This window comes from Haematobia irritans, chromosome 1 (assembly GCF_050003625.1).
Source record: "Haematobia irritans isolate KBUSLIRL chromosome 1, ASM5000362v1, whole genome shotgun sequence".
Classification (NCBI taxonomy): domain Eukaryota; kingdom Metazoa; phylum Arthropoda; class Insecta; order Diptera; family Muscidae; genus Haematobia; species Haematobia irritans.
Window position 1 is genome coordinate 23,254,022 of NC_134397.1, and position 72,089 is coordinate 23,326,110.

Genomic DNA, 72,089 nt, shown 5'->3' on the forward strand with positions numbered 1-72,089 from the left:
TTTTTCATAAATATAATAGCAATATTTTTATGTGAACGCCAGAAGCCGGCACTGGTTGATAGCCTATAGGAAAAAAGAGACAATAATTGTGATCCCTATAAGGGGAAAATTTTATATATATTGTTAAGGGATTCTGTATTTTGATTGTCAAGTGTGGTTGGTAGAGGGTTTCCGAACAGGGTTGATAAATTTGACACTTTTGTACTTTTTTTTAGTACTTTTTGAGTAAGGCCAGTATTGTGATACCCCAGTGGTACATACGATTTTGAAAAATTGTCTTTAGAAATAAAATTTTAACAAAATTTTCTAAAAAATCAAATTTTAACAAAATTTTGTACAGAAATAACTTTTTATAGAAATAAAATTTTGACAAATTTTCTATAGAAATAAAATGTTGACAAATTTTCTATAGAAATAAAATTTTGAAAAATTTTCTATAGAAATAAAATTTTGACAAAATTTTCTATATAGAAATAAAATTTTGACAAAATTTTCTATATAGAAATAAAATTTTGACAAAATTTTCTATATAGAAATAAAATGTTGACATAATTTTCTATATAAAAATAAAATTTTGACAAACTTTTCTATATAGAAATAACATTTTGAAAAAATTTTCTATAGAAATAAAATTTTGACAAATTTTCTATAGAAATAAAATTTTGACAAAATTTTCTATAGAAATAAAATTTTGACAAATTTTCTATAGAAATAAAATTTTGACAAAATTTTCTATAGAAATAAAATTTTGACAAAATTTTCTATAGAAATAAAATTTTGACACAATTTTCTATAGAAATAAAATTTTGACAAAACTTTCTATAGAAATAAAATTTTGGCAAAATTTTCTATATAGAAATAAAATTTTGACAAAATTTTCTATATAGAAATAAAATTTTGACAAAATTTTCTATAGAAATAAAATTTTGGCAAAATTTTCTATATAGAAATAAAATTTTGACAAAATTTTCTATAGAAATAAAATTTTGACAAAATTTTCTATAGAAATAAAATTTTGACAAAATTTTCGATCGATTTATCTGAGATATATATAACTATAGACGGATATGGACCTAGTTAGGCATGGTTGTGAACGGCCATATACTAGCACAATGTACCAAATTTCAACTGACTCGGATGAAATTTGCTCCTCCAAGAGGCTCCAAAACCAAATCTCGGGATCGGGACTGATATGGACCACTTTTGGCATGGTTGTTAAATATCATATAGTACCACCACGGACCAAATTTCAACCAGATCGGATGAATTTTGCTTCTCCAAAAGGCACCGGAGGTCAAATCTGGGGATCGGTTTATATGGGGGTTATATATAATTATGGACCGATTTCGACCAATTTTTGCATGGGTGTTTGAGGCCATATATTAACACCACGTACCAAATATCAATTGAATCAGATGAATTTTGGTCTTCCAAGGGGCTACGGAGGTCAAATCTGGGGATCGGTTTATATGGGGGCTATATATAATTATGGACCGATTTCGACCAATTTTTGCATGGGTGTTTGAGGCCATATATTAACACCACGTACCAAATATCAATTGAATCAGATGAATTTTGGTCTTCCAAGAGGCTCCGGAGGTCAAATCTGGTGATTGGGTTATATGGGGGCTATATATAATTATGCACCGATTTGTACCAATTTTTGCGTGGTCATTAGAGACCATATACTAACATCATGTACCAAATTTCAGCCGGATCGGATGAAATTTGCTTATCTTAGAGGCTCCGAAAGCCAAATCTGGGGATCGGTTTATATGGGGGCTATATATAATTATGGACCGATTTCGACCAATTTTTGCATGGGTGTTTGAGGCCATATATTAACACCACGTACCAAATATCAATTGAATCAGATGAATTTTGGTCTTCCAAGGGGCTACGGAGGTCAAATCTGGGGATCGGTTTATATGGGGACTATATATAATTATGGACCGATTTCGACCAATTTGTGCATGGGTGTTTGAGGCCATATATTAACACCACGTACCAAATATCAACTGAATCAGATGAATTTTGGTCTTCCAAGAGGCTCCGGAGGTCAAATCTGGTGATCGGTTTATATGGCGGCTATATATAATTATGGACCGATTTCGACCAATTTTTGCATGGGTGTTTGAGGCCATATATTAACACCACGTACCAAATATCAATTGAATCAGATGATTTTTGGTCTTCCAAGAGGCTCCGGAGGTCAAATCTGGTGATCGGTTTATATGGGGGCTATATATAATATTGGACCGACGTGGACCAATTTTTGCGTGGTCATTAGAGACCATATACTAACATCATGTACCAAATTTCAGCCGGATCGGATGAAATTTGCTTATCTTAGAGGCTCCGAAAGCCAAATCTGTGGATCGGTTTATATGGGGGATATATATAATTATAGACCGATGTTTACCAATTTGTGCATGTTTGTTAGAGACCCTATACTAACATCATGTACCAAATTTCAGCCGGATCGGATGAATTTTGGTCTTCCAAGAGTCTCCGGAGGTCAAATCTGGTGATCGGTTTATATGGGGGATATATATAATTATGGACCGATGTGGACCAATTTTTGCGTGGTTATTAGAGACCATATACTAACACGATGTACCAAATTTCAGCCGGATCGGATGAAATTTGCTTCTGTTAGAGGGTCTGCAAGCTAAATTTGGGGGTCCGTTTATATGGGGGCTATACGTAAAAGTGGACCGATATGGCCCATTTGCAATACCATCCGACCTACATCAATAACAACTATTTGTGCCAAGTTTCAAGTCGATAGTTTGTTTCGGTCGGAAGTTAGCGTGATTTCAACAGGCGGAGGGACGGACATACATAGATCGACTCAGAATTTCACCACGACTCAGAATATATATACTTTAGGGGGTCATAGAGCAATATTTCGAAACGGAATGACAAAGTTAATATACCCCCATCCTACGGTGGAGGGTATAAAAATGGTCCAAAATATAAATTCATTGTGGCAACGCTGCCACCACCTACACTGACGTGAAAATAAAATTAAAAACAAGTATATACGGCCGTAAGTTCGGCCAGGCCGAAGCTTATGTACCCTCCATCATGGATTGATTATGTTTCGTTCGGAAGTTAGCGTGATTTCAACAGACGGACGGACGGACGGACGGACATGCTTAGATCGACTCAGAATTTCACCACGACCCAGAATATATATACTTTATGGGGTCTTAGAGCAATATTTCGATGTGTTACAAACGGAATGACAAAGTTAATATACCCCCATCCTATGATGGAGGGTATAAAAAGAAATAAATAAATAAAGTGAGGTGCAAATTAGAAGTGCACAGAGACAAATGCCCCCTTTTTCCTAATGCTACATTTAATTTATTTTTGTTATTTTTAGTTTAAATGTATTATAACAAAGGGTTTTTAAAATCTCAAAAATGGAAACCAATTTAGTTAAATTTTCGCCTAAATTAATTCATTTTTTTTATAGAACAGTTTACCTTCTTGTCTGTATTATCATTTTAAGCCAGCCTATTATTTTGCTCTGTGTAAATTTTAAAATCTGCTTTTTGGGATTGCTCACTCATAGCATACAGCCAACAAATAGGAAATGCATTGAAGAAAAATCATAAACATATTTACACTCCCTATCGTAAATTTTCTTTTTCTAGAAAGCCGCAAAAAGAACTTCAAATTTACTTAATACCTTGGCAGCATTAAAATCACATAAAATGCATGGATACAATGCAATTTATTGCACATCAATGTTGCTGCTGTTGCTGCTAATACTGGGAGATATGCATCGCGTCAATATTCGTAGTTTCATAGTGGATGGTTAGAAAACGGTAGTGTAAATGGGACTTTATGGTGGATGTGGTAAGAATGAAAGGAATTCCGTGGAAATAACTGTTGACATGGACAAGAGTTACTCTTCGCTCTTGTAACAAAATTTCAATAGGGATTGTGGATCACAGTGAAAATAAATTCAATATTAAATTCGTGAATAAATGAAAACATATTATATTGAAATTCATTTCATAAAAATATTTTTTCACTTTATTTATACATTGTTTTTTTTTTTTAGTACTCAATGTCAATGGCTTCTTAACTTCGTATTTTTATACCCACCACCATAGAATGGTGACGGGGGTATAATAAGTTTGTCATTCCGTTTGTAACGCATCGAAATATCGATTTCCGACTATATAAAGTATATATATTCTTGATCAAGGAGAAATTCTAAGACGATATAACGATGTCCGTCTGTCCGTCTGTCTGTCTGTCTGTCTGTCTGTCTGTCTGTTGTAATCACGCTACAGACTTCAATAATGAAGCAATCGTGCTGAAATTTTGCACAAGCTCGTCTTTTGTCTGCAGGCAGGTCAAGTTCGAAGATGGGCTATATCGGTCCAGGTTTTGATATAGTCCCCATATAAACCGACCTCCCGATTTGGGGTCTTGGGCTTATAGAAATCGTAGTTTTTATCCAATTTGCCTGAAATTTGAAATCTGGGGGTATTTTATGACCATAAAGAGATGTGCCAAAAATGGTGAGTATCGGTCCACGTTTTGGTATAGCCCCCATATAGACCGATCTCCCGATTTTACTTCTTGGGCTTATAGAAACCGCAGTTTTTATTCAATTTACCTGAAATTTGAAATCTAGAGGTATTGTAGGACCACAAATACGTGTGCCAAAAATTGTGAGTATCGGTCCATATTTTGGTATAGCCCCCATATAGACCGATCTCCCGATTTTACTTCTTGGGCTTATAGAAAACGAAGTTTTTATTCAATTTACCTGAAATTGGAAATCTAGAGGTATTGTAGGACCACAAATACGTGTGCCAAAAATTGTGAGTATCGGTCCATATTTTGGTATAGCCCCCATATAGACCGATCTCCCGATTTTACTTCTTGGGCTTATAGAAACCGCAGTTTTTATTCAATTTATCTGAAATTGGAAATCTAGAGGTATTGTAGGACCACAAATATGTGTGCCAAAAATTGTGAGTATCGGTCCATATTTTGGTATAGCCCCCATATAGACCGATCTCCCGATTTTACTTCTTGGGCTTATAGAAACCGCAGTTTTTATTCAATTTACCTGAAATTGGAAATCTAGAGGTATTGTAGGACCACAAATACGTGTGCCAAAAATTTTGAGTATCGGTCCATATTTTGGGATAGCCCCCATATAGACCGATCTCCCGATTTGGGGTCTTGGGAAACCGTAGTTTTTATCCAATTTGTCTGAAATTGGAAATCTAGAGGTATTTTAGGACCATAAAGAGGTGTGCCGAAAATGGTGAGTATCGATCCATATTTTGGTATAGCCCCCATATAGACCGATTTCCCAATTTTACTTCTTGGGCTTCTAGAATCCGAAGTTTTTATCCTATTTGCCTGAAATTGGAAATCTAGAGGTATTTTCGGGTCACAAAGAGGTGTGCCGAAAATGGTGCGTATCGGTCCATATTTTAGTATAGCCCCCATAAGAACGATCTCCCGATTTAACTCCTTGGGTTTCTAGAAACCGTAGTTTTTATCTGATATGCCTGAAATTGTAAATATTCTGGTATTTTAGGCTCACAAAAACGTGTATCGGATTAAGTTTTTATCGGTCCATTTGGTAATGCCTCCATATAGACCGACTTCACTTCTTGAGGGTGTAGAAGGCGCACTGATCATGAAAATTGTTTGAAACTCAATGTAAAATTTCCAGATTTTACTTCTACAGATTTAAGATTTCAAATCAAGACGTTATTTTATAATTTTCTTGCACACTTACAAGAGATGTTAATGATTCCTCTAAACCTCAAACAAAAATGGTTCTTATAAATCCAGAATCTGATATAGTCCTCATAGGTGAAATCTTTAAATTTATCTTCGGGTTGTGTCCTCAAGTCCTCAAGCCCTCCTGAAATTTCAAAGGAAACCCTAATATTTGGTTCATGGTGGTGGGTATTTAAGATTCGGCCCGGCCGAACTTACTGCTGTATATACTTGTTTATGTTACAATAGACCTATTAATAAATTTCGTATACTATAAAAATATTTATCTTATATATTATGTTCACTTTAAGTACAACAATAATTACATATATTTATACAAATATTACAGTAGATACATACAAATATGTATATGTGAAAATTATTATACAATATTCTGGATTTTTACAAAGAGAGGAGCATTTACTATTATACATTTTCTTAATTTCATTCGATAGTATGCAATACGAATGAATACGACTATGCAATATGAAGAAATTACAAACATATATGTATTGCTTTAAAACATCCAAATATTGTAATTAAAATTAATATTGAGTTAATTTACTTAATTACAAAAAAAAAAAAATACAAATGGATAAAATATATAGTTAAAACATAAAATATTCTAATTACAAATAATTTTGAGTTAATTTATTTAATTAATCCAAACATTGTTATATTGTTATAAATTGGGAACCACCGTGGTGCAATGATTAGCATGCCCGCCTTGCATACACAATGACGTGGGTTCGATTCCTGCTTCGACCGAACACCAAAAAGTTTTTCAGCGGTTGATTATCCCACCTCAGTAATGCTGGTGACATTTCTGAGGGTTTCAAAGCTTCTCTAAGTGGTTTCACTGCAATGTGGAACGCCGTTCGGTCCCTTGTCATTGAGCTTAACATGGAATCGGGCAGCACTCAGTGATAAGAGAGAAGTTCACCAATGTAGGTATCACAATGGACTGAATAGTCTAAGTGAGCCTGATACACCGGGCTGCCACCTAACCTAACTTAACCTATAATAAAATTATGGCCATTCTTGTGTATTTTCTCACTTCAAATTAAATAGTGGTATATCATATTTTCTTTCATTTTTTTTCTAATCCTCTTTTGTACACATGGCAAAGTAATATATGATTAGAAAGAGAAATATGCTAGCTTTAGTTATCACTTAAAAGAATTTCTATATCAATTCCCTCAGTGAACTTCATAGGCATTCAATATTATTACAATTTAATAGAGTTTTCTTATGTTCGTAAACCATCTGGGTTGGAAAATTCAGTACTGTAGTACTTTTTTTAATACTTTTTCACTCTGGTCAGTAGAGTAGTACCCCTACGAGTGATTTAGTACCTTTTGCTGTATACACTTTTGAACCGATATAAGTTTTCATGGTACCATATTTTTGACAAAATGTTGTTATTGTGAAAAAGTCTTTAGAAATCTTATTTGTTACAGACTGTGTTTGCATTATACACTAATAGAAAAATTTTCATCATATTAACGAAATGTATCGTTAAAAGTCGGCAAATGAAACAAATTCGTTAATGCAACGTATTTTTTCGTTAATTACAGGTTGGCTGATATGTCCCCGGTCTGACACATAGATGGCGTCGCTAGTATTAAATGCATATTATTTTTATATAGTACCAACCTTCAAATGTGTCAAAATTTGACGTCTGTAAGTCAATTAGTTTGTGAGATAGAGCGTCTTTTGTGAAGCAACTTTTGTTATTGTGAAAAAAATGAAAAAAAGGAATTTCGTGTTTTGATAAAATACTGTTTTCTGAAGGGAAAAAATACGGTGGAAGCAAAAACTTGGCTTGATAATGAGTTTCCGGACTCTGCCCCAGGGAAATCAACAATAATTAATTGGTATGCAAAATTCAGGCGTGGTGAAATGAGCACGGAGGACGGTGAACGCAGTGGACGCCCGAAAGAGGTGGTTACCGACGAAAACATCAAAAAAATCCACAAAATGATTTTGAATGACCGTAAAATGAAGTTGATCGAGAAGCAGAGGCCTTAAAGATATCAAAGGAACGTGTTGGTCATATCATTCATCAATATTTGGATATGAGGAAGCTATGTGCAAAATGGGTGCCGCGCGAGCTCACATTTGTCCAAAAACAACAACGTGTTGATGATTATGAGCGGTGTTTGCAGCTGTTAAATCCGTCGATATGTGACAATGGATAAAACATGGCTCCATCACTACACTCCTGAGTCAAATCGACAGTCGGCAGAGTGGACAGCGACCGGTGAACCGTCTCCGAAGCGTGGAAAGACTCAAAAGTCCGCTGGCAAAGTAATGGCCTCTGTTTTTTGGGATGCGCATGGAATAATTTTTATCGATTATTTTGAGAAGGGAAAAACCATCAACAGTGACTATTATGTGGCGTTATTGGAGCGTTTGAAGGTTGAAATCGCGGCAAAACGGCCCCATATGAAGAAGAAAAATGTGTTGTTCCACCAAGACAACGCACCGTGCCACAAGTCATTGAGAACGATGGCAAAAATTCATGAATTGGGCTTCGAATTGCTTCCCCACCCACCGTATTCTCCAGATCTGGCCCCCAGCGACTTTTTCTTGGTCTCAGACTTCAAAAGGATGCTCGCAGGGAAAAAATTTGGCAGCAATGAAGAGGTGATCGTCGAAACTGAGGCCTATTTTCAGGCAAAACCGAAGGAGTGCTACCAAAATGGTATCAAAAAAATTGGAAGGTCTTACAATCGTTGTATCGCTCTTGAAGGGAACTGGGTTGAATAATAAAAACGAATTTTGACCAAAAAAAATGTGTTTTTCTTTGTTAGACCGGGGACTTATCAGCCAACCTGTTATGGCCGCTAACAACCATGACAAAATTGGTCCGTATCGGCCAATAGTTATATATAGCCGATCCCCAAAAATAATCTACCAACATTTTATTTCTATAGAAAATTTTGTCAAAATTTTATGACCATAGCAAAATGTGTCAAAGTTTTATTTATTACCATAGAAAATTTTGTCAAAATTTTATTTCTATAGAAAATTTTGTCAAAATTTGCAACTTTTTTATAACTTGCCTAAAAGTTTACTATACCATAGGTTAGGTTACATGTAGTGGCCAACCGATATTTTAGGCTCACTTAAACTATTCAGTCCAGCAGTGATACCACAGTGGTAAGCTTCTCTCTTACCACCGAGTGCGGCCCGATTCTATGTTTAGCTAAATGACAACGTCACTTAAACTATTCAGTCCATCAGTGATACCACAGTGGTAAGCTTCTCTCTTATCACCGAGTGCGACCCTATTCTATGTTTAGCAAAATGACAAGGTACCTCCTTTTTATAGCTGAGCCCGAACGACGTTCCACATTGCGGTGAAACCACTTAGAGAAACTTTGATATACTCTGATATATGAGCAGTATTACTGAGAGGGGATAATCCACCGCTGAAAGAATTTTTGGTGTTTGGTCAAAATTGGGATTGAACCCCACAGTACCTATTGTAGACAAGGCGGGTATGCTAACCATTGCACCACGGTGGTTCCCATTATATCTTACGATAACTGGAGACAGAACCAACAAAACTTTTCATTACCAAATAAGCTTGGAGGTAAACTAGATACAAAATAGGTAAGTAATTACTATTAAATGGAAATCTTGATTACTTTCACCAGACCATGTCCTATAAGGAAAGTCCTTCTCTGCAGCATTACCAAGAGCTAAATTGTAGGCGCGGCCGAAATATAACCAAAAATGTAGCTTGTGAAAATTAAACAAAAAAATGCTTGGCTACGTGGTAGTATTCATGAAAAACTATCCGCAGATGGTAAGTCATTATTCTCCAGCATGCTGTATTGCTGAGAGTTTACCAGAAATTCTCTTGGTAAGAGTTGTTCACTTAAACGAAAGCCTCAAAATGGATTAGTCAATTTCTTTAGTTTCAAATTGTCGCAGCTTTACCATGCTAATTTTAGAATCAGTGAACTAAAGCTTGAGTTCAGAAATAGTGAACGATCATAAGAGCAACGAATGCTAATCTCAGGTATAGGTAAGTTGTGATGTGTTGTAAAAGCTCCCAGTATAAGGGACGATAGGACAACAATCACCTTCAGCTACTTGAACCGTACAACCGATTTTTAAACACGGTTGCCTCAGTTGGTAGAATTCTACCAAAAATGGTAGATTTTTTACTGTTTGGTAGATTGGTAGACTTCTTGATATTTTGCAAAATATTCCTCTCCAACTAAGATATACTTAAATTTTTATAGAAATACAATTTTGACAAAATTTTCTTAAGAAAAAATTTTTGACAAAATTTTCTGTAGAACAAATTTTGACAAAATTTCCTATGGAAAAAAATTTTTGACAAATTTTTTTATGGAAAAAAATGTTTGACAAAATTTTCTGTTGAATAAAAATAAAATATAAAAAATTTGAGTGGCATACAACCGATTTATAAACACGGTTGCCCCAGTTGGTAGAATTCTACCAAAAATGGTATATTTTTTACTGTTTGGTAGATTGGTAGACTTCTTGATATGTTGCAAAATATTCCTCTCCAACTAAGATATACTTAAATTTTTATAGAAATAGAATTTTGACAAAATTTTTTATAGAAAAAAATTTTGACAAAATTTTCAATAGAAAAAAATGTCGACAAAATTTTCTATAAAAAAAAAAATTGACTAAATTTTCTGTAGAATAAATTTTGTCATTTTTTATGGAAAAAAAATTGACAAAATTTTGTCAACAAAAAAAAACTAATGACAAAATTTTCTATAGAAAAAAATTTCGACAAAATTTCGATAGAAAAAAATGAAAAATTTTTTTATGGAAAAAATTTTGACAAAATTTTTTGTACAATAAATTTGACCAAATTTTCTGTAGAAAACAAATTGACAAAATTTTGTCAAAAACAAAAAAAAAAACAAATGACAAAAATTTCTATACAAAAAAGAGATTTTTGGTAAAATTTTCAAATTTTGGTAGATTATTCAGAGAGTATTAAGATAACAAGAGAACGAAACTATCAAGCGAAATTGCGTCAGTAGGTGGCAATCATGAGAAAATTTATCTAATGTCATGTAGTTTTTGTCGGCGCTTCTCTCAAATATCATACAGTTTTCGTCGGCGTCACCCAGTTCTGTTCTCTGCGGGCCTTATGAAACGTAAGAAAAATATGATTTAGAACCTACTTTTATATAAATCTTTTCATTCTATTAAATTTTTTGGCAGACAATTTGAAATTATAACTGCCGATGCCTTTATAAAGAATTTATCAAAACAGCGCTTAACCCAATGCGTAACCTTTTCTAGAGAACGAGACTTTGCTAAACGAATTTTTCTTTTGAATCAAATAAAAAGCAATAAAAGGAATTCATAAAGACATTTTTATTAAAGCAAAGGGGAATTTGGGTTTATCCCAAAATTTCGTTCCGGAGGAAAGAATATTTTCTTTGGATATAGACAATCCTCGGGACTCTTGTCTGTAAAAAGGCCTTGTTACTATTTTCGAGAAAATTGGGCCTTGCTACTATTTTCGAGAAAATTGGGAACACTTTTCTTCGGGCAATACCGAATCGGTTTGGATAGAATTCATGAAGTTCGGAAGTGATACAAAAGTTAGGTTCCATCCATAGAGTTAGGTTTGTGTACACAGAAAAACTATTTATTTACTTCAATCACGAAATTAATTGATCCAATTAATTTTTAAATGGCATGTCTTCAATCACAGAATTGATGGTAACAATTATCAACAACAATTAAAAAATTAATTGATACTATGGTTGATTTTTATTTCAATTAAAAATTTTGTTGAATCATTTAAATTTTTAATTGAAATTTTTTTAGAATTCAATTAAAATTTTTTAATCCAATTAAAAAATTAATTGATACTGTGATTGATTTTTATTTCAATTAAAAATTTTGTTGAATCATTCGAATTTTTAGTTGAAATTTTTTTAGAATTCAATTAAAATTTTTTAATCCAATTAAAAAATTAATTGATACTATGATTGATTTTTATATCAATTAAAAATTTTGTTGAATCAATTAAATTTTTAATTGCATTTTTTTTAGAATTCTATTAAAATTTTAATTGGAAAAATGTTGGTGATATTTTTTTTTGTGTGATTACATCTGACCCGTCGAACTTACTCGACTTACGACAAGATGAATTTGGACACATAGATCGTACAAGATGGACGTGTCATTCTATAGTGGACCAGATCACCAGTTCACAGATCCATCCGCACCAACAAATGGATGAGTAGAAGGTTAGTCGACCTGGCCTTAAGTTGAGACGCCATTCCTCACCAAGAAGTTGATGTCGATGGTTGTATGTACATATAACCCGATCCATAGCATATGATTTTTATATACCCAAATTTTCCCCAAAGTAGAATTCTGTAGCGAGTTTGCAGATCCAAAACTGCTGATATAAACCCCATAATCTTCCCTTCCCCAAGCCCTGCCCTATACAACGATTTTCAGCTCGAAACATCTTTTCTGTTGAAATAAAAAGAATTCTTGTTTTTTTTTTACAAATTTTTTTCAATGTAAAATTTATTATTTTTTCGCATAGAAATTTCAAACAAAAATAATAAAAGAAATAATAAAAAAAAATATTATGAAATTGATCACTATTTTTTTTAGGATTAAATGGAGGAGAAAGAAAAAAATTTAATAGGTAGAATTGTTGTTTGTTCAAAATGTCTTCTTAGTTTGTGTTTTGCGATTTGTTGTTGTTTTTTTTCGTTTTTTTCTTTCTTTTTATAAAGTTAGGATATTTAAATTAAACTATAAAAAGAAATATCATATATAAAAATTAACATAAAATACTAAAAAAATCTTGTATACAAATAGTTTTATTTTATTTAAGTCAAATAGTTGTTTTTGTAGTTTTTTTCCAATTCGTTTGTTTGTTTTTTTTTTTTTGCTTTCTTTATAATATATATATAAACTTAAAAATAGATATTATAAAACTAATATGTACATTAAAAGCTCTTTGCATAAAAAAGAGCTTAAACTTAAAAAAATGTCTAGATGGGAATTAAGGATTTTACAAGTGGGTGGGGCGGGGGACAAAGGGAAAAAACTTAATATATTTTGTATAAAAAATATATAAATTTGTAAAAATAAAAAATAAAATGGGAAACAATTTAAGGCATGGGATGGGGAATTTTTTATGTGGATAGGAGTAGGAAGTAAGGAGAGGAAAAAATACTCAAACTTTAAATATTTATATATATACAAAATAGTATTTTCTCTTAAATAAATTTTGAACATGCGTCAAGTAATTTCGGGTGGGGGTGAAAGGAAATAATACGATTTTTTTGTGGGGTGAGTGTCTAGAATTTAGGAAAGATTAAAAGCTTTGTCTTTTTTGTTTTTGGTATTTCAAAGAGTCAATATAAATTTACATAAAAAATCAGCTTGAAATCTTTTTTTTTTTTTTTGGGATAATTGTTTTGTAGTTTTCTGTAGCATAGGATATTTGGTGAATGACCATGAAATAATAATAAAGAGAATCTATATCAAGTGAGATATGTAGAGGTTTGGAAAGGTTTCAGAGAGTATAAATTTCTAAAGAGAGGAATGTGTTGTTGTCTATGTAAACAGTTTGCTTGCAAGTTAAGGAAATTCTTGTGAGAGTAATTTTCTACTTTTTTCCACTTAATAAACAGTTCATTTAAGTAGTTTTAAATAATTTCTTGTTTTTTTTTTTAGTTTTCATTAATTATACACAATTTATTTTTATAAGTAAAATTTTTAAGTTATATATTTTTTTGTTGTTTCATATAAATCAGTCCTTGTTTTCTTTAAACTTATAAAGATAGATAGAGAGAATCAGAGTATAGGCTTTATGACTTATTCAATAAGAGCCATTGATTAAAATATGGCGGTGTTAGGGGAGAAGAGAGTGAGAAAGAAAGAGTCATTCATAAGGGAACTATGTGAGCAACAAAATAAAAAAACATATAAAATAGAGCAAACAGATAAAGAAAATTGTGGTATTTGAGGGGTGAGGTGATTTGGTTGTTCTCGTTAAAGATAGGTTAGAAACTATTGAGAGGGAGGAGAGAAAATCGGTATGAGAGTCGTCGTTTGATCGTTCGTCTTCGTAAAAAAACACATACATATATTTATAAAAATATTCAACAGCGCTTGGTTTCCTTAAATCTTCATTTTTTGTTTCTTTTGTTTTAACTTTACACCTAAAATTTGTTGTTTTGCCTACTTTTCCTAAGAGAATCCCTTACATATGAGGAGTACCACATACTATAGATCTTTGGCCTGACGTCGTTACGCTGGCTGAGCTGGATGCCGCCCCACAGCCGCCGGCCACGCCTTGGGCCGCCAGCGAGGGCCATCTCTGAGAGCAGTATGCACTCTCTCCCAACACTGAGATACGTTTGCCCTCCGGCGCATTTGATGAATTGGCTCCATACTCTTTGGTTGTGGTGTGTGAGCTGCTGCTGTTGTGTGAACTGGAGCCATTGGGCCCACCATTCGCACCGCCACCACCAACAGCCCCCAATAGTTGAGAGGCTCGATGCATGAGAGAGGGATCAGTGTTCAATTGTTTTTGCGATTTGGCCCTTTGGAGAGGTTGTATTTGCCCGACACCGCAAAATTCGGAATTGGCATTGTTGTCGGCCGCATAGTTGGCTAGGGCACTGCCATACAAAGAGCTATTCATCAAGCACTCATCATTGGAACCCGAACTGGCAATATTGTTGACTGATTTATCCCAAGTATTTTTGATGATATTCGGATTGGAGTTGTCAAAAGTCAAACCGGAACTGGAACCACGTTTAACACCCAAAGCGGCAACGGCAACACTGGATAAACCTCCGGAATTGTGATGTAAAGTGGCCACGGCATTTTGTTCATTTTGTTTTCTGGCCTCAGCATCATCCTTTTCTTGGGCACGCTTGCGTTTACGTTTCATGCAGAAGACCACGCAAGCAGCAATGACAGCCACCAAAGGCATGGCCACCGACAATATGGCAATTAGGATAACTTGGCCACTGGTTAGACCATCACTTCGAGTGGTGGCCTCATATTGGCGGGCATCGAAAGTGGCCGAGGCATAAGACTCTTCATCACATTGTTGACCCCGAAATCCTTGGGCACAAACACAGCTAAAACTATTGACACGATTAACACAGGTTCCACCATTGTGACAAGGGGCCGAGCTACATTCATCGATATCCACGGAACAATCTTTACCCGTAAAGCCAGGACGACAGGTGCATTCAAAATCATTGTTGAGATAACGGCAAGTACCACCATTGGCACAGGGTTTGGTTAGACACAAATCGACTTTATCCGAGCATAGAGAGCCCAAAAATCCAGGAACACATTGGCAACGAAATTGATTGACCATATCGATACAGGTACCACCATTATGACAAGGATTTCCCTGGCAATCATCAATATTCTCCTCACACAGGGCCCCAGTAAAGCCACTGGGACATTGACATTTATGAGAACCATTCGAGGATACGGAACAAGTACCACCATTATGACAAGGATTTGGAGCACAGGTATCTACATGGATTTCACACATGGCTCCACTATAGCCCGAGGGACAATCACACTGAAACCCCTTTGAAGTGTCACGACACGAACCATGGATGCAGGGCTTATCGGAACAAGTAACCACTTTATCCTCGCATAGACGACCGGACCAGCCTTTTGTACATTCACATTTGTAGCCACGTTTAGAACCACCTTCAATGCAAGTACCAGAATTTTGACAAGGATTCTCTTCGGCACACGAATTAATTTCATATTGACAATCGGGACCATTGAAACCAGGTGGACACTTGCAGGTGTACAAACCTTGACCGGTATTAAAGCAAATGCCGCCATTTTGACAGGGATGATGATTGGTACAATAGTTCAAATCTTGATTGCAGAATAAACCGCCCCAGCCCTCATTGCAGATACATTGCCAGGGTTTGGAGCATGTGCCATGGATACAGCCAGGATAGGCTTCACATTCGTTGCAGAGAGGTCCTTTCCAGCCAGCTTGACATCTAAAACAAACAAAAAATAGTAAAAAAATAAATTAGTAAAAATTTTAAAGAAAATAAGAAAAGGTGATATTTTTTAATCTAAAACTCCATTGATTTTCTTTCCTTTGTCCACCTACACCTAAAGTGGGCCTCCATTTCATGAATTTTTTGCCTCATAATTTTTAATTAAGACATGTGTTTACAGAATTACTAGCTAAACACTTTTTTTTCAAAGAACATATATCACTTAGTATGACGGTACGGTTCCGTCTCTTCCACCGTCCCCACAAAACTCAATTCTCATTACCAAGGAAGGCCACCAGAGGCAAAACTGCCATGACGATTGACTACTTTTTATTTTTGCAAATGTCTTGCACTGTGTCCCATAAATAATGAATGAATAAATGCAAGTATGACACACAAATTCAGCGAGTTTTATTGGATGGAGATTGAACAGTGGGACAGACGGACGGACAAGACATACACCATTGCTGACTGGTTTCTGGTTTAAATCATCCCATATAAGAGTCATTAAATTAATCGTGAGAAATTATTTGCAAAAATGGTCACATATGAAAGCAGCACTCTTTGTGACTTGGCCTACGTCAGAAAGTGTTTACGCACACACACACACATACTCAGAATGAGGGGATAGTCAGAAAGAAAGGGACAAGGCTTGGTTAATCCAAAGTAAATACAATTCCGATGTAAGACAACCGTGAGTATATACAAAAAAATGCATAAAAAAGGAAATAGGTTGAGGGTAACCCTTTTTCCCCCCACTAACCCTATGATCTCTCCCTACTATTTAATTTTCATTCATGCATTTTCGGAGAAACAAACTTGAAAATTCGGTTATTCTCCCTAGGGATATGTCTCGCTGGGTAACAGGTGATTTATCTTTTTCATACCAAGATAAATGAGATCTTCTGGATACAAGATTAGGGCACTACACAAAAAATAATCCTAAGGGCTTTGTTGAACAAAAAAAAAAGACTGCCCTGATTTTATATTTCTTGCCTTCTAGAGGGGACAAAATCCCAAAGATTACTTTTCATTTATGGCCTCATTTTAAGGATGATTGCTATTGTATGATATGGACGCGATCAAGCTTAAAAGTAAACAGGTCTCAAAAAACGAATGGCCAATTCATACAACCACCCAGCTAGCCATTCGCTATTGCGCAGGCTCAACGCTTCATATTTGCTTCGTTTACATATCATTCACACGCACACATGAATTTTGAATTTAAGACCCCTAGGCGGCAAGAGGTAATAATGTAGTGGTTTTTGATTTTAATGTAGTGCAGTTGTTTTTTTTTTTTTTGTAAATTTCTATGGCATTTTTATTTGATTTAATGAAGCATTATCAATTATTATTTTTATTTATTTTTTTTTTTTTGCAACAAAAAAAGTAGATGATCATACATTTAATGAATTGATCTTGTTAAATATTGAGTTGTACTTTCAAAATGTGTCAAATGTATCAAATTTATCATTAGCGATAAGACATTGATGCGTTGAAATCCATGACAGCAATATCTTAGAAATCAATTAACCCAACAATGATAAAAAAAGAAATAATTGAAATTTTGCCATTATTTCAATATTTTAAGGTCATCATTTATTTGTTAAAGAAACCAAATTGGCGGTATTGAATCTTTGATGTAGTTAAGCGTAAAGATTTCTACTTTCTTAAGTACTAAAAAATTCCACAAAAAAGAGGGAAGAGGTTGACTGATAAAGTTATGCATGGTTGACATATATTGTAGAATATAAAAAATCAATATAAACATGGGAAATTTGGTTCCATGAAATGCAAATCTAAAATATATAGTTCCTATGCAAATTTTCTTCACTTCATGGTCTATAGAATATTTCACAAAAGGTTATAAAATGAAAGAAATAAAAGAAATTAAAAAAATAAAATAAAACAAAACAAAAAATAATAAAAAAACTAAAATAATAAAAAAAAAATTAAAAAAGATATTTTCCAAAAAATTTAAAAAACAAAACTAAAGATTGTTAATATTAAAATCATTAATTAAAAAAAAGACAGGAATAAATCATAAAGCGTAAATACACAATTTAAAATACATAGAAAAAAAACAGAAAATAATAAAAAAAAACAACAAAAAGTTATAAAATGAAAGAAAGAAAAGAAATTAACAAAAAAAAAAAAAACAAAAAAAACATTTTAAAAAAGATATACAAAAAAATTAAAAAACAAAACTAAAAATTGTTAATATTAAAATCATTAATTAGAAAAAGACAGGAATAAATCATTAAGCGTAAATAACAATTTATTCACTTTTTAATTTTATATTCAAATGTAATGTAATTTTAGCTTTTATTCAGACAGATTGGAAATTTTTTTATTAGTTTTTATTTATTTTCTTTTTCTTATCTTATTTTTTATTTTGCATTTTTATTTTTAGATTTATTCATTTTATTTGTATTTTTTTTAAACTTAATTTTATTGTATTATTTTTGTTTTATTTTGTATTTTGTATTTTTTTTTGCTTTTTTAATTTTTTACTTTATTTTTTTTCTTAGTTTTTATTTATTTAATTTTTCGTTCTTTTTCTTATTATCTTATTTTATATTTTCCATTTTTATTTTTAATTTTATTCATTTTATTTGTATTTTATTTTTTTTTTCATTATTTTTATTTTATTTTCTATTTTTTGTTTACTTTATTTTTTTATTTTAATTTTTTTATTTTTAGTTTTATTCATTTATTATTTATTTTTATTTTTTTACCTCATTTGGTTTTTAGTATTCTTTTTGCTTTATTGTTTGAACTAATTTGTATTTATTTTTTGATCTAATATTTATTTTTTGGTTTAATCTGAGCTTTTATTATTTTTTGTCTATTTTTTTTTAATTTGTTTTTATTTATATATATATTTTTTTTTCAATTTTCTCTAGTTCCTTTCTTACGCAAATTTTTCAAAATCAAAAAACCCTAGTTGAAGTGATCAATCTATTTTTAGCCAACTCTTAATTTCCCATATGAAATCAGTAGCTGGTAAATAACCGCAAAACAAATCGCCTTATCTACACATACAATAAATACGTCCTCCAAGTAATTGTTGTGGATTTTTAAATGATTTATTCACGATTTTTCAGAAAATAACTATAGGAGTTACTCATAATACCATAATATAACAACATAGAGTAGTTTTATTTTTATTTTTGCAAAGTCATAGATTGAAGGTGTATGGGGGACAAGTGCCAGGGGTGATGGGGTTTAAATGTTAATGGTGATTATGGTGGTGTTGAATGACTCCAGTTTCACTGCCATTTCTAGTAGCTTGTATGAACTTTGTGGAGGATTTTTCATTTTTGTTTTTTTTTTCCTAATGGTGTTTTATTCACATTTCTAGATAGCCAAGTTTTTGCATATTATAAAATAAACAAAACACTCCTCACTTTAGACAAGACGAGAAAAAAAAACACTATTGAAAATATGACACACCTTATGCAGTATTTAGAGTTACATTTTTTTGTTTTTTTTTTACATTGGGTCTTTAATTTTCAATTTGCTTTTATTTTGCAGTAAGAGAGCTAAATTAATGGTATTTCAATTGATGATGGTTTTAGTTTGCAACTAAAAGGGCATTGAGCGAGCATTGAAATAAAGACCAGTAGTGAATAGTTCTAAGGCTTAATATTATTGTTGTTGTTTGGGTGTTGTTTTTTTTTCTTATTTAATTTGATAACTCTGAAAAACCTTAGGAATTCCATGAAGAAAATTTTTCATACAAAAGTTTACTATTACAATATTTGGTGGTAGTGGTGATGATGTGGTTGGCAAAAAATTTCCCATCATATTTTTGCCATTAAATCATCAACTGAAAATTAGACACCAACGTGCTGGCTCTGGCTATCACGGATAGCTATCTGTAGTGTTTGTTCGCTTGTTATTACTGTCTCTAAGTCCAGGTGTAAAATAAAACCTTTTGCTGATCTATGGTAAATATTTTAGGTATCATTTTATTATTATTTGGTCTTTAGTTTGTTTTGTCTGAAAACTCAGCTGTTTTTACAAAGTTTGAAAAATGAGCATGAAAAGGATACACTCAAAAAAAAAAAATATTTTTTTTTGTTTTATAAATTTAAAAGTTCTAACAAAGATTTCTTAAAAGTTGGCATACAACACAATATAAAATGTTTTAAAAATTAAATGAAAAATACAAAACCTTGAAAAAAAAAACATATTACAAAAACTTTGTATTTTTTACAAAGTTTAAAAAATCAGGGGAAAAAATATATATTTTTTTTTAATTAATTTGAATCTGAATCATAATTTTTTTCTTCATGTCTTCTTAGATTTTTTGTTTTAATATTAGAACCCTAGCATTTTCTGATTATTATTATGTTGGTTTTTGCGTCAATGTTTTTTTTTTCACCTAAAAAAAAAATATCATGAAAATGAGAAGCCTTTGCTTCTATGTGTTACGTTCACCCGGTTACTTCTTTTATTTTTGGGGATTTTGTTTTTGCTTAAATCAGCAATTTTGTGGTTTTTTGGTTAAGCCAAGGGAGATGGTTGCTTGGTTGGTTGGTTGATTGCCAGACATAGTAAGAATCGCATCTCTACTCAATCTTCAAACTTTTAAAAAATTTCAAACGGAAATCACACATTAAAAAGCTTAAAATAATTTAAGCAATTTTTGAAAATTACAATCTAGAGAAAAAAAATGTATTTTAAAAATTCAATAAACCAGAGGAATGAAGACCACTAAAAGGTCCAGTAAAGGAAACGTTAAGACAGGTGCTGGTGAAGGGAGGGACGCAAAACCAACGATTTTATATTGATCAATGAAAAGATTTTTAAAATTTTTTCCCCTTGTGCTTTATTTTGTGTTTTTAGGCTCCAATTGCGAACCCAACCTATTTCTTTGTATATTTCATTGCAAATGTGGTCTATTTGAGTGTACTTAAAAAAAGAAGAAACGCGATAAAGAATCCGTTTCATTTATCCAATTCTTGGCTTGTTGGTTGGCTATTCATTATAGGCCTTCGATGAATTTGCTGCTGAACAACAGACACCCATCCAGACGGACGGACATACTATAAGCAAAAGCCACCAAATGAATGCTTTTAACCAAAGTGTGGGAATGTTTTAATAATTCTACACACATAACATGTCATAAAATCAAACAACTTCACTCTTACATACATGCTGAGCCATGCAAAGAAAACGATCTGATGTCACTTGGTGATGGTGACCAGGCCAATGCAGGGTAGCACAGAAAGCCAATAAGCTTAAGCTTTTGGGTATATATCGCGCCTTCCATACAGTAGACGAGGTAGAGGTCGAGCGTTGGAAGGGGCGCGGCTATCACCAATCGACGTTGTAGTATGTAAACTAAGTAGTACTTTTCCAACTGGTAATCTGTGAAGTTTATGATTATTTAGTTTTTAAATCCACAATACTCCCAGGGAATACAGTGGACGAAGAAAAAAATTTTAGTTAAAAAAACGGAGAATTTATTTATTTGAAAATTTAAAAAAAAAAATGCAGACTTCTAGGAAAGAAAAAAAAAATTTTCATAATGAATATATAAAATTTTTGTAACAATTGTTTCATGTTTCTAACAAAAATCTATATGTTTGCAAAAAATATATTTTATATTTGACTTTTTTTTAACTTTTTGTGCTTTAATTTTTTTATTTTATTTTTGAATTTGTTTCTTTTTTACTAATTTCTGGTAGTTTTTCTTATTTTTATATTTTATTATATTTGTTATATATTTTTTTAATAAAAAAAATTATTTCGATATTCTTATATTTGTATTTTTATTTTTTAATTCTAAATAATTTTGTTTATTTTTATAATTTTTTTTATTTTGACAAGTTTTTATTTTTAATTATTTTGCCTGCCACTGTTACCATGGAACAACACCTCTTTAGTGGGAAACAGCAAACATTCAGGGTACCCATGAAAGGCACCACAAAAAAAAAATTGCAAGTACTTAAAATGTCTATATGTAAGCTATTGCTTTGGTTATAAGGAAAATGACTTCATTATGGATTTTGCATACGAAATTTTCTTATAGCATTTTTTTTTTTCAAAATAATAGGTGAAGGCTCTTTTGTGAAAGCATCGGAGGCCAATGTTATTCAAAAGAATCTTGAAATGGTTTGACAATTCGTAGAATATTGGACAAGGATTGATATTCAAAAGAGTAATAGAATTTACAAAAATAAAAAAAATCACAGAGAAAATTATGAAAAATTTATGAGAAATACAACAAAAAAATACTTACATGCATTGATTTGGCTTCTCGCAGTGACCATGTTCACAACCTTTGGCACATTTGGCTAGAAATAGAAGAAAAAAATGTTTAATATAAATACAAATAAATTATATATAGCAATTGATTTTTTTTTTAATATAAGGAATTTCTATAATAGATTTTTATTTTATTGTAGTTGTTTAAAAAAAAAAATAAAATTATTTAAATTTGCTAAAAACATGAGATGCTTGGTTAATTTATCTGTACTTATTTATATAATATACTCAATGATTAATTTTATAATTTTCAGATTTTTTTTATTTGTATTTCTTCCTCTATTTATTTGACAAATGCCATACAAACCATTTGATTTTTCTTCTTTCCATGGTAAAGAAAATACCCTTTTTAAAATAAGACAATCCTGGCATTATATAAATTAAACAATAAATATTTTCCCTTTTTCTCTTGTCCTGCTATAAAAGAATAAAAAAAAACCAGCAATTTCAGAGTAATTTTCAAAGAATTTTTCCAATCAAACTGCAAAACATTTATTTCCCAACTAAGCCTACGAAAAGACTTGGTCTACCTTCTTGCCTGGTGCATTCATTCAAGAGGAGGCTGGGAGGTGGTAAAAAAAATCTCATGGTCAAAATATTCTCAGCCTCAGACAAAACAGATCCCATGATCTTCTTTTGGCCGATCATCAGTAAACGGCAAAAGGCACTACCTTTTCAATGCTATGAGTTGGCCTGGCTATGTGCAAAACATGTTTTCAAAAACAAAAACAACAAAGGTCCAGCATAACTGAAGAACACAAAGCTGCAGCAGCAACAACAGCAGCCACAAAAAAAGCATCTGTTTAAAAAAGGGCTTTAGCCATAAACAGAAAACGTGCCAAACATTATACCACTTAACCGCCGCACAGCCCGCTAGCCCATCATCTAACATTGGCGGAATACCACTTTGTCTATTATAGCTAAACTGAAAGGAACTGGGGAGGGGGAAGGACTGGTTTCTATAGATTTTTCATTCAATAACTTTTAACTAGCCTATGGGGAGGAAATTGCAGGAGGCGCTGGTGGTGGTTTGGCGGAGGGGGGTTTTGTCCATAAACTATGGCTAATGCTTTGGTGCTAAAAAGCTAGACAACCCAAGCCAGTCATCAAACCTGGAGCTCTACAAGGAGTTGGGAACAAAATCTTTTAGTTTCTCAAAACGTGCTGGTTACACACAAGCAGCAAAAGATTCTTTTTGAAAAATTCAGGTTTTTTCCCTAGTTATAATTTTTACTAGGTGCTTCGCCTCCATCTATGGCTGAAAATGAGTGAGTGACTATGAACTTTGTAATGCCAATAATGGTAAAATGCTTTTAATTTTCTAGTTATTGCATTATAGAAAGTGAATACAACTAGACTGGTTGGGTGGGTTTTGTTTTAGTTTTCTATGGATGGTTCTTTCATCCGAAGATCCTCCACATATGTGCAAGGGGAGAGATAGGGAAAAAAGATTCACACGCCCTCAAGGATAATGATGATCATGAAACCGAGTTGAAGCCAATGATGATGATGATGATAAGTTAAGCATTTTTTTCTCAGATTAGCTAGAATATAGAGGAAAATAATTTTCTAGGAATTTTGGTGTGGTGTGATGTGAAAACAAGAATACAACAACACTTTCACTGGCTAAGGTAATTTGCTTAAAACTTTCTCATAAAAGTGAAAAAGGTTGGGGAAGTTTTTTGTTTGAAATTAATTTTTTTTTATTTTTTAAATTTTCTATTTTTTTTTTAATTTGTTTTTTTTTCTTTAATTTAATTTTTATTTAACTTTTTAAAATTATTTTTTTTTTTAATTTAATTCTTTAATTTTTTGAAATTTTTAATTATTTTCTTTAATTTATTTTTTTTTAATTTATCTTTTTTTAATTTTATCATAACAGTGAAAAAGGTTGGGAAATTTTTTGTTTGAAAATTATTTTTTTTTTATTTTTTTGAATTTTCTACTATATTTTTAATTTGTTTTTTTTTTCTTTAATTTTTTTATTTCCCTTTTAGTTTTATGAAATTTTTAATTATTTTCTTTAATTTAATTTTTTTTTTAAATTTTATTCTTAGTTTGTTTTTATTTAATTTTTTTAACTTTAAGAAATCATTTTTATTTATTATTTTTTTATTTGTATATTTTTATTTCTATTTTTTATTTCTTTTTTTTTTTTTTTTAGTTTTAAGAAATCATTTAAAGAATGTTAAGAAGGTTTCATTTTAAGGCCAACACACTTGAAAACGTCATTGTTTTGGCTTTCGTTTCAAGCACAACCATAAAGTAACCTAAAATAAATTGAAAATCAAATCAAATTAAATGATTCGACAGAAAATTCTCAATGAGAGAGCAAACACTCTCAGGCCACAGCTACCAATGAATCAATGAATTTCCTATAAACAAATTAAATTGTAATTATTGAAAATGAAAAAAAAAAAACAAAATTAAATAAATATTTAAATGAGAGGTAAATGTGATCAATGAATTTTGAAAATTTCAAAATCCATTTGTCATCATAAAATACCAGATTTTCTTCGAAAACCCCCCAAAAAAATATGGAGTGGGGAGAAAGAGAAACTGGTTTGGCCCTTGAATAAATCAATAGATATTTTTCTTATTTACCAGTGTGGGCCTATATCCCATAAAAAAAGTGTTATCATAAATTAAACAAAATATAGAGAAACGGTCTGACTTCACAAACGCCAGTTTCAATAAGAAGAAACAAAACCACTGCCATTGATAACCACGATTTATGGTGTGTGAGAAAATTTTGTTTTTTTTTATGAATTGTAAAGTTTGTTGATGAAACAAAACCAAACCAAAAAAAAAAAAAAGAAACAGCCCAAAAAACCTTTAAATTAGAAATTTGAAAAATCATATATACACTTCATATACAATCGACAATGGTAGTATGGCCCAGCTTCAGTAGAGGGGCCAAGCAAATAAACCTTTAGTAAACCGACAGCATCCGTTCAAAAAAATAGTTTTGACTGATCCCCCTCCAAAACACACAAAAATCTCCAAACCTTAAAGAACAAAGACCAGCGCTGCTTGGCTACCATTCAAGATTTGTTAAATGATGTTTAAGAGATGTGGCGTAAGAACCCAACAAACCAGTAACACACATACACACAGTCCCTAAGAAATGCATAAGGAAAAGGAACCTTTTTCCTCTCCATGGATGGCTTGCCTGGTTTGGTCTGCTTTCGTTGAAGGAGATACCACACAACAGAAAAAGATACTTTTGTTGGATGGTTAGGCTGACTGGCTGCTGCTATCCACCTCTGCTACTCCACCATCATACAGAACAAAATGAAATGATGTTGGAGTTTAGTAAAAATCTTCCCACGCCCGTATTAGGGCATATAAGGGTAGATGGAGAGGGATTCTTTTTTGTTTGGTTCATCCAAAAGCAGGTAAAATGAGGTACCTTCTTCGTCTTCTTCTTCTTGAGCACACTAAATACACATACACTGGAGTTTACTAATACTTTACAGTAGTTTCCTGGGCACTACTACTTGTGGCTGCTGGCTGATGCAGCAGCACATTGTTAGTGTAATGAATTCTCGGTGTGTGTCTGTTTTGAATCTCCTTCACCAGAAGGATGTATAGATGGACGGACGGACGCTTAGTATTACGGAAGGACAGACAGATGGATGGATGGATGGCTAAATGTTTGGTTAAACAGAAGGGTTTCCTGATGTTCTGGTGTATGCGTTTTATTGGAGAGAAGAAATTTGTGAATGTGTATTGACTGTTCTGGTTATAGTTTAAAACAAAGCAAGAGAAAAAATGCCAACCAAATATCCGTAGATCTTTAAAAGAAAAGAAAAAAACATTTTTTTCGGGTATAAACATGGAACAAAATACCTGTTTATGAAAAGGAAGTATGTGTTTATCTTCAAAGAACGTTATATATACAGGGAATGGAGACTCTTGATTTTTTTCCTCCTCCAATAATGACGATGCCCCATCCTCATCCTTAACTGCTATAGATAGTGAAAGAATATGAGGTTTACGAGGTCTTTTTTTCCTACAGAACTAAAAAACTATTTAAGGTTATCTTTTACCAAAAAAAAAAAAATTAAGCAACGTAATTCATATATGACGGATGTTGATTATACACCTCTCTTTAGATAGCAAATAATGAGAAATAAGCAGGTTTCCAAAAACTTTAATGCCAAAAAAACACAGCTGGCTTTTTGTTTTGTTAAAGAGAGGGAAGAATTAGCACAAAAAATAAAAGGGAATATAAAAAAATAAAGAGGGAAGCTGAAGAAATGTTTTGGGGAATAAAATAATTTTAATTTAAAAAAAAAAACTATTTTTTAAGAAAATTTTAATAAGAAAATTTTCCTTTTTTGCATTTCAAATAACAAACAAAAAATTTTATTGTGGTAAATTTCATTTCCTTTCGAATTTCCAGCATTCGATTTTTTCAGTTTTTCTAATAAGGGCAATAAAAAGAATAGCAAATAAGGACATATTCCTTTGATCTATTAATTTATTATTTATTTAAAGATTTCAATTTATTAAATTTCACCAAAAATTTTGATTTAGGAAATTCTTAATTTTTCTAGTACAATTTTGTTAATTTTTTATATTGATTTTAAATTATTTTTCTTTCAATAATTATCAGATATTGTGTTTAATTTTTTCTTTAAATTTTTATAATATTTATACTTACGTTTATCACAATAATCTCCTCTCCATCCAGACAAACAGATAATTTCACCAGAATCTGAACAGGTGTAATGACCAAAGGGATCATCACGTGGACGACATAAATTAGCACAGCCCGAACCATAATAATGAGCATCACAGGTAACACGGAAATCATATTCCAACCAGGTATATTGAGATTCTGATTTGTTAGTTTTCCATTCGGGCGACACCTCCAAGACTTGTTGCACCGATAAACGTTGTATCAGTAAATCTAGAAGAAAAAGAAGAAATACACAATATGAATTAAGATAATTCCCATAATTTCCTTAAGGTTATGACCAAATAAACAACAAAAAAAAAAAAAACAAAATATGCCAGATTTTATTAAATGAAGATTAATTATAAAACCCTCAGTACCCCTTAGATGAGGGCCAACTTGGGGATACAATACCATACTGCCAAAAGGTTAAGTTCGTCTACAGACCAAAAACAAAAAGGAGGCTGGTCTTTACTTTGAATAAACCCCAAAAACAAAGTGAAGTGCAAGTAAATGCATGGGATTTTTTATAAATTCCTTTATCCATTCCAGAGCCCCGGAAAAAAAAATAAAACAAGGTTGGTATAATGTTAACATAAAGATGATCATCTCCCAAAAACAAAAACAAGAGAAACAAGAGAAATGTTTTCAGAAAAAGATAAGAAATCTTAATGATTATCGTCTTTGTTAGTTACAATAACAAAAATAAAAGAAATTTGTAAAAATTATATTAATTTTTCCAGCATGTTCATTGTAGGGCCGACACTATGCCTTCAAGTTGATATGTTGTTGATAAAAATAAAAATTCGCTCTTGTGTTTTTTTAATGCCATTTTTGTTACATTTCCACGAACGTACTTTAAACACACTCTAAGCACACGTATAGAGGAGTTATGATATGAAGATAGGGATGTCAAGGGAGATAATTAGGAAAAGTCAGGGATATTTTAAGATATCTCAGATTCTAGATTTTTTTTAATTAAGAAATATAGAAAAATATTTTGAAAATAAAATGTTCTGTTTTTTAATCCTAGATATTTTCTATCTCACATGGGCATCCCTATAGGGTAGTGGATGAAAACTCTATAAAAAAATTTTATGGAAAACGTTTGTATGGCTTACAATTTGCAAAAATACCAACAAAAGCGTAAACTATACAACAACAATTCTATATAAATTTATTTTGTTTTTGTTTTTTTTTTCCTTCTTTTACAAACTATCGACAGCAACTTCAAAAAAAACTGATCGCCACAATACTTGTATAACATTCAATATTCCATAGTACTCAGGTGTTGTATATGCTTCTCTTGTTTTTTTTTTCTTTTTTTTTTTTTTTGTTCAAAGAGGGTTATGGTGATACTCTAACTCAAAAACATTTGAAGGTGGGGGGTTAGCGAATATTCAGCAACATATCAACTCTCCTCAAACTACGACAACAACAACAAAAACTCCTATACCATGATGCCAATATAACTTGCCATGGTCTATAAAGTAAATTGCAGGTGCATGACTGCTTGAATGGTTGCATGTGGTATGACGACGACGGCGACGATGGCGTATAAGATCCAAAGCAAAATAACGAAAAATAACAACAACAAAAGAACAGCATAAATCTCCCGCAATGTTAAGAAAAAAAACAAACTCTCGCATACTTATGGCCAGCGAACGTATAAAAGCGCAAAAAATAAGCAATATTGATAATGTTGCATATGCTTTTTGCCGTTTTCTTTTTTTTTTTTTTTGTTTTTGTTTATAAAGATGATGGTAGAAGGAGGGAATTAAATGAAAAGAACCAAAAAAAAAAACTATGCATCCAGCCAAAACAAAAATGTAAACATAAAATAATAAAAACAAAAAACTATTAAAGCCAAAGCATTAACTACAGCAAGCTGACTATTATGCTGGCTGGTGTTAAATACAACAATAAAAACAAATAGAATGGCATGGAAGTGTACCACTAGACAGGTATGTTGGGGGAAATATTTGCCTTTTTGGTGATAATTATTTTAAGAAAATTTATTACAGAATTTTATTAGAATAATTAAATAAATCCAAAAAAAAAAACTAAGATAGAAATGTCCCCAATATTAAGGCTTACAAATTTTCCCCCCAAAAATTGAGAGTAATTTTGTGTAAAAAAATAAGGTCTTCCAAAAATCTCCCTTAAGGGAAATTTTATACAAGCAGACAACTTCTTGTAACCATTAAATATTATTGCACTTTGGCTACATTTTCATCGTCAATGACATTTACATTTTCTTTACACACTTTGTTTTTAGTAATCATTTCCTTAGAACAATAAATGTGGTTTGACCACACATTCAAAAAATAGAAGAAAAAATCTAAGGAATTTCAAAAATGTATGCTTGGAAATCATATAAAAATTTCTATTTTGCCTGTTAAACGGGTTTTTTGGTTTTGTGTCCGGTGGTTTTTTTTCGGAGTGTGGTACCTTTTTATTTCTAAATGTCCAACTTAAAGATTAACTAATGGTTTAAATTCTATAAACCACCTGTTGAAGCTGGTTGCTTTGGCCAAACCAAAGCAGCTTAACTGCATCGTTGTGCAGCATACACGCGCAAAGCATAGTGACAATTTTGCAAAATTTAGAAAAAAACTGCTTGCTTGGGCTTAGATGGTCACCATAAAGTGGTGGTGGTTGTACTGTTGCTGGTGACGACGGCAACTACCATTAACATTTATGCGTTTTAGTGGAAAATCAACAATTTTGCGTGGCATTTTTCTGCATTTTCGTGGTGGTAAGAAGTTAAATTGGGTGCTGCTGGGTGCCTGGCAAGTCAATCGTATATATCTGTGCCCAATTCAATTGAATTGGCGTTTGGGGTTTACTTGACTGCTTGCCTCTGCTGGGGCTGACTGACTGGCCCCTGCTTGGTTTTGTGGTATGACAGGTTATTAGAAAACTTACAATCTATCTGTTCGTTGTTATGTCTTGAGATAGATATATGCGGTATTTGCTGGTTTATTATTTCGATGTTTCGTTATCTGCTTTTGGGTTTTAAGCATTAAAATTCAAACACATACGCATATATGCAATCTATTGCCGGCTAGCAGGCTTAGCACCTTCAGCTATTTAAAGTTGTTGCTGTTCTTGGTCCACCAAAACCAACCACAAAACGCACTTTTCCCACTTTTTGATAGTCAGGCAACAAGGAAAAGCGTTAGAAAACTAATTATAAAAAGTTGTTTAAAATGACAAGTTGGACATTAAGATAAAAAGACAACTCTAAAAAATATTTGTGGCCTGGAAAAACTTGAATGCAATAATTAGGGTATTTTTTTATACAAACAAAAAAAAAACATTGTAGAACAAACGCCATCTTCAATAACATTCGCTTAGGAATTCCTTGAGTACCCTTATAAAAGGTACGAAGTGATTGTGTTGAAGAAAAAAGAATTAACAAAATTAAAGGAAAAATAAAGATAAGCCTTTAACACGACGACCTAAACGAAGCCACCATCACCATCTATTCTTTTTTCATGGGATGGCTTTTTTTTTGGTACTAAACAGCGCGATGTTGCATTTAAACATCATTGGCATTGGCAAAGATTAATTGTTATAATGGTTATAAATAAGCAGCAGCCAGAGATACAAAACAGCAAACGCTCTTCTTCAACAGAGGATGTTCATGCCCCCATGCCATGGTTACCATAAAATCCTCCTCCCCACCATCATGGAAAAGGAAAAAAATGTTTAAGATTTCATGCCAAAACCGAAAAAACCATCAAAATCTGAGCGGAAAAAAACTTGTTGCAGACAAACTGAGTTCGACAGGCGTAAACTTGCAAGGCAGCTTTACAAATAAACCGCATACAACAGATTTGGCTTTAGCAAAAGGCCTTAGTCTGCAACATATCAGCAACAAAACGAAAGACTTAAGCAACAAACCTGTATGCTAAGCACCTCTCAATTGAACACCAGAGCACATGGTGAGTGTGTTTTGTGTGTGTGAGTATGCAGCTAATGTTGCCAATTGCGAACAAGACGAAGACTCAAGACTGATGGTATAGATTGTGGTGGTGTTAAAGAGACTCTGATAGTTTTTTTTTTAGTGATTGTTGTTGTTGTAGATGCAACGATGATCCGAAATGTATGCGGGAGATCTACTATAACACGAAAAACGTTTAAAATAAATGAAATTAATCCTTGACAACATGTAGAACAAAGAACATGGCAACGATGATGGTGAAGGTAATGACGACGACGTCGTAAGAGAGGATAAACCTTCTTCTACACACAATTCCAAAGGAATGCACCATACCTTACAAGTTTTTGAGATTTAAGAGAAGGATTTAAAAAAAATTGTTGTTTTTTTCATTTGTCGTATTACATCAAATGCCAAGATAAGCATCTTTAGGGAACGCAACAAAATGTAAAGGATGTAAAGACGGACCAACAGAGCAGACAGACAGAACACATATATGGATGATTGCAATTGAAATGTATGGAGGGCGAAAAAAAACACTGATAAACTCTATAAAGGGAACAGCAGGATATCATAGATGTAAGAAGGTAAGGTAGTTGGGAAATGAAATTAATTAAAATAATTTTGGAAAAAAATAAAAAGAAAATAAATAAAATAAAAAATTTTCAAAAAAAAATTTAATTACTATTCTTTGTAATTTTTATTACAGAAAAGTTTTTTTATTTGCTTTTAATAATATTAATATTTTCTTTCAAATATATTTGTGACTTATTTTTTTTATTTTTTTGAAGCTGTTTTTCTTTAGATTTAGCTTCCGCTAAAATTCTATATCAACCCCCTATCTTGAAATGGCTCATCTTTTATATATAGATATATGTTTTTAGTTTGAATGAAAATAAGTACAAAACTGAAACAAGATATTTAAAACCTTACAGGCGTAACAAAACAATAGGTAGAAATAAAAAAAACCCCAGGCCGGAAATTTAAAACAAAAGCCAGGGGATCAACATAAAAACAAAACAAAATAAGGCACAAGTGTCAACTAAAAGTAGTAGAATTAAGAAAAAATAGCATAAACATATTATATTACAATGCCATATAGAGGAGAAAGGAATAAGAAGGGCAACAAAAAAACAGACAACATGGAAGGTTGACTGAAACTCTGGGCCAAAATAAAATTCTAAAAAACCAGGATTATAAACGGAAGCAGGATATGGGTTAAAACAAAGGATATCATTTCGAGGAGAGTAGGGCCCTTTGTTATTTTCTTAAGACAAGGAAAAAGGATATTGTAATAACTATTATATAGAGGATATTAATAATTTGGTACTTACTGCTTGAACGAGCATTGGCCGTATTGTTGGTATCATGCAAAGCCTCTACGATTAATGTAAAGGTACCCTGAAAATATATAAGGAAGAAGAAGATGTATTACTAAACAAGTTAATAAAAAAAACTAAAAGAAAAGAAAAATTAATTTATGTAAATTTTTAACGCCTTCGAAACTGATCACAAACAAAAACAAAACCTTTAAAATTACAAAATTCAAACAAGGTTTTTTAAACGCCTACATAAGGCCAAAATCCAACAAAAAAAATAAAAACCTAGATGAAATGAAACAATGCATTAAAATCATAAAAAATGCATGCTTGTCATTGTAATGCGAGTAGTAGTAGTAGCTGTGAGATGCGCAGGCTTAACTTTTCCAGAAAAAGCTCAACAAAACTAAATAAAAAAAAATAAAATCAGCTAAAAACGTATGCCGTTTGCTTTGTGTGCATTTTAAATGCAAATGAATAAATGTAGCTTTAACGCGCCCTCAATTCACACTTGATTACAGAGTAGTAATAGAAAACTATAGAGTGGGGGTCTGGGTATACATCTATGACTATTTCGGTTTGTCTGTCTTTCCTAAAAAAACAAATGTTCATCGTATTATGGTATCTACAATGTCCATATGCTGTTTTGTGTATTGAAAGTATAAGTTATGCATGTGAATCTATTGGACCAAGTCTGACAAAGATGACACCATACTAAAAACCAGACTTACAACATGCTATGAAAATGAAAAACGAAGGTGGAGGTGGTGGTGGCTGCTGCTGCTGGTGTCTTCGTCATAGTAATAAATAAAAAAAAAACAGAAAAATAGCAATAAAATATGCAGAGGTGTTTTGGCTGATGGTAAAAGTTTGTTAGTTTGTTTTTGTTGTTGTCTTGTATTGTAAACAGATTACATGGAACTAATGACAAATTTATCGAATATGTAAAGGAAGCTAAGGAAAAACTTTCGTTTTCCATTTGTTACAAAATAACCCCCGCGCAAAATATTTTTCATGTGGGTTGTAAGCCAAACAAGAAAAACTAACAAAACAAAGAAGATAGAAACGCAACATCTTTGGCGTTAAGTTGCAACAATCTATCCATTGGTATTAGTGGGGGCGATGTTAAATCAAGTTTGCCACAGAGATAATACATTTCTAAATGACAGATATAAAATCGAAATTAATGACTGCTAATGCATACAAATTAAACAAAGATTTTTGTGATGATTTTATTTTACAATATAACAAACAGACCAACTAATCTTGACAACTCATTTATAAATATTATGCGATTAAAAAAACAAAAAGAGAGAATTATTTACGACTATCAATTTACAACATGAAATGAGAGAAATTAACAATTTCCAAAAATTTCCCTTTAAGGGAAATTTTTATTTTTGCATAAAATTTCAAAATTTTATATTTCATGATATCAGAAATGAAAATTATTTCATTTTCTATTGAATTTAAAAAATTCCCTTTAGGGATATTTTTTGGGAAATTTTTATTTTTAATGGAATATGAAAGTTTATAGCTAGAAACATGAGTACATATAAGAAATTTTCAATTTAAAGCATAAACAAAAATTTCCCATTAGGGGAAATTTTTATTTTTGCATACATTTTAAAATTTTTTTCATTTCTGATATCTATAGAAAAAAATTATCTACTTTTAAATAAAATACGAAAATTTCATTTACAGATTTTCACTGTCTTATTAGATCCATATGTTGGTTTCTCTTATTTATGTTATGACTTCCACAAAATCATTATGAACTTCTTGATTGCTCTTTTTTCAATGAAACTTTATAAGATAATTGTCACCTTGCAAGTTCTTCTACAAATTACCCAACCGTATACCATATAGAAAATATTATTTCCTTTCGTTAAGCTTGAGTTAAATTTCTTTAAGAAACAAACTGAGGGAGGGATACCGGAATAAGAAAATAAAACGAAATATAACAAAACTCCCCCTTTTAGTGAATAGCACGTGTTTTTCGTAAGAACCAAAAAACAACCATAATGATCAGTTTATGAAGACTGAAACAAACCAAGAAGGGTGGTGTTGGTATGTCTTCGACTTTGGAAAAAAAAGAGAATGAATATTCAATTGTTGTTGTTTTTGTTATTGCCTTAAGAATGGCAAACAAAATAACTCTACTTGATGAAATATTAACGCTTGAGTGAAAATTGTTAAAAGTTCTATTATATATACAGAAAATGCATGAGCTATTTTACCATTACCTCTTGTATGTAACACTATGTGGAAAGTATAGGAATACCACCATCATTACCCAGCAAAAACTAGGTAACCACATCTCATTACAATTGACATTACCAGGAGTAAAGCTGTCATTACACGTTGCATTACATTGCGGCGAGTTATAATGACTAACTTGTAATGACAAAAATAAATACTTCTCGGTAATTTTCGAATTGTTATTCTCAAATTTTTAGGCAGTTGTAGTTAATATAATTATTCACATAATCGAGCACTTACATAAAAAATAAAAAAGAATATGTAATGTAAAGGCAATTCTGAAAAATTTTCCGTTAAGAATTTTTTATCACAAATATTTCATAATAATTGTGTTTAATGGCATTATCACATTATGTTTTAAATAAATGCTTTCTTATACCTCATTGACATTACACTTCCAAAATGCGCTTAAACTAAATTTCAAATGCCATTTGCCTTATAAAAAAGAGACTTAAAATCCACTTTTAGTAGATTTCGAACCTTATGTGAATTGGTTATTGGATATATTATAACGTAATTCACGAATCCAACTCCCTTAAACAACCTACATTTATTTCTATTTTAAGTGTGAAATTAATTTGAGTGTAATCTTATTTAGATTATTTATTAGATTTTTTGTTTATTTATACAATATTCTATTTCTATTCAAGTAGTTCTCCTATTACAGCACCACTCCCCATATTTTGATCCATTGTAATCGGCGATAGAAATCAATATTTTCGAGATTTGGTTGCCTGAGACAATAAGTGGCTATTTTGCAAGCTTTGGTGTATCTACGAATAAGTCATTACATATTAGGTGATTATATGCTTTAAATGCACTACTTATTTTATGGCCGAAAGTATGCCTGGGTAGAAGTACTTTCCTCCTAGGACATGCGTATGTAAATGTAATCCGAAGCGATGCCAATTAATAAGTGGTTATTAATTTTTAAATAGGCTTACCTACAAGATTACCGGGTAATGAGAGTTTTTGCTGGGTATAAACAGCGTAGTACTATGCCACAGGTAGATTAAGAAGGTAGGCAGATACCAGAAGCCATTAACTTTTTTTAACCGTTGCACACTACACTGGCAAAGACCTCTACATAGAAATTCACTCAAGCTTTACCCATGCGCACTTTAAGTCATACCACACACACATAAGGGGCTGTCTGTAGTACTGTACTCTCTACGTACACATAATGATTAACGTTTTATTTTTGTCAAGTAACGTATTTTTTTTTTTTGATCCTAGAATATTTCTACAATAACATTTTCCTTCATGCAAAGAGAAATTCTTTTGTTATTTTTTAGCCAAATCATGCCATGCGTTAGCATTGTCATCATTAGTTTTTGAAATTCATAGCATCCAGAGAGTCCACCACGCAAGACTAGCGATTAAGGGGTGATTTTTTATGCCTTTTAGACGTCTCAAGTAATTTATGCAGCGCATGTGCAAATAGCCTTCTTCGTTTATAATTTCAGGCTTGTTTGTCAGTTATGAAAATTATGGAATTCTTAGAGAAACCACCACGTGCCTTGAACTCTATCATCCACCACCATTGACTACCTACATATGCATGTCCATGGTGTGTTCTCTCTAATTAAATTCCTTGACCTAAAATCTAAACAGATTTAGTTGGCTAGCTCCAGTATCAGGATTATTTATAGTTGGTTCCCTTATTTTTTGCATTCTACTACTATACGTGGACGCTGTGTTAATCTCAAGAAAGGGGAGAAGGACGATTGGCTAGATGAAGATGGTTTTTAGTTGCCAAGTAGTGTTGAATGGATGGGTGGAATGCCACCACCACCATCATCATCACCACATCAAGCCATGGATGCTATTTTCAGAATCGGACACGCCAAGTGTTGTTTCCTAAATGATGAGTACACAGAAATACTAAGCCGATGGGGTGTTCCTCCTCCTGAGTTCTATGGAACAAGAGGGCGAAGGAGTATACGAAAAAAAATCTTTCCGTTGAACTTTACTCTTAAGTGTATTTAAAAATAATTTACATGGCAGTCGTTGTACTTATACAGTATTTTTTTTTTGTTTTTGTTTCCTGGACGACGTCTGTCTACCATTCGATTTCAGTTGTTAATGTCTCGTTTTTTGTGAAGCAACAGTTTGAAAAGGGAGAGACTACTACTGTGGCTGATGGTAGAACTATCTGACAGGGCTGCCTGGGCCGCTTGTCTGCCTGTCTTCTATATTGGCTGACTAAGAAGACTTGGTCGTTTTTTCGGGCGTCTTTAATGGAGTAGTCCCTAGTGCTGTCTGTTGTTTTAGTGTCATTGATAATTTAAAACTCCTGCTGTCTTTAGTTCATTTTTCGTGGCTTCATGCTTTGCAGTTTTCATTAAAAGATGTTGACGCATTGATATAGCATCCTGAAACACGCGATCATTTTTTTTTTCAAAAAAATTAAATTTTTTCCCCTTTTTTACGAAAACAAAACACCCATTCTTTTGTTGGGTGTCATTTGCTCACACAAATGTGACAAAACAAAAAGTCTGCAATTGCTAACTATAGTTGAGGCCCAACTCAAACTTTAGGGATTTGCATTTATTGTTTATTATTCATTGATTGGTTTTTGGTTATGTTAGTATTGATGATGATGATTGTCTGTCTACTGCATTTCCTGTCAAGCCCCTAAAATCAATAATATTTAATTTTGTTTATTTTCCTCCACTGCCACCATTACTGCCATAGTAAATAAACACAAAACAAAAATTGCAATGATTTTAAGCTTCAGTAACTTTGTTAAAAGTTTACATGTACAAAGTCAAAATTACCTTTCAAAAATTCATACAATATAAGAAATTCCTTATAATCAAGTTAGCGTTAACCATATACCATCACTTATGGTTAATACAAGAATTTAAACAATTTCATAATTGTTTACAATAACTTAATATAAATTTGAATTGTTTTTGTAATACATTGTTTTTTAAATTAAAACAATTTCCAACATTTTCTTCATCCAAAAGTGAAAACAAATTAATTTATTCAAAAAACCAAAATTTCCCTTTTGGGAAATTTTTAGGGAAATTGTTGTTTTCAACGGAAAACTTAATTTTATTGTCAAATACAAAAAAACCCAAAAGAAATTTTAATTTTACTTTAATAATAAAAATTTCCCTGTAAGGATATTTTTTGTTTATTAGGAAAATTTAAAATTTCTTATAGTTTCTTTCATTAAAAGCGAAAACAAATGATTTTATAGGAAAACCAAAAATTTCCCTTTTGGGAAATTTATAGGGAAATTTTTATTTTTACACAGAAAATGTAATTTTAATATAAAATATAAAGAAAACAAAGAGAAATATTAATTTTGGTTAATAAACAAAAATTTCCCATAAGGGGAAATTAGTAAATTAACCATTTCTTTGATTATCTTTAAGTATAAAAGAAAAACAAAATATTCCGCTTTGAAAAATTTTGAATTGAAGTAAAATTCTTAATTCCAAATATTTTATTTCTTTTGGCAATTTTCATGATTTTTTTCCTTTTTTCCCCCTTTATAACATTTTTGTTATCTAAATCTTTTATGATATTTTTGTTCTTTTTTCCTAAGCATTGGTATAAAAGTAACGTATTTTTCTTGTTTTTTCGATTTGTTCTCTTATAGAGTGGTAGTGGTGGTGGTGCGGTGATGGTTCTATTTCTTCAAATCGAAAACAGGGTTGAATAATATATTTTAAGCACCACTATATGTCACTTCAAATATTTACATTATAAACGCGCGCACGCGCTTATAATATCCACCACAATTTTGTGATAGCAACGTCAAAGGCGCACAGTCAGTCATACAATCGCATTTTCCTGTCCTCTCTGCATTGAGAGCAGTCAGAGTCAGTTACGTTTACTTAATAGCTGACAGATGTTTAAAAATATGCTTATATTTTTATGCTTCAACCCTGCTGTGGCTAATGTTTATGCTTGTATGTGTGTAAAAACATAAATTGATAAATGCTGGTGCAAATATTACATATCATACTCTGGGAGTTCACCACGTTGTTGGCGACGGACGACCAACGAGACTTTGGCTTGATAAAAGGGCATATGTTTTTTTTTAATATGAGCAAACACACTTTGGTGTTTTTAATCTTTTTTTACAAAAAAAAAAAATAAAACAAGAACAGATACTACAAGGACACCACACACGTTTTCGCAAAAAAAAATTGAAGAAAAATTTATTTTTATCAATGAGATAAAGAGAAGTGGAGACAAAATAGTCCCCTCCATGAACTTTATCATAAAGGGAGCTATAATGATTTCTGGGTAAATTTTAAAGAAAAAAACAACAAATTGCTCCACAATATATGAGTCAGAGAGTATTTGATGGATCTGAAGAAGGGAGGCTATACAAATGTGATCTGACTTTCATTTTATAAATAGAAAATGCAACATCACAAATCTTCAGCGTCTAATGATCTTTTCCTGCTCTCTAGAGTAAAAATATTGTCAATAGAATTTTGTGTGTTTCAGAACATCTATGATTTCGTTGGAAGAGGGACTGGGCGGCAGAGAGTATATTAGAAAATCCCCAACATTAATGTGTCGTTTGAATTAGGAAAATTGGGTTATTTTTGTTTATGGCTCGTTTTTTTTTTTTTGTTTTGTTTGCTTGTTGTTGTTGTATGCCAAAAACATACAAAAATTATTTTCAGAAAACTTCCCGTATGGTTGTTTTTTTTTTTTTTATTTTTACATCTAGATACATTCTTAATATTAGGACTTGACTTACCGGCCATGCAAAATTGAAGGCAAATTGTATGGGATTTGAAAATTCTTTATTTTGCAGCGTTTGCGTATCGGTTAGATTAACGGAATTTTCACCCAATACTGGGGTAACGACATCACCGTATGTACACTGTGACGTTGTATCGATTTTCGCTTGATAATGTTTTAGACACACGCGAAACCGGGTTTTACAACCGCCAATACATTTACCCGTCGCCGCATCCGTTTGACCACTACAGCATTTGCCTTCACTATCCCGACCGTAATCGTTTTTGAAATATTTAAGTCGTAGTTCAAATAAGCCGGATGATTGGACCTGCAAGAAAACAATGAAAAAAATGAGGAAAAATTTAGAAATTTTGTTATATTAGAAATTTAAAAAATTAGAACAAAAAATAATAATAATTTTTAATGTTTTTAACTATAAATAAAATATTATATTTCTTTAAACTTTCGGTTTCTTTTTGAAATGCCTACATGTTAGGTTCATGTTTTTCTGCAACATTGTTATGGGATCTTCCCAAAAATTCTTACCATGATCCAACAAACATTGCCAGACACATGGTAAATTCTGATGATTGTGGTGTGTCTTGCTGTCTTGAAGGAAAAAAATTCCAGCTTCTGCAACAAGACGATAAATCTTTCAATATGGTATTTCACCAAAAATGCTACAAAACTGCAACAAACAGGAATGAAAGAAGGAAGGCTGGCAGGCCGGCCGGCTGGTTGACTGGCAAGGCAACCAAAACGTTTACTACCAAACAGTGTGATTCCAGTCAATTTGGTCTTAGTCACACAAGACCACAGATGACAATATCCACACTAAGGCAGACCAAAAACCTAAGACTAACTTTGAAAAAAGGAGAGATACCGCAAAGAAATTCCTGGCAAAATTTGTAAAACATTTTTCCCAAAAAAAAAACAGCAGAATATCCAAAATATCCCATACCCTCATTTCAAAATACAATGAAAGATTCCGAATTTCTCCCCCTGTCTCTTCTAGTGAGAGAGCAAAGGTTTCTTACGATCTTGTTAATTTTCATTAAATTATAAAATGATATCCCCCCATAAGAGGAGTTATCAAACAAAACGGATAAAATGTTATGGTTTATAAATTATCTTATAAATTGGTGTTAATTAAGCAGCCAAAAGCGAATAAACAAAAATATAAAACGTTTTGTTTATAACAACAAATATGAGAAAATTATTTAAATTTGTTTTTTTTTTTTTAAGCAAATCAGAAAACATCGATACGCTGCCATGTTAACGAAGTGCTATAAAGATGTCTAAATAATCAAGATTGAAATTCTGAATATTAAATTTTGCCAGGCTGGTTTCATTTTTAAGTTAATATGGTGTTTAAATATTGGTCAAAATCCCAAACAGCCAACCAAACTTAACCACCAATCATCATCAACATGGAATATAAATGGAATTCAATTTGATAAGTGATTTAAAATGACAATGACGACGGCGACGACAGGGGCAAACTTAAACAATATGATTGTTTTTTCTTCAATATATTCTCCAACTCCCCAAAGTAATTATGACACTTGTTCGTAAGAAACAAAAAAACAAGACAATAGCATTTAAATGGTTAATTAAGTTAAGCCGTATACGGTTAAGCACGTCAACACGAGAGGGAATATTTATTTCATTGGGCCAACAACATAGCACAACATCTCCAAAGCCAAAAAGGTAACAAGTGTTTCATCGGATTTAAACAGAAAAAAGGCCTACATCAAGCAAAAGACCATATCTAAAAATGGTCTAAAAGAGTTAAATACACTTGAGTGTAGACCAAGAGAGACTTTTATAACTGTGTATTTTAAACAACGAAAAAATAGGCTGGAAAAAAGACCACATCTACAACACGTCTAAAAGTTAAAGAGGACCAACAAAAAAACCTTATAAACAACAAGAAAATGACAATTTAATTGTGTGTGCTCCATATAAATAAAAAAACGACAACATTACAATAAACCTCACAAAGCCAAATGGGCCAAACGTGGTAACACAATAAAGAAATAGAAAAGCATAAGCTTACAGACTTTAGTCAAGTGTAAGTAAGTAATAACAACATAATGACTTAATTCACAAAACAAGGAATTTAGGAAAGGAGAAAAATTGACCAAAGAAAAAATCTAAAAATTAAAATTTTTTGTTCCTAATTGATAAATTTTTTTACGAAATTGAAAAACAAAAAATTTTTTGTTCTAGGGAAATTTTTGTTCTAAAGAAATTTTAAATATCTCGGACAATTTTATTTATGTGATACTTAAATCTATTATCTCCAAGCAAAAATTCCTTTGTGGGATTTTTTTCGAAATTTTAGATTTCAGATTTTTTCTCATATCTGTTTTGAATTTATAATCTGATTTTCTATCTTTATTTTAAATGGCTGGCGCTAGTATAAAAATAGCCACAAAATCATCTCGCTAGAAATCAAATCAACCATATAAAAGGCTTAAAGATCTTTCAACAAGATGTAGACAACAACAAAAGAACTACTTAAACTACACAAGAAATGAAAAAAAACAACAAAAACAAATCATGAATCATTAACAATTTCCCAACCTAAGCCATAGCATCTTGCCTTTGTTGTGAGTTATGAACAACACAAATAATGCGCTGGTGTTACCAAGGCAGCAACAATTCATAAAAAACATAACAAAACAAAAATCTTTGAAAGATATAACCCAAAAACAACGAATCTGTATTAAACCATAAAGATCATAGCCAAAAGGCTTTCAACTAAAAAAGAAGCTACGAAAAACAGTGGTAGTAGTATTGCCTCTATATCCCCCACCCAAGAGACTAAACAACCTTAAGAGAGCACAACAGAAACCTAATACAAGGCAATATTAACTTTAGAACACCAAATAACATTGGCAACAAAAACAACACAAATGAAAATAGTCAGCATCAAAAATGTGTAAAACTCCTCGATTTAAGGCTAAAACCAGAAAAAAGAGAAAAAATGTGCTATAGTACACAACAAAAACAAAACAAACTACGCAGAGGAACAAGACAAAAAAATAACAACAACAACACAAGATATATTTTGCTATATACATTACTCCTCTAAAAAAAACACTAGCAACAACAACAACACCATTATAAAGACAGAAGAGTCAGTTAGACAGTCAAGACAAACAGACTAACTGACATACCAACAAAAGTGATCCAACAACAACAATAACAACACCACTGACTGGCTAGCAGGCAGGCAGGCAATGCTCTAACTCGACATCATCATATTGCTCTGCTGCTTTGGCTTAAGCACTCCACACAAAGCTTTAGCAGCAACAACAAAAAAATGTTTCAAGTAAAACCGAATTGTTTCCCACGGCATACGATTTGCCGGTCAACATACATATACATTGATGACGATCGTCGTCATCGTCATCGTCATCATCACCATCATTATCAAATATCGTCGTCATGATTACGAATGAATACGATAATCATGTTGCACACAACCATGTACATAAACCCAGAGCCCGGTATCTTAGGCTCTTCTCTTGTATACACAATGCGATTGAGTGAGTAACTCTCTGGTTAAAAACCCCAATCGTCTTGTATGGTATAAAAATAAACTAAAGCCGAAGAGGCAAGACTTATAGGTGGAAGTGGTGGTGTATCTTCAACATCATTATCAGCAGTTTGGAGATAATGATGATGACGATAAAGACGACTGAAAATCAGCAATATATTCATGGCGTTTGTTGTGTTGTTTTTTTTCTTCTTTTCTTTACAATCAAGTGATGGTCTCTTGGCGGTGGTATGTATGACTGGCTTGTTGGCTGGTGGTACTACTGTTGCTGATCATGCTTTGCGAAAAAAAGCGTTTAATAAAAATTTTCAACCATCAGACGAATTGATGATGAGAGGAAGGAAAAACACATGATGAAAAACAAGTTTTCAATTTCATATGATTAAAAAATGGTTTGCTCTTTTGAATAAAAAGAAAAACACCATGCTCTCCCGACAAGCACTTTTGCTCTCCCGACAAGCTCTCTCGCTCATTCATTGCAATATCAACGGTGTTTTTTGTAAAAGGCCCCCAAGCTATTGAAGCAGTTATAATAAAAGAAGAAGCAGGATAAAAAAGAACAGCTGTATTGTGTTTTCATTTTGCTTTTGCAAATACATAGTGGTTGGGCTGGATTTCTTTAATGAATTGTGGATATAAAAATTGGGCATATATTTTGATGACTAGTATTGGTAAGCGATCGCGCTATGTAGTTGCAGGGGAAATTAATATGAAAATCAATAGTAATTAGAAAAGGAAATGGAATATGGAAATTGACAGCTAGAAATATTTAGAAAAAAACATCAAATCAGAAAATGGTAAGAATTAGAAATTACATATTTTTAACAAAAACAATTTTTCTGTTTTATAAATATATATAATAATAGTAATCAAAATGTATAAGGATTATTTTATAAAAAAAAATCTAGGAAAATATTGATTATATTAACATTTGATAAATAATCAAATTTCACTATCAAAGAGGAGTTTAGAATTTGTTTAAGATTATAAGAAAAACAATATTTTCTTGTCTAGATTGTTTATTTATTTCCCATAGCGTAAAAACTCAATAATATTTAAACTGTTCTTTTTGTGCTCAAACACATTAACAGCGTTTGAAGATTTTCGGAATATCGCCATAAGAATATAAAAATGGATGAGTTCTTAAAAAAGATGTCCTAATTATTTATTGTAAATAAATTTATATTATATTATTTATATAAAATATTACATATATTGCAAAAGTTATTCGTTGGACTTTTTTAAAACAAATCTTTCTTATTGGTTTTGCTAACCCACAGTCCTATTGGACGAAATATTTTTAAAGAAATCTCGTTCCAATTTCTAAATAGAAAGTACACACAGAATTTGTAATCTTATAAGATAGTGGACCAATTAGAACAACTTTCCCAATTTCCGATTAGAATAAAATTTTAAAAAATAAATATGCAAAGATAGGAATTTTTGTTTACTACGATCTGATGTTTCCTTACTTTCCATACAAATTTGCATGAACTTTTTAATAGTTTTATGACAAAAAAATGTTATCGCCAGTGACGTTAATAATAAGATAATAAATAAATATATCAAAATAAATAAATATATAAAAAATATAGTAGTTTTCATAAAGAAAATCATCCAATTAGAATGGTCAGTAATCGAATGACGAAGATATTGAATTTTAATTTAAAATTACCTTAATCTTTTTCTATCTTTCTCTATAAAATAATAAAACAATATTTTAACATATATATATGGAAAAAAGGTAAAAATAATAAATAAAACTGATGGAAAACAAAGAGTGCAAAATCACTGAAGCTCAACATTACCAGCTCCTTCGTTGTTTTTCTATCTTGTCTTGTTTTTCTACATAGTACAACATTTGAGAGAGAAAAAAGTTACTGAAATTAACTTAACTTGTGACAGGTTGTATGAAAAAATACCTTCTTTTTTTACCAAACAAGCGTAGAAAAAAACTATAAATTAAAAGAAAAAAATGTAAAGGTATACACATGGATATGTCTAATAATAATATTATTATTACAAGACAAGAAGCACATGATGATGATAATACTGAAGATGATGATTTGAAGAAAGCAAAAAGAGGAAGACGGATAAGTACAAAGTTGATATACAAGATTTATGTATATATATTTTTTTTTATATTTCATATGGTAGGCTTATTGTTGCATTAATAATTTATAGAAAAAATACACAATAGAGCAAAAAACACGATATGATTAAATCAACAGTTATATGAAATTAAGGTAAACATATGGAGGAGCCATCATTATTGTATTGTGGGGAAAATGGGCTTTATTTTTTCTTTCATAAGGAAGAGGGAAAATTACTCTAGTTGACTTAATTAAAAAATTCTTATAATATTTTTGTGAGACTCTGAGAGAAATTGCAATATGTGTTACATAGAGTTATTGGGCATAATTATGGATTGTTTTCATAAGCATTGGAAAAGTAGTCACCAAAAGAAACATAAACTAATTAAAGATATTTTTAACATTAGGTAAATAATAAAGGTATAACAATTTTTTATGATTATTTTAATTTATTATTTATTCTAACGAAACTTTTGCATTTACATATAAATTTATTTTTACCAATAAATCCCTTGCTTTTTTGGGAAAAACATCTGTTTGCTCTTCATACTTTTAATATAAATTTAAACTTTTTAAAATATTTTTTCTTCGTCTCATTAAAGGAAATTTTCAATCCAGCTGCCATTGTCTGCTTTTTTTTACTAAGTAAATATGACAAAAAAAAACCAAGTCAAGTGATATAAGACCGCAGGAGATATTTTCTGATGTCGCACTATCTAAAAAACAAAATGAAAAAAATGCACTCTAACCAGACCGGCAAGACCCAAGTCAAGAAGAGACACGATCCAGCAATGATGAGCTGAAACAATTAAGTAAGCTTACTGTAGCAGGCAAAATGGTTTGCATTCCGCTAAAGATCAACCAGGAGGCTTACACGCCAGAAATATACAAACGAGCCATACAAAGTTCATAACATTGGCTATGGAGCCTTAATATGTTGTCTCCTTGCAGCAAAATATTCTCCAAGCGATATGGTTTATAAGGCATTACATATGGACGGACAGACGGACATATGGATGAGGCAACACATGCAAATGTTTTTATTTTGGTTTGCCCATGGTGGTGTCAGGGCAGGCGTTGATGACAATGATATGTATACAAAAAAAAAACAACAAGAAGAAAACCCACAGAGTTTGACTTACTTAAGACCCTGATGATGACCTACGCAAAGCTTAAACTTTAGTCAAAAAATGAAAACAAGAGACAAGCAAGTAACAAGCAACAACCACAAACTTACTTATATCATTAACAAATTAAGAAAAGCAGATGTTTTCTTAAAGTGCTACACAAAAGCATGCGAATAGGACCAAACGAGAGTTTTGAATTTTTTTTTTAAGATATGCCAGAAAAATATCCAAAGAAACCTGCCAAGAAAGAGTTGAGTGAATATTAAGCAGGTTGTTTGGTTTTAAACTCATAAAAGAAACCAAAAAAGAGGATTAATATAATGGGACGCTAAAAGGTTTGACCCAAGTTCAATAAATTATAAAGAAGGAAAATTATTACCATTTAAGGAAAGAATTAAATAATTTTATATTTAGTAGCTTTAATTAAAAAATTCTAAAACAAAGAAATTATTCCAATTACATTTAAAAGATATAGATTTTGAAATTCTAAAAAAAAAATATTTTCAAATATTTTCAAAAAAATATTTGTACTAAATTTTTTTAAATAACAAATTAAATTAATCCAAATGTAGCGTAAAAAATATTTATTTTTTTCATATTAGAGATATTGAACATTTAAAAGTTGACGAAGTTAGTTAAACATTTTTCCAATCATATATTTGTGATATTTTTTTTTTTTTAATAAAAAAATTAAATTAATCCAAAGATTAATTTAAGAAAAAAAATTTTTTTTTTAAATATTTTTTTCAAAAAACTATTTTGTTTGTACTTTATGAAGTTAATTCAACATTTTTCAATCAAGCCAAACATATTGCAGTTCACGTTATTCAGGAAAAACGTTAATTCTACGGAATTGGTATAGATGGCGCTAGCAACTTTCGTTAATCTAAAAATTTTATTGAAATAAAATAGTAGAATTAAAAAAAAAATTTATTTTTTTATATATTTCCATCCTAAACAATCTCTCAACAATATTTCTTCTAGGCAAATTTAGGGCTAATGATTTAAATATTTTCCAATTCATTGAGAAATTAAAACCTATAAAAAGGACAAATACTTCCCTTTTACGAAATTATTACTCAATGTTTTTGCTTTTAGAAAAATTGACGTTAGTAATGACAAAAGAAACCAAGAAATAATATTTCTGTAATTAATCTTTCATTTAAAGGAAATTTACGTTATTAGAGAGTCTTACAAAAATATAAATTATTTTGTACCAAACGAAATTCGTTTTTACAACAAAGGCTTGTCTTTTAGAGCGTTTAAAAAGGCTTAGAATAGCAATTATTATTGTGCTTCTTCGGATTTTGTTTGCTCTAAAGAAATTTATTTAATACAAAAATATAAATCTTTCTATAATATCGTTTCTGTGAAGTAGAAAGCTTTTCTTTCAGTGTAAACAAAAAACTGCTGCTTTTAAAAAGATTTCCCCATTTTTAAAATCAATTTTTTCATCATTTGAAAATCAATATTTTTCATTAGGTCTAAAATCCATATGTTTCTCTATACTTTGAACAGGTATTTGCTTTCTACCACCTTGTAGTATCGAAAAAATACATTTTAATTTCTTTATATTTGAAACACATGGTTTCATAAAATTAAAGTTATTTTGGCCACCCTGTTCTCTCTCATTTTTGCATATAATAACCACTTATGGTTGTATGTGCGACTCACCATTTACAAAAGGTTCAATGAAGGTAAATAAAGGATAGTAGTGTTGTGCATTACGGTTTTTGTTGTTGTTGGTGACCAGCCATCTCTAATGTTCGATCTTTCATCTTAAAACGAGAGGAGAGAGCAAAATCTCATTTTGGGGGGAGTTAATAGGGAAAGATCAAATTACCCTAACAAATGTTATTAAAGTGTGTGTGTGTTTTTTTTTTCTATTGATAAAGCAGCATGATGTGGGGGAAAGGGTGGTGGTTTTTATGTTTTCTTTTAATTTTTTTTTTTTACATTAGTCTATAAATAAACTTACCTCTTCGATAATAATGGAGAGCACCAGACAGGCTCCTAATAATAATTTAATCCAATGCATTTTGTTTGAGTTTTTCTTGCAAATGCTGTTATATTGGGGGGAAATGTTTTTCCTAGTGATGAATGTTTTGTTGTTTTGCAGGCTTAGTGGGTAGGAAAAAACTTTGGTAATCCTTGTTTTTCTCAAACCCCAAAAAGCAAACAGCAGCCAGCCGCTGTATGATGTTGTTTTTTTAAGCTACTTTTTTGATTTTAAGAAAAAGTAGCAAAAAACTTTTCGTTTATATATGGTTTAAAGTGATTTCTTAATAATTTTCTTTTTCAAAATCCTGGGTAACACTTGTTTTCGCTTTTTTTTTTAATTTCTTGTTTAAATATATTTTTGTGAAATATTAATTTTATTTAAAAATCTTCATTTTTTAATTGTTGGCATAAACAATTTTTTTTCCCAAGCAAGGCGAAGACAACGACGTAACGACAATGTAAGAGAGGGAGCCGAGGGGAAATATAGTCACGTTACTTTAGACGGCACATGTTTTTTGACATTTTGCTTTTTTCTATGCAAAAAAAGCCAGTGAAGGTGGTAGTATGGTGTTCGATGATTATGATGATGGTAGTGGAGAGGTTGTTTGATTCGAATACCACTGAATAACGGTATTGCAAATTTACAATTGTCAGAACTTTTTTTCGAACACTTAATAAACCAACAAACACGTTTTTTAATTGTTTTTTTCTTTTCAACTTTTTTTTTCAATACTATTTTGTTTATATTTATTTTTTAATAACTTTCTTTAAGGAATGCTTGATATTTACTTTATTTAAAAATAACAGTTTATAATATTTGAAGTTCTTGAGAATTTCTTTTTGTGAATTATTCCTTTTTTCATTAATTTTTCAATTAAAATTTTTCTTCAATGACTTGATTGTAGACACTTTTTTTCGTTTATTATATATAGTGTGAATTTTTTCGTACAATTTTTTGAAAATTGTAGATTCTTCTTCTTATCTGTTTTTACTTGTTAAGAAGTAATAGTAGTAACAGCAAAGATGTAGTTGCTTGTTTATTTCACGGTGGCTTCACGACCCGACGACGTTTACCACTCAAGCTACAATTTGAAACTGCCGCTTGCTAAAGTTCTGTAGACGCTGCTCGGCCGTAATAAAATTAAACATGTTTCGTTACTTCATTTGCTGCCTCGCCACCCGTTGAATGCATTGAAATACACACACGCACAAGAAAGATGCGCTCATTCATTCATCAATAGCTCCTGAACATACATACAAACACCCTTAGCATAAAACCAGAAGAGAAGAGACTCAAAAGTAAAGTGCATTTTCCATTCGCAGCAAAAGAACGAAAGAGAAGGAAAATAACATCGTATACATAGAGCGTATCTCTTCTATCTTCTATAAGCATAGGCTTAACAAAAGAGCAGATGTTTTTCTTTTATACTCATTTGAGCATAATACAATCTCTTTTGCGCTCTCAAATATTTATTAAAATCTCTTGCTCTCTCACTTTACTTTTAGCCTCTCAAATAGTTTGTGTTATTTCTATTTGGTTGTGTGTGCGTGTGTATTTTGTGGATGTTATTCATTTGTTTTTGCCAACAACAAAAAGCAATAGAAGAAATGAATGGTGTTTGTGGATGCTAAGAAGCATATAGAAGAATTTCTTTGGTTTGAAGCAAAGCCGGTAGGTAGTTTTTTTGTTGCCCCATTGTGTGTTGTTATTGTAATATTTCCCAAAAATTCTAGGACCATGAATTTCGTTGTTTGTATTTTGAGTGAATTCATTTTTGTTCCCACTTTTCACCTTTGTTTTAATAGTTTTCCCCTCTGTAGCCTTTTTTTGTTAAGAAATGGAATTTCTCCTTAAAGGATTTCTTGGCTTAACAATGGTGCATTATATTTTGTTGGCATTAGAAAAACAGGGATGGGAAAAATGATATTTTCATGAAATGTTAACATCGAAAAGTACTTTTGAATATGAAATGGTACCTAGTTTTCGGAATATCAATGTTATAAATTAAAACATTTGAAAATCGAATTTGGTAATTTATTTAAACATTTTTTTGTTGCACTGCAAAAAACAAAATGAACTTAGTGGATTGTGAAAATTGAGTCAAATGGACTTTTGGAGCTGAACAAATTCCACTTTTGATAGTGAGAAGTATCGAAAAAATCGAAAATTAAAAAAGGGGAATGCGAAGTAGATTTTGAGCTGACAAATTGTCAAAAAATCATAAAGTCATATACGACGATTAAAAAGAAGAAAATGGCAAAAAATTATAAATAAATTTTTATAATTTAAAAATACCATTAATCAAAAGTTGAAACATTTATCTTTGCACAAAACAAAAGTTTGTTAAAGACCAAAGTCAAATTTCAAGTATTGAAAACATCTACAAATCGAATTTTCCACACTGAAAAAATTTTTGTAGCCAGACCAAAGATTTCTTACACATAAAATGCGAATGCGAATTTTGCTTAGAATTGCATAGAAGACTCATTTCTCTGATATAAAGTTTATTTCCTTTTCCAAATAACGATAAACTTTTCAACGAAGTCATTTTGTCCTTATATGTAATTAAGTGATTCCACTTAAAATTGGGTATCTTTACCTGAAAGAAAATTATGTTTGACTAAGGTCAACTTGGCTTTAATAATTCGGAAAAAAACTTTAAAATTAATTAAATGGTCTTTCAGTTTGTTGACTTAAAAAAAAATGTTAAAAAATAGAGATGTTTTCGGATACTTTATTTTAAAAACGTTTTTACTTTAAGCATAATTTCTACTTGAAGACGAGTCTTAATTTTGAAATTTAAGTTGTCCACATTTTTAAAGGACTTTGATAGCAAGTAAAAAAATGAAAGGAAGCGCGTATCTGCTTCTAGGTTAGATGGCAGCCCAATGTATCAGGCTCACTTAGACTATTCAGTCCATTGTGATACCACATTGGTGAACTTCTCTCTTATCACTGAGTGCTGCCCGATTCCATGTTAAGCTCAATGACAACGACCTCCTTATTATAGCCGAGTCCGAACGGCGTTCCACATTGCAGTGAAACTACTTGAGAAGCTTTGAAACCCTCAGAAATGTCACCAGCAACTGTTTGGTGTTCGGTCGAAGCAGGAATCGAACCCACGACCTTGTGTTTGCAAGGCGGGCATGCTAACCATTGAACCACGGTGGCTCCCTTCTAGAAAATAAATTATAATTTAAAACTCAAATTTTATAGAGAATTGAGCATTAAATGTATCCTTACTTCCATTCACCCCTTTATTTTGCTCGGAATCAATATTAAAATCATTAGTGGAAAGGCAAAATCTTTGCAACTGTACAAGTTTTTTTTGCTCAGTGTACTCTGTATTCTTTTCCTTTATTCAAATCATTTCTTAAACTATTGTTACTCAATAAAAGGTAAACTTTTTAAACTAAGTTTTTTTTGGAAATGATACTTAGTTGAACCCAAAAATAAAAAAAATCTTGAAAATAACTCGATGATCCGTCTCCGGATCTCGGGCAAGAACTTCTCATACTCAGTGGGTTATTTTTGATTACGAATGCTGGAATTTTCATCACTATCCTTTTTTCTAAACCCATACAAACTATAATCTGACAATTCTTTGGAAATTAATTTCGGCTATGGAAATAATAATCCTTCGTTTTCTTAAAAATTTAGTTTAATGTAACAATTATTATACTCGCTTGGTATTTCTCAAAATTACTTTTCTACATTCGGCACCAGTGTTGCCAGGTATTTTTTGATTCTTCCCCCCAAATCTTAAGAAAAAAACCCCTAAATTGGTCTAGACTTTTTTCAAAAACCCCCAAAAATTTTAAGTATGTAAATAGTACAAAAAGAGACCCAAAATTTCGTTAAAAATTCCTGTAGTGATACACTTTAAAAATTAAATTTAACACAAATATATAAACTGAAAGAAGAATTTTTTCCGAGGAACAAAATAAGTTTTTTATTGCTAAAAATTCTAAATTTTATTTTTTATTGCTAAAAAATCTTTCGAAGTAAATAAAAATCATTAGAAAAAATCATTACACCATTTGTCACAAATTCGGGTTCGATTCCTGCTTCGACCGAACACCAAAAAGTTTTTCAGCGCTTGATTATCCCACCTCAGTAATGCTGGTGACATTTCTGAGGGTTTCAAAGCTTCTCTAAGTGGTTGCACTGCAATGTGAAACGCCGTTTGGACTCGGCTATAAAAAGGAGGTCCCTAAGTGAGTCTATGTGAGCCTGATACATCGGGCTGCCACCTAACCTAACCTAACCTTGTTTTTAAAAGTATCAAATATTAAAAATGCCCCTGCAACAGATGCGTTTAAACAAGAATGTCATTGCATACTTCCTTGTATTTAGAAATATGGGTTGACTTCCCTTATTTTTTTCTCCAAATTCATACCAGAATTGTTCCAAATTTTATTGAGAATTGCTCCACTTTATAAGATCTAGTATATTTTTTTACCCCCAAAAATCCCCCAAATAAATGTTACCCCTAAAAATCCCCCTAAACGTGTAAACAACCCCTAAATTTGGGGGGGAAACCCTCAACCTGGCAACACTATTCGGCACTCTCTTTACTCTCTATATCTCTCCCAGTCATAAGTACTGAAAAAGTACCAATGTTTTGAATTTCTCATCTCTGATTGTAAACAGAAAATTCACTCAAGAGATTTGTGTACTGCATGTTGAGGGAGGTTGTGGAAAAAAAAGATCCCTAGGAATTTTCAACTATTCCTGCTGTTAGAGTAGTATTTTTTGTATTTTATTTCATTGCCAAAATGATTGATGATGTCTGAGAAGGCATTTTTTGTTTTGGTTTATTTTTGATCATTTACGAAGACGAAGGAAATTAAAAGTGGTCATTTGTAAAGAACAAAAATAATTAAAAAAAATTGTTTTTTATTCCTAGAAAAAAATAATGATTGGAATTCCCTGGTATACCTAACATTATTGGCATTTCAACATAGTTCAATACATGACCTATGGTAAGGAGGAATATTTCGATGTAGTAATGATTTAGGGTTATTGAAATCACAAGGTTTAAAATAGGTATTACGGACATAATAGGACAAAGTCCATGAGAGCACCGGGATCAGTGTTGCCAATTTGGTGCTTTTAGCACCAAATTTAGTGCTTTTTGATTTCTAAAAAGCACCAAATTGCCTTTTTGGTGCCTTTTCAAAAAAAGCACCAACTTGGTGCTTTCTGCTTTTGGTGCTTTTTTTATTTTGAACAGTATTAAGTTTAATTGATACAAAAATTTTGATTAGACTTTCAAGAGCCGAAGAAACTCAAATTTATTGCCAAATATAGAATTTGATTGTTATGAAGTTGGTATTGATTATTTTTTAATTAATATTGTTATTTAGGGTATTCTGTAGGAAAGCCGAGCGATGAGTGCCGAATTTTTGAATTTGGTAAAGATGTCGTTAAAAACGTTTGTATTAAATTCACAAAAGCACGCAAAACTGAAATAAGCAATAGATTCCTTCCATACTTAAATATTTTGATCAGTGATGTTCAAATTTTCACAAAGTTTATATTCCTTAAAATGAATTATTAAAGAATTTGTAATTGTGCAAAAATGACTATTGTAGCAGCTAAACTCGATCTTAATACCCACCTTAACTTCTTAAAATTCAATTCACAAAAGTTCTATAATACATCTTCGGATTTTTTTTTTTTAGTAGAGCATTTAATTTTAGTAAATTTAGTAGAGCATTTAATTTTGTGGTGGAAGGTGGTATGTTAGAATTTATAATATATTTTTTGTGCTTTTTGGCCTTGGGGAGTTGGCAACACTGACCGGGATAGCTCCTTCATCTTGAAGCCGCATCTTTGACTTTTAATCAATACCAAAATCCTTAAGAAAAGGTCAAAACCGTTGGATTCGGGTAAACATTTTGTTAAGTATATAACATATACTTCAAAGTAAAAAATGTCTTCTTAATTTAAAAACAAATCTTTAAGCCAAAGTTGCAAAATCTTTAACGTAAATTTTAATCTATTTTTGAAGCTTTTTTATTTTTATTTAAAAAACTTCTATATTTCAGTTAATTTAAAGATTATTTTTTTAAAGCAAACTTATTTTCATAATTTTAAGGAAAAGTAGTCTTACTTAAATGAAAAGAGTTTCAAATATTCATTTCCTAAATTTAATAAAAACATTTTTAAGGCAAAGATTATGAACTTTATTTTAAATAAAAGTTCTTTATTTTAAAGAAATTATTTCCTTAATTGAAATTGCTTGTCCTAAAATTTAGGATGCATAATTTTTTTTATATTCATTATTTTTTTCAGTGCATAATAGCCAAAACATTTGTAAAACCCATTTCTGGGAATTATCAATATTTAAGCTTCATAATTTCATACTGTTCCAGTTTCTATGGAAATCTGTTTTCATGGTCAAACTTAAGAAGGAAATGTACCACAAACATATATATTCACTGCCTGTCCGTTTAACTCAGTGAACTATCGCAATATAAATTAAATTTATAAATGTCCAGGAAACGTGTGTATAAAACGCGAGTAAGATTATAAATCGTGGGAAATTCTAGGAAATCCTTGCAAGTAACTTCCGTTTTGCATCCTTCGGAAGAAAGAAAAAAACAAAAGTAAAACATACAAATATCACAATTGCAAGAAGGTATAGTGAAATCGTAGTGAAGATGAGCTTAAGCGAAGCCCAATGAGGGAAGGAAAAAATATAGAGCGAAGAGAATAAACCTTATCCTTATTTGCACTTGGAGTCTACTTCCGGTTAATCGTTGGATGTTTATGTGGTATTTCACATGCGGACGCTGATCGGAGGCGTCGGCAGCAAATAAAGCCGTAACCCACATAGTCCATATCACAACAATTAGGGATGTCAATGTGAAACTCCACCAATGGTCTTTAAACGATATTTTTAGGGATTCTATAAGAATTAAATTTTATTAATTTAATTTTTTTTAAGAATAATATTAACTTTTTAAACAATACTTTTCATAGTTTTGGCTATAGGTCGATTAAAAAACATACATTAATAGAAAAAGTTTCGTTATATTAACGAAATGTGTCGTTAAAAGTCAGCCAATGAAATAATACAACGAAATTTTTCGTTAATATAACGAATTTTCTGCAAATTAACGTAACGATTCGTACTATTAACGAATATTTTTATTGTATTAATGAAAATGTTTCGTTATATCAATGAACATTTTTCGTTGGCTGAATTTTAATGAAATTTTCTTTGTGTGTAGGATTGATGCTTTTATTTAATTTTTATTTCCAATATTTCGGTTGACTTTTAATCGACCTATAGCCGAAACTATGAAAAGTATTGCTTAAAAATACAATAAAAAGGTCAACGATAATCAATCAGAAAAAGATTAATATTAACTTAATTTTAAACTTATATGTTTTTAATTTTATTTAAATAAAATGTAAATTCTTAAACTAAAAATATATAAATTTAAATTATTTATTTTAAAATTTAAAATTCAAATTTACAATTAAAATTTAAAATTTGAATTACAATTAAGTTTTATTAAAAATTAACATTAATAACATATAAATTTAAAATCAACATCTTAAAATTAAATTGAATTTAAATATAAATTAAGGTTAATTAAAAAAATTGGAATTAAAATTAAATTTTATTAAAATTAAATTAGAAACATATAAATTTAAAATTAACTTTACTATTTAAATTAAATTTTTAATAAAATTCAATTTAAATTTAAATTGAGGATAAGATTAAAAATAAATTAAAAATATATAAATTTAATATTAAAATCACCATTAATCTTTAAATTAAAATTTTAATAAAATTAAATTTAAATTGGGGTTAGCAGTAAACTTTTGAATTAAAATAAAATTAACATCATTTAAATTTATATTTAAAGTTAAAATTAAATTTTATTGAAATATGATTGAAATGTGATTCAAAATGTATAGATTTAAAATATTAAATTAAATTAAAATTAATAATACTAATAAAATTTAATTTTAATTTAAATTAAGGTTAAAATAAAAAATTGGAATTAAAAGTAAATTAAAATTAATCTTTTAAATAAATTTGCTTTAAAATTGAGTTGAGTTCACATTAAAGTTAATATTAAAAATTGAAATTACATTAAAAACATATAAATTTTAATTCTACATTAATGTCAAGTTGAAATTTATAGATATTAATTTAATTTTAGTAAAAGTAAAATTTTCAAATTAAAATTAAAAACATGTAAATATGAAAAAAAAATATTATAAAAATTTAAATTCAAATTTAAAGGTAAAATTAAAATTTTGAATTAAAAATAAATTTTATTAAAATTAAATAAAAAATATATATTTACATTTAAATTTAACGTTAACCTATAAAGTAAATTTTTAATAAAATTGAATTTAAATTTATGTTAAAGTTAAGATTAAAACTTGGAATGGAAATTAAATTTTATTAAATATTAAACACATATAACTTTGAAATAAACACTAAAATTAATCTTTAAACACACATTTTTAATAAAATTAAAAATTGGCATTAAAATTACATTTTAAAAACATATAAATTTAAAATTAGCATTAATCTTTAATTTAAATCTTAATAAAGTCGAATTTTAATTTAAATTAAGGTTAAAATTAAAAATTAAAATTAAAATTACATTTGATTTAAAATGAATTAAAAACATATACATTTAAAATTAACATTAAAATTAATCTTTAAAATAATTTTTAATAGAATAGAGTTGTATTCAAATTAAAGTTAAAATAAAAATTGGAATTAAAATTAAAATTAACTTAAGAACATTAATGAATGAATAAATTTTAATTTTTATTTAATTTTAACAAAATTTTAAATTGAAAATTTAATTTAAAATTTTGCTAAAATTACGTTAGAAAAAAATAAAATCAATCTCTAAAATAAAGTTTCAATAAAATTGAGTTTAAATTTAAATAAAACTTTAGATTTTTGTTGTTTGGTGTTTTATTTGATCTTTTTTCTTTCAATAAATCAAATAAATCATATCAAACAAAACTATTGACGTTTATTAAAACTCAAAATTAAATTAAGAACAAATAGGTTTAGAATTAAAGTTAATCTTTAAATTTAAATTTTAAATAAAATAAATTTTAATTGGAATTAAAATTAACTTAAGAATATATATATTGACATTAATCTTTAAATTTAGATAAAATTAAATTAAAATAAAGCTATATTTAATTTTAATCTTTATATATTTATGTTTTAACTTTAATATTTTTTTAAATTAACTTTAAATTGTAACTTTAAGGTAAACTTCAGGTTATATGTTAATCTATCATTTCATCATATTTTAATTCTAATTCTTATTCTAAATTAATTTTAATTAATAATTTAAATCAATTTAGTTAAAGTAAACATTTATTGTTAAGGCTTTAAAATCCCCTATACTCTGAACTTCCTCAATTGACATCCCTAATTTCACTTGTATGCATTTATCATTCGATATTTGCTGTTCAGTTTTTTTTCGGGGTTTTCCTTTTTGCTGTTGTTGTTGCTGTTGTGTAAGGAAGTAAAAGCTGTTTGTGTCCTTCGTCTCTTTAGCTGAGACATTGCAGCCGTTCTTCAAGAAAAAGTCCTTAAGGATTTTGGGGTTTTTTATGGTTTGTATCATCGCTGTTAGTTCAAGTGCCCAAAGAGTGTTTAGAGCGTTGAAGTGTTTTCATATGGACTGCTTGAAAATTGCGTCCGCTTGACTGCCTGCCTGCCTGCCTGCGTACATGCAGCAGGTTGTTTTGTATTTCCTTTGGATTCCTGTTTTTATTATGATTTCTGTGTTGTTGTTTTTTAATACACATGGATTTCGATGGTCTGGTCTTGTGGACATTTCCGCTTTTGAACTGAGTGTTGTTTTTTCATTCCACTCGCTTGCACATGGCCGCTAGTAGACCAATGTGAAAACAGGATTTGCAAAGAAAGTTAGTACACACATACACCTGCTCGTCCAGGATTAATGTAAGTGTATGGATAACAAATCTTCAAAAAGGACATGCTGGCAGCCGGAATTAGTTTTTTAAGGGACAAGTGTGGGCGGAAACCAATGTTTACTTGTGAAACTTGGACAATTGTGATTTGAGTAATGATTTCTTCAATAAATACGAAATGAGAGATAAATATAAAATTCTTGGAATTCCCCAAAAACCAGGAGAAGGAGGAGTGTTTTGTAGAATTATATTTCTCGGAAATCCGGAAGGAAACTTCAAGAGGACTTTTGCAGTTATAAGTATTGTAAATGCAAATTAATGCTGCAATTTTTCAGAGAGACCTTCCAAAGAATTTGAAGATAACCACTTAAAAATGTGTGTAATGTTTGCCATATTTGAGAAAACTAGAAAAAAGTAGAACAAAAAAGGAAAAGCTTGAAAAAGTGCCGGTAAAGTAGTCAGAGTTTGGCTTAAACTCGGGATTGAACCCATGACTGGAATGCAACACAATTGCCACAGGTAGAATTCTACTAAAATGGTAGATTTTTTACTGTCAAATTCTTGATGTTTTAGTAGAATTTTCAAAATATTCCTTTCCAACTAAGAGGTAATTATATTTGCTGTAAGAATAAAATTTTGGCAAAATTTTCTATAGAAATAAAATTTTGGCAAAATTTTCTATAGAAATAAAATTTTGACAAAATTTTCTATAGAAATAACATTTTGACAAAATTTTCTGTACAACTAAAATTTTGACATAATTTTCTATAGAAATAAAATTTTAACAAAATTTTCTATAGAAATAAAATTTTGACAAAATTTTCTATAGAAATAACATTTTGACAAAATTTTCTGTACAACTAAAATTTTGACATAATTTTCTATAGAAATAAAATTTTAACAAAATTTTCTATAGAAATAAAATTTTGACAAAATTTTCTATAGAAATAAAATTTTGACAAAATTTTTCTATAGAAATAAAATATTAACAAAATTTTGTATAGAAATAAAATGTTAACAAAATTTTCTATAGAAATAAAATTTTGAAAAAAGTTTTCTATAGAAATAAAATTTTGAAAAAAGTTTTCTGTAGGAATAAAATTTTACCAAACTTTCTATAGAAATAAAATTTTGACAAAATTTTCTATAGAAATAAAATTTTAACAAAATTTTCTATAGAAATAAAATTTTGACAAAATTTTCTATAGAAATAAAATGTTAACAAAATTTTGTATAGAAATAAAATTTTGAAAAAAAATTCTGTAGAAATAATATGTTAACAAAATTTTGTATAGAAATAAAATTTTCTATAGAAATAAAATTGTGACATAATTTTCTATAGAAATAAAATTTTGACAAAATTTTCTGTACAACTAAAATTTTGACATAATTTTCTATAGAAATAAAATTTTGACAAAATTTTCTATAGAAATAAAATTTTGACAAAATTTTCTATAGAAATAATATTTTAATAATATTTTCTATAGAAATAAAATTTTGACAAAATTTTCTATAAAAAGAAAATTTTGACAAAATTTTCTATAGAAATAAATTTTTAACAGAAATTTTCTATAGAAATACAATTTTGACAAAATTTTCTATAGAAATAATATTTTAATAATATTTTCTAAAGAAATAAAATTTTGATAGAATTTTCTATAGAAATAAAATATTGACAACATTTTCTACAGAAATAAAATTTTGACAAAATTTTCTATAGAAATAAAATTTTGACAAAATTTTCTATAGAAATAAAATTTTGACAAAATTTTCTATAGAAATAAAATGTTAACAACATTTTGTATAGAAATAAAATGTTAACAAAATTTTCTACAGAAATAAAATTTTGAAAAAAGTTTTCTGTAGGAATAAAATTTTAACAAAACTTTCTATAGAAATAAAATTTTGACAAAATTTTCTATAGAAATAAAATTTTGACAAAATTTTCTATAGAAATAAAATTTTAACAAAATTTTCTATAGAAATAAAATTTTGACAAAATTTTCTATAGAAATAAAATGTTAACAAAATTTTGTATAGAAATAAAATTTTGAAAAAAATTTCTGTAGAAATAATATGTTAACAAAATTTTGTATAGAAATAAAATTTTCTATAGAAATAAAATTGTGACATAATTTTCTATAGAAATAAAATTTTGACAAAAATTTTCTGTACAAAAAAAATTTTGACATAATTTTCTATAGAAATAAAATTTTGAAAAAATTTCCTATTGAAATAAAATTTTGACAAAATTTTCTATAGAAATGAAATTTTAACAAAATTTTCTATAAAAATAAAATTTTGACAAAATTTTCTATAAAAAGAAAATTTTGACAAAATTTTCTATAGAAATGCATTTTTAACAGAAATTTTCTATAGAAATACAATTTTTACAAAATTTTCTATAGAAATAATATTTTAATAATATTTTCTAAAGAAATAAAATTTTGATAAAATTTTCTATAGAAATAAAATATTGACAAAATTTTCTATAGAAATATTTTAGTTTGTTATTGTTAGTTTCTCATTATTGTTGTTTATAACCATGCATTGAGTAAACTACAAGTGTAGCTTAACCAACAGAGGAAAAGTATGCTTGTCAAATTTACTTGGGCAAAGCCCTACACGGACGAAAAAGACTGTTTTTCATATGCTTGGGTATAAAAATTATATGTTTGGAACTCAAATTTTTGTTCATAATGTTCATAATCTAGCATTATATGTATGGGACATGTGTGTTATGTTAATATGTTAGAACATATTATGTTGGGACATAAAATGTTTGTAAATATAATATGCTTGGATGCAATTACATATTAATTTGGAAATAGCCTATAAAAATATATATGTGTTTAGAAAGAGAGACCTAGAGAGTATGCTGCAAGTTAAATAATGGAAGTAACCAATTGGCGTCTTAAAAATATATCCACACAAGGAAAATATCATTAAAATTTTTTTCTAACATAATATGTTTGAACAATACAAACAATAGTTTCAAAATATATATGCTTGAAGCAAAGTGTGTTTGGGGCATATGTTACAGAAGCGATGCTGTTTCGGAATTACCACATTCCTCATCAGCATCCTCTACTTGCAGCAAAACTATCAACCAATTATCAGAATAAATTCTGGTAATTCACTCAACCCAAAGTGAATTACACTTGAACCTCCCGAAAAAAAGAAAATTTTGACAAAATTTTCTATAGAAATAATATTTTGACAAAATTTTCTATAGAAATAAAATTTTGACAAAATTTTCTATAGAAATAAAATTGTGAAAAAATTTTCTATATAAATAAATTTTTGACTAAATTTTCTATAGAAATAAAATTTCGATAAAATTCCGAAAAAAGGTTTGATAGTCGGCTGCTGCCTAAACAAATTTGCAAGCATACTTTTCCTCTGTTGGTTAAGTTACACTTGTAGTTTACTCAATGCATGGTTTTAAGCGGAAATCAAAAACAACAATAATAAAATAAAATTTTGACAAAATTTTCTTTGGCAATAATTTTTTACAAAGTTGTCTATATATTTCTATGTTTATAAGATATTTAATCTGTACAAATGTTAATTTTCGTATTAGTCCATTTCGTCAAAGTCAATTTTGAATAATTTCTCGCTTTTTAAAGAAGTAGTAAAAGCGTAAGTTAAATCGCTAAAATATTTAAAATACGGCGTCTATACAATTCAGGGGATATTTACACACCCAAAAAATACTCGCTAATGGGAGAGATCATAATATATAATATAGCAGATTCTGAAAAAAAAACTTCTAAAATAAAGAGAAGAAAACATTTCTTTCGAAAAAAATATTTGTTTATAATAATCACAAAAAAATTGACCAAAAACTTTAAAATAAGATTTTTTTACATCTAGTAGATTTTTGTTACACTAATTTTGGCAACCGTGGCCTGCAATCCCCATTTTAAGTTTAAGGTGATTTTATTGAGTTACAAAATTATTTACATTATAGTAGTACAAAGAAATTCCTCAACCAGGTTTCGAATTTCCTTAATTTTTGTTTTTGCAAAAAAATAATAAAACATGTATGGTTGCTCTTTTAATGATTTTTGTACTGCATTCCTGATCGTCAAAAAGCAACACCACCATCACCCCTTATGACCGAATTCCACATTGTCATCCGAATATAATTGCCCATTTTATTCCATAAATCCTTATTTTTGGCTTACATAAGCGTAACACATTAATATTTTGCTTTTGGTCTCGGTATTTTTTTTCTTAAAAACACAAAAAAGACAGATTATTTAAATAAAAAAAAAAAGAGGAAAGGGTTGTTTGTGATTAACCTTAAACAGGAAATTGCTAAACAATAGAGTCTCATTTGATGTTTTTTTCTTCTTTATAAAAAATGTTCATACACGTACACGCATACATACTCACCTACAGGATAATGAATCATATTCTGTTTTATTGTCTATTGCTTTTGTATGCACAAATTGTATTCGTATATAACCCCATCATCCTGCAAAAGGATTTTGCCAGGCAAATTCAGTTTACAAATAATACGATCGAAACAATAAAGTAAAGTATTTGCATGTCTAAAGTATAAATTTGCATGTTTTTTGTAAGGCTAGTAAGATGTGGTGAACACACGTGCGTTTACCTTGATTTCATTTGGCGCCAATTTTTTTCCTTTTATGGAAAAAAATAGATTTCAATAAAATTTGGCGGTAACTCTGTTCGGTTGATATAGAGAAACTTTGAAAAAATGTTATTTTCGGCTGATGTTCCAAGACAAACGGATCAGATTTTACATTGTATCCCATACTATGGCTCACTATCCTTCTTAAAAGTAACACGGATAAAAGGGTGACCAACGAATATAATTTGGAACAAACAGTTGGGGATACATTTCTTCATATACTGTCAACAAGCGGAAATCCCGGAATAACATAAACCATCTATGATAATCGTAAAGAAATCGAATGGCATTCAACACAATATTGTTGAAAAATTTAGTCATTTATGTTGCAATGGTTACCATGACTGCCTTGTATTCAAAAGACCTAGTAATGTAGACAATTTTGTCAAAATTTTATTTCTATAGATAATTTTGTCAAAATTCTATTTCTATAGGAAATTTTGTCAAAATTTTGTTTTTATAGAAAATTTTTTCAAAATTTTGTTTTTATAGAAAATTTTGTCAAAATTTTGTTTTTATAGAAAATTTTGTCAAAATTTTATTTCTATAGACAATTTTGTCAAAATTTATTTCTGTAATATATTTTTTTTAAATTTTAGTTGTATAGAAAATAGTGCCAAAATTGTATTTCTAGTTCTATAGAAAATCTTGTCAACATTTTTTCCTACAGAGAATTTTGTCAAACTTTTAGTTCTATTAAAAATTAAAAATTTTTTCTATAGATAATTTTGTCAAAATTTTATTTCTATAGAAACTTTTCTCCAAATTTGGTTTCTATAGAAAATTTTGTCCAAATATTTTTCTATAGACTATTTTGTCAAAATTTTATTTCTGTAGAAAATTTTGTCAAAATTTTATTTCTATAGAAAATTTTGTCAAAATTTTATTTTTATAGAAATATTTCTCCAAATTTTGTTTCTACCGAAAATTTTGTCAAAATTTTATTTCTATAAATAAGTTTGTCAAAATTTTATTTCTATAGACAATTTTATTTCTATAGCAAATTTAGTAAAAATTTTATTTCTATGGAAAATTTTGTTAAAATTTTATTTCTATAGAAAATTTTGTGAAAATTTTATTTTTATAGAAAATTTTGTCAACATTTTATTTCTATAAATAAGTTTGTCAAAATTTTTATTTCTATAGAAAATTTTGTCAAAATTTTATTTCTATAAAAACTATTCTCCAAATTTTGTTTCTATAGAAAATTTTGTTAAAATTTTATTTCTATAGAACGAAAATTTTGTCAAAATTTTAGTTCTATAGAAAATTTTGTCAAAATTTTAGTTCTATAGAAAATTTTGTAAAATTTTTATTTCTATGGATAACTTTGTCAAAATTTTATTTCTATAGAAAATTTGTCAAAATTTTATTTCTATAGACAATTTTATAAAAATTTTATATTTATGGAAAATTTTGTAAAAATTTTATTTCTATTAAAAATTTTGTCAAAATTTTATTTCTATAGAAATTTTTGTCAAAATTTTGTTAAAAGTTTATTTCTATAGAAAATTTTGTCAAAATTTTATTTCTATAGAAACTTTTCTCCAAATTTTGTTTCTATAGAAAATTTTGTCAAAATTTTATTTCTATAGAAAATTTTGTCAAAATTTTATTTCTATAGAAAATTTTGTCAAAATTTTATTTCTATAGAAAATTTTGTCAAAATTTTATTTCTATAGAAAATTTTGAGAAAATTTTATTTCTATAGAAAATTTTGTCAAAATTGTATTTCTATAGAAAATTTTGTTAAAATTTTATTTCTATAGACAATTTTGTGAAAATTTGATTTTTATAGAAAATTTTGTCAACATTTTGTTTCTATAAATAAGTTTGTCAACATTTTTATTTCTATAGAAAATTTTGTCAAAATTTTATTTCTATAGAAACTTTTCTCCAAATTTTGTTTCTATAGAAAATTTTGTCAAAATTTTATTTCTATAGAAAATTTTGTCAAAATTGTATTTCTATAGAAAATTTTGTCAAAATTTTATTTCTATAGAAAATTTTGTCAAAATTTTATTTCTATAGAAAATTTTGTAAAAATTTTATTTCTGTAGAAAATTTTGTCAAAATTTTATTTCCATAGAAAATTTTGTCAAAATTTTATTTCTATAGAAAATGTTGTCAAAATTTTATATCTATAGAAAATTTTGTCAAAATTTTATTTCTATAGAAAATTTTGTCAAAATTTTATTTCTATAGTAAATTTTGTCAACATTTTATTTCTATAGAAAATTTTGTCAAAATTTTATTTCTATAGAAAATTTTGTCAAAATTTTATTTCTATAGAAAATTTTGTCAAAATTTTTTTTCTATAGAAAATTTTGTCAAAATTTTATTTCTATAGAAAATTTTGTCAAAATTTTATTTCTATAGATAACTTTGTCAAAATTTTACTTCTATAGAAAACTTTGTCAAAATTTTATTTCTATAGAATATTTTGTGAAAATTTTATTTTTATAGAAAATGTTGTCAACACTTTATTTCTATAAATAATTTTGTCAAATTTTATTTCTATAGAACGTTTTGTCAAAATTTTATTTCTATACAAAATTGTGCCAAATTTTTAATTCTATTGAAAATTTTGTCAACATTTTATGTCTATAGAAAATTTTGTCAAAATTTTATTTCTATAGAAAATTTTGTCAAAATTTTATTTCTATAGAAAATTTTGTCAAAATTTTATTTCTATAGAAAATTTTGTCAAATTATTATTTCTATAGAAAATTTTGTCAAAATTTTATTTCTATAGAAAATTTTGTCAAAATTTTAGTTCTATAGAAAATTTTGTCAAAATTTTATTTTTATAGAAAATTTTGTCAAATTTTTATTTCTATAGAAAATTTTGTCAACATTTTATTTTTATATAAAATTATTACCTCTTATAATACTGCAATTTATATAAAATTATTACCTCTTATAATACCGCAATAACGTTTACAATCCTTCACTTGAATTATACAGGCTGTCAATCATACATCCCATTTTTGAGCCTACGCTCCCTTCGTAGTTTGTCCAGCATCTACGAATCTATTAAGTTTTCCCCGTTATATGGAACTTCCATCATACTCATATTTTAAAATATATTCCTTTAAAAAATTTCCACTCTAAATCCAATACCAATGATTCTCTATAAACACCCAAAATTTGTTACCATATGATATCTTAGGATTTTCTTACAACAGCAGGTGAATGGCAAAATTTATTCCCATCATCTTCAAATGTATTAGCACCATCATAGTTGTAGTTCTTCCTTTATGGGAACTCATATTAAAAAAAGGAAAATCAAATGAAATGAAATCTTCCCACACAAGCAGAAACAAGTTCCTGTTATGAGAAAAATATGCGATGGTGAAAATATGATGCACACAAATCCTGTCGACAGGATGCAAATGTTCTCAAGGAAAAATTCAAACACGAAATATACACGCACATCTTTTTCTCACATATATATGGATAGCATGAAAGGAGAACAGCTTAGACGGGAAAATATGTGACACTTGCTGCTTGTACGAAAAAAATAGGAAAATTCCCACAAGGACACTAGAATTTCAAATGTACGGCAGAATATCTGCACTGCTTCGAAGCATTGATAACAACAGCAGGTACACATTGTATTGTCTTGGTTTTGAGGACGTTGGGAAAATTCTTGAATATAAGAGAACCATAAAGAAAAATCTTAAGAAATCCTTACAAAAATCGTAGGAAAAATTCTGGTACTTGTTCTTTTTCGATTGTGAGAGAAAAGAAAGGTGTTGCAAGGAAAAATTTCCCATAAGTTGGTTTTTGGTGTAGCAGTAGGACTGTTGCATATTGCTCTTGTAATCCACTAGAACGAAATGCCAGTATCCATAGCAGATGCTCTATGGAAAGATTATATGAAAAGAATCGATTTTATTATTTCTAGTGAGAATATCCTTAAAAATATCTTTTGATGGTAATTTTGAAAATTCTATGGCAGAGTTTTGTTTTCGAATTTCTTTAGTAGTCGTGAGAAAAAAATATTTCTCTTTACATTTGGCTCAACAAAAAAGATTGTTTCATCTACTACTGCAACCTGTCCATATGTTGAGCCATTATCTTCAACATTAATACCCAGTTTTAATCATTATCCTTGAGTATCCTTTCGTTTGCCGAATGAATGAGTAAATCCTCAATACAAAAGTGATTTTTCATAAAGATTTGCTACTTTATTGCAGGGACCTTTCATCTCGCATTTGACCGTTGGTGATGAGCCAAAAAGAGTTTTGTTGAGCCCATTCATATCCTGGGAACGGAAGTGGTTGGCAATAATCTACATATGTTCTTAGTTCGATCATGAGTTTGGGTTCATTTGAGTAGATGCAAAATCAACCACCATTATCATCATCCAACGCCTTATGTATCTGTCTAACAGGTTGCAGGTTGTTTGTTTGTTTGAATTCAATGGAAGATGCTATCTCCTCCTATATATTTTTATGATTTGTGTGTTCCAAGATTGATTTAATTTTAATTTTAAGGGTGTCCCCCCATCAGGATGTTCTTGTTGATCCTTTTGCCAATATGGTTGATGTTGTTTTCGTATACCAGTATGGTGGGAAAATTTATGATGTTGATTTCCTACAGGAGATTCGAATGTGTACCTTTTGCTTCTCCTTCGAACTGCGGAAGTAAATCAGGTGAATATCAAGATGAAATGTGTAGGTGTTAACCATCTATAAATGAATTCTATGTAGGATGTAGCCTGAGCGTGGGAATATTTGTTAGAAATCTATATGAAAAGCGGAAATGTTATTTGTTTAAGGTCACATTTTGTATGGGAAATATGAAAATTGACTTGGATATTTGAAAAGTAAAAATTAAGGGGAGAATAATTTAGTAGGTCAAACAAAATTCTGGATTTTCATGACTAGGAAAAATTGACAAAATTTTCTATAGAAATAAAATTATGACAAAATTTTATATTGAATTTTCTATGGAAATAAAAGTTTGACAAAATTTCCTATAGAAATAAAATTTTGATAAAATTTTCTACAGAAATAAAATTTTTGACAACATTTTCAATAGAAATAAAATTTTTGACAAAATTTTCTATAGAAATACAATTTTGACAACATTATCTATAGAAAAACAAAAAATTTCTATAAAATTTTTTACAGAAATAAAATTTGGACAAAATTTTCTGTAGAAATAAAATGTTGACAAAAATTTTCTAAAGAAATAATTTTTTCAAAAAATTTTCTATCGAAATAAAATTCTTGTCAAAAGTTTGTAAAGAAATACAATTTTGACAAAATTTTCTATAGAAATAAAATTTTGACAAAAATTTCTATAGAAATAAAATGTTGACAAAATTTTCTATAGAAATAAAATTTTGACAAAATTTTATATAGAAATAAAATTTTGACAAAATTTTCTAGAGAATAAAATTTTAACAAAAGTTTCTACAGGAATAAAATTTTGACAAAATTTTCTATAGAAATAAAATTTTGACAAAATTTTCTATAGAAATAAAGTGTTGACAAAATTTTAATTAGAAATAAAATTTTGATAAAATTTTATACAGAAATAAAATTTTGACCAAATTTTCTATAGAAATAAAATTTTGGCAAAATTTCTATAGAAAAAAAATTTTGACAAAATTTTCTATAGGAAAAAAATTTTGACAAAATTTTCTATAGAAAAAATGTTGACAAAATTTTCTATAGAACTAAAATTTTGACAAATTTTTCTATAGAAATAAATTGTTGACAAAAATTTCTATAGAAATACAATTTTGACAAAAAATTTCTATAAAAATAAAATTTTGACAAAATTTTCTATAGAAATAAAATTTTGACAAAATTTTCTATAGAAATAAAATTTTGACAAAATTTTCTATAGAAATAAAATTTTTGACAAAATTTTCTATAGAAATAAAAATTTGACAAAATTTTCTATAGAAATAAAATTTTGACAAAATTTTCTATAGAAACAAAATTTGGAAAAAAGTTTCTAAAGAAATAAAATTTTGACAAAATTTTCTATAGAAATAAAATTTTGACAAAATTTTCTATAGAAATAAAATTTTGACAAAATTTTCTATAGAAATAAAATTTTGACAAAATTTTCTATAGAAATAAAATTTTTCACAAAATTTTCTATAGAAATACAATTTTCACAAAATTTTCTATAGAAATAAAATTTTGACAAAATTTTCTATAGCAATACAATTTTGACAAAATGTTCTATAGAAATAAAATTTTGACAAAATTTTCTATAGAAACAAAATTTGGAAAAAAGTTTCTAAAGAAATAAAATTTTGACAAAATTTTATATAGAAATATAATTTTGACAAAACTTTCTACAGAAATAAAATTTTTGCAAAATTTTCTATAGAAATAAAGTGTTGACAAAATTTTAAATAGAATTAAAATTTTGACAAAATTTTCAATAGAAATAAAATTTTGATAAAATTTTATACAGTAATAAAATTTTGACCAAATTTTCTATAGAAATACAATTTTGGCAAAATTTCTATAGAAATAAAACTGTGAAAAAAATTTCTATATAAATAAATTTTTGACTAAATTTTCTATAGAAATAAAATTTCGATAAAATTTTCACAGAAATAAAATTTTTGACAAAATTTTCTATAGAAATAAAATAGTGAAAAAATTGTCCATATAAATAAAATTTTGACAAAATTGTCTATGGAAATAAAATTTTGACAAAATTTTCTAAAGAAATACAATTTTGACAAAATTTTCTATAAAAATATAATTTTGACAAAATTTTCTACATAAATAATTTTTTTGCAAAATTTTCTATAGAAATGCAATTTTGACAAAATTTTCTATAGAAATACATTTTTGGCTAAATTTTCTATAGAAATAAAATTTTTGACAAAATTTTCTACAGAAATAAAATTTTTGACAAGATTTTCTACAGAAATAATATTTTTGACAAAATTTTCTATAGAAATAAAATTTTTATATTTCATGTTAGCCTGATACCGAAACAGGCAATTGACGTCCAAATGCATTATATCTAATTATACAATTATTTTTCGAGCTTTATGGACAGATATAGATTAAGGAACATGGTTAATAGAACCATTGAAAAGAAAACGCCAGATACAAATCTATTCAGGCCTGGACTGTACATGTTTCGGTTGAGCGAATGATTCGTCCAGGCGTGTATAGATTTGTATCTGGCGTTTTCTTTTCAATGGCTCTATTAACCATGTTCCTTAATCTATATGTGTCCATAAAGCTCGAAAATTAATTGTATAATTAGAAATAAAATTTTGTCAAAATTTTCTATAGAAATCAAATTTTGAAAAAAATTTTCTATAGAAATAAAATTTTGTCAAAAAATTTTCTACAGAAATAATATTCTTGTCAACATTTTGTAAAGAAATACAATTTTGACAAAATTTTCTATAGGAATAAAATTTTGGCAAAATTTTCTATAGAATTAAAATTGTGAAAAAAATTTCTATATAAATAAAATTTTGACAAAATTGTCTATAAAAATAAAATTTTTGACAAAATTTTCTATGGAAATGCAATTTTGACAATTCTACAGAAATAAAATTTTGACAATATTTGCTATAGAAATAAAATTTTGACAACATTTTCTATAGAAATAAAATTTTGTCAAAAAATTTTCTATGGAAATACAATTTCGACAAAAAATTTATACAATTTTCGATAGAAATAGAATTTTGAAAAAATTTTCTACAGAAATAAAATTTTGAAAAAATTTTCTACTGTAATAAAATTTTGCCAAAATTTTCCATATAAATAAAATTTTGACAACACTTTCTATAGAAATAAAATTTTTGACAAAATTTTCAATAGAAATACAATTTTCGACAAAATTTTCTATAGAGATACAATTTTGACAAAAGTTTCTATGGAAGTAAAATTTTAAAAAAATTTCCATAAAAGTAAAATTTTAACAAAATTGTTATTGACTTGGGAGATGTTTTGTAAAATATTCTTCAAATTTTTGTACATTATTTTTAGCGCGAGTGGCAACCGAGAGTTGTATCATACAAAGGGAGATATTTTTTTTGGAAAATTGTGTGTTATAATGCTGATATTTTTATTATTCTCCTACATAAAATAAAATTTGATAAAATTGTTTACAGAAATAAATTTTTTTACAAAATTTTCTACAGAAATAAAATTTTTGACAAAATTTTCTATAAAAATAAAATTTTGCCAAATTTTTCTATAGAAATAAAATTTTGACAAAATTTTCTATAGAAATAAAATTTTGACAAAATTTTCTAAAGAAATACATTTTTGACAAAATTTTCTGTAGAAAACCTGTAGAATCTCCTACAGGTTTACATATATACACAGAAGAGATTTACGAAAATTTTCCAAACCTTGGGCTACAGTGTTCTTTGAGTAATAACTTTGAAACATCAAGTGCCATTACTACCTGTATAAAAAAATGCCAATTGCCGACCATGGTGCAAATTGGTGCTAAATATAAATTTCTATAATTAATTTCGTCTTTCCCAAAATATGAGGGTTCTACTAATTAACTATGAAATAAGCAGAGCATATCAAGACCCGCATTTACAAAAAAAAAACTTAAAATGTAAAAAAAAAGTTTTACTAAAATTTCCCTTTTAAGTCATCATACCACCATATTTGATAGCCATGACTATAATGTCAACAAGAAGAGGGAGTCTAGTATGGCCTAATCATCTTCAGTTAATAAACTTGTATTATCTTACCATAAAGTTCTTTAGACAAAAACAAAAAATTGTATGCAGCTTTGTGTTTTTTTTTTAGAAAAAATATTCGAGACATCTGTGAACCTCACGTGTGATAGTTGCTATGTTGCATGGAGTCTGGCTAGGTTTGTTTTTTTTTCTTATTATCATGATTGGGGTTTTGTGACACCCTGCATGATGTTGTTGTTGCAAATAAAACAGGCAAGTGTATGATCAGGTTATGGGCAACAATCTGTGGTCATCAACGATTATGATGGTGATGATAATAATGATGTTGGAGGAGATTATTAAGATGAGAATTATGATCATTATGATTTCGGGTTTTATATACTGGAACTTTGGTGTATTAGGTTTTATTATTATTATTTTTTTTTGAAGTAGAATAACCACATATTTCTGTCAAAGCCACGCGCCTTCTTTTGCTTTGGAATATTATTAGGTAGTAACGGGTCATTTAAATGGACTGAAAGTTTTCCAAACTAAAATAAAGGATCACAGAAAATAACGCGGCTAAAATTGTGCAATAAGCGCCTATATTTATATATCCTACAGTATAAATCGGAATTTTTAGGCTATGCTGTTGAAAAGCTTTAGTAGTTGTCATCTGGCTAAAAATCGTGATATGTTAGGAGTTTCGAATACCGTTCAAAAAATAAACCCAATGTAGTCCCCTCGTCGACCAAGATGTAAAACTGCAAGTTTTAGCGAATCTATGCCGTAATGTTTAATAAGTCATGTCCAGGTGCCTAGAAGATTTAACGACCTCTTAATTAATTTTCAATAAGTCGAAAAATGGAATAAGAAAGTAAGTCGAAAAATCGAAAGACTACTTTTTCAAATTTTAATTAGGAATACAAAAGTCGAAAACCGATTTTTGCCTAATCTACTTTGTGTCAAAAAATTGGGAGTTGCCTTTTTGAAATATAGTCAAATCGACTAAGTGGAAAATTCGAATAT

The 72,089-nt window shown here is 29.3% G+C and overlaps 1 protein-coding gene across 1 annotated transcript; it reads right to left on the minus strand.

Annotated features, from left to right (window-relative positions):
• Nucleotides 1-12,610: 12,610 nt before the first annotated feature.
• Delta (neurogenic locus protein delta) lies at nt 12,611-48,907 on the minus strand. The gene is made up of 6 exons (XM_075289599.1): nt 47,785-48,907; nt 39,035-39,346; nt 32,053-32,119; nt 26,758-27,006; nt 22,063-22,117; nt 12,611-15,806 (listed from the first exon to the last, which is right to left on the minus strand). Exons 1-6 carry the CDS (start codon nt 47,842-47,844, stop codon nt 14,018-14,020), a joined length of 2,532 nt encoding a protein of 843 aa, XP_075145714.1. The 5' UTR covers nt 47,845-48,907; the 3' UTR covers nt 12,611-14,017.
• Nucleotides 48,908-72,089: the final 23,182 nt, after the last annotated feature.

What these genes read in the sequence shown, in the direction of transcription:
- Delta (XM_075289599.1), bottom strand. Translation starts at nt 47,844, where the DNA reads ATGCATTGGATTAAATTATTATTAGGAGCCTGTCTGGTGCTCTCCATT. An exon ending in TCTCCATTATTATCGAAGAG is followed by an intron (nt 39,347 to 47,784) that starts GTAAGTTTATTT and finishes GTTTTCTTGCAG; the next exon opens with GTCCAATCATCCGGCTTATT. An exon ending in AGGAGATTATTGTGATAAAC is followed by an intron (nt 22,118 to 26,757) that starts GTAAGTATAAAT and finishes TTCTATTTCTAG; the next exon opens with CCAAATGTGCCAAAGGTTGT.